General features: G+C 43.6%; 1 protein-coding gene across 2 annotated transcripts; it reads right to left on the bottom strand.

Moving 5' to 3' along the window:
- Positions 1-25,772: 25,772 nt before the first annotated feature.
- Positions 25,773-43,050, bottom strand: NABP1 (nucleic acid binding protein 1). Of its 2 annotated transcripts, XM_033944230.1 has the most exons (6): positions 41,848-43,045; positions 41,247-41,385; positions 32,569-32,640; positions 30,938-31,016; positions 27,705-27,747; positions 25,773-26,410 (listed from the first exon to the last, which is right to left on the bottom strand). In XM_033944230.1, the coding sequence occupies exons 1-6, from the start codon at positions 41,936-41,938 to the stop codon at positions 26,214-26,216; spliced, it is 621 nt and encodes a 206-aa protein (XP_033800121.1). In that variant the 5' UTR covers positions 41,939-43,045; the 3' UTR covers positions 25,773-26,213. The 2 variants fall into 2 exon arrangements, with proteins under 2 accessions (XP_033800121.1, XP_033800122.1); XM_033944231.1 differs by lacking the exon at positions 32,569-32,640 and having other exon boundaries at positions 41,848-43,050.
- Positions 43,051-72,089: the final 29,039 nt, after the last annotated feature.

The raw sequence follows: 72,089 nt of genomic DNA, 5'->3' as shown, positions 1-72,089 counted from the left end.
TACCTTTTTTACTTCCCTGGCTCGAGGTTGCTGCCTGCGTCGGTATCGGCACTCTCTCTGACATCACGTCTGGGACCCGTGCCTAGGAAGTGATGTCAAAGGGCGAGCCGTAACCGACGTGGGCATACTGCTCATACCTGAGAAGTTAAAAAGATATGGGTAAAAAGAAGGAGGGGTGGGGAAGAGGGCGGGGGAGGGGTGACACTGCCCCAGGCGCTGCTCACCCTTACTAAGCCACTGGTTCCAGTTATATGTTAGCGACATGCCCGTGTAAGTGAAAGTCTCATATGCATGTTTGTTTTGTGATATTTTCGTGTTTTTTATTTGCTGATTGTGTAAACCACCTCACTATTTTTATATTTGAAAAGTTGTATATCTAGTAAAGGAACACACTAAAATTAAATTGGGTTGCAGGCATCAAATGCACCATTTTGCATGGGCCACAGAATTTGACAGCCTGCCTTCCAGAAATACATGCACTTCTCTGAGCATGGAAGAACTGCCTTTCCTTTAAAAAAACAGAAGTAAATAGATCATTTGCTTTAATGTTAATTAAACTTAATTTTCTTGGTCTATGACCCGTCACTGCTTTATTACTACAGCTGCACAAGTGAATATGTAAATGAGATTAAAAACAAAGCAGTAATCTGACTCACTGCTTTATAGGGGTCAGAAGAAAAATAGCTGGAGAAGAACATGCTCAACTCTGTTGGGAGAATGGAAAGACTGCTTTATCTTAAGATCTCAGTGGCAAGGTCTTGTGTTGTGAGCACTATGTATTTGAGTTTCAGCCCTTTGGCATGCGGCTTCTATCACATGTTCTGCATGAGAACTGGAGAAAATGGAGCTCACCTTATAGCCTGGCTTAAAGCGCTCTCTCCATCAGCCCAAATTAATTTGACATCTAAGCGAATACTAGTGCTTCAAATGATATTGTGTTGGTCCACACTGTCCTTTCTTGTAATATATAGTGTTCCCCCAGGCGTTCGTGGTCGGCGTTCCCAGTCATTCGCGGTATTTTCCCACCGCAAACCGCAGGCAAGGAGAGGGCAGCGGGAGAGGCGGGAGAGAGCAGCCGGAGCGCCGCGAGTGCAGGAAATCACTCGCAGTGCGCTCCGACTGTCTCTTCCTGCACTAAGTCGGGCCTTATCCAATCAGGAGCTGCTTTGACACGCAGCTGCTGACTGGATAAGGCCCGACTTAGTGCAGGAAGAAGCAGTGGGAGCATACCACGAGTGATTTCCTGCACTCGCGGCGCTGTGGCTGCTCTCCCGCTGCCCTCTATGAAAAACCATAATTGCAGTTTTTCAAGATTTACAGGGGTTCCTGGAACGGAACCCCTGCGAATATTGGGGGGAGTACTGTATACTGTACTACAAAAAGGAAAAAAAAAAAATAATACTAGGGATATATGTAATAAAAAATATTACATAAGAACATAAGAATAGCCTTACTTGCGTCAGACCAATGGTCCATCTAACCCAGTAGCCCATCCTCACAGTGGCCAATCCAGGTCACTAGTACGTGGCAAAAACCCAAAGAGTAGCAACATTCCATGCGACCAATCCAGGGCATGCAGTGGCATCCCCCATGTCTGTCTCAATAACGGATTATAATAATAATAATAATAATAATAACTTTATTTTTATATACCGCCAACTATCTTGCGACTTCTAGGCGGTTTACAATAAAGAGGAGTGGTTTACAATATAGAGAAACTGTAGTTACAATATAGATAAACTGTAGTTACAATAAAGAGAGACTGTACATACAGCGGATTAAAGGGTATAACATTGTACATCTGGTAGTTCCAACATTAATAAATATTAACAGCAGTTTGTGTGCCGTGCTGCTTACATATGATTAGAAATGTTCCTTAAATTGAATATAGTGTTCATGGTTGGTGATTGGGTTGGGGTTTATAATTTAATGATTTGGGTATGTTGTGGTATTATAAAGGGGGCTGATGTTCTGGTTCGTTATCTAAGTATTTCAAGAACAGGTATGTTTTTAGGTGTTTCCTAAATTCACCATAGTTGGTTGTATGTGCAATTAGTTTTTCTAAGTCTTTGCCCCATGTGGCTGCTTGGTACGATAACAGTTGTTGATGGTATCTCTTATATTTACACCCTCTAGCCGGTGGGGAGACAAATTTTAGGTGTGTTTTTCCTCCAGGAAATTGTCCAAATCTTTCTTAAAACCAGCTGTGCTATCCGCTCTTACAACAACATCTGGCAACGCATTCCAGGCTCTGAGTGAAAAAAATATCTCCTCCTATTGGATCTGAGAATTTGCCACTGTACGAGTATAGAAGAAAATGTGATGGGGGGGGCGGGACACCTTATGCGATTAAAGATTTTAATTGCTATTAACTGCAATTAATCAAGGTGCAGCCCTAATATTTATCATTATTATTTGTGAAGGGCTGAGAGAATGACATGGGGACAAATTTATCTCCATCCCCACAGGATCTGTCTCCAACCCCATCCCTGTCCCGGCAAATTCTATCCCTGTCCTATCCCTACAAGTCCTCATCTGCACAAGCCTCACACACTTTAAAATCATAAGTATTCAAGGCTTGTGCAGATGAGGTCAGAGCTTGTAGGGATGGGGCAGGGACAGAACATAAGAATTGCCACTGCTGAGTCAGACCAGTGGTCCATCATGCCCAGCAGTCCGCTCACGCGGCGGCCCTCTGGTCTAAGACCAGCACCCTAACTGAGACTAGCCCTACCAGCGCACGTTCTTGTTCAACAGAAACTTGTCTAACTTTGTCTTGAATCCTTGGAGGGTGTTTTCCCCTATAACAGCCTCTGGAAGGGCGTTCCAGTTTTCTACCACTCTCTGGGTGAAGAAGAACTTCCTTACGTTTGTACGGAACCTATCCCCTTTCAACTTTAGAGAGTGCCCTCTCGTTCTCCCTACCTTGGAGAGGGTGAACAACCTGTCCTTATCTACTAAGTCCATCCCCTTCAGTACCTTGAATGTTTCGATCATGTCCCCTCTCAATCTCCTCTGTTCGAGAGAGAAAAGGCCCAGTTTCCCTAATCTTTCGCTGTACGGCAGCTCCTCCAGCCCCTTAACCATCTTAGTCGCTCTTCTCTGGACCCTTTCGAGTAGTACCGTGTCCTTCAGGTACGGCGACCAGTGCTGGACGCAGTACTCCAGGTGAGGGCGTACCATGGCCCGGTACAGCGGCATGATAACCTTCTCTGATCTGTTCGTGATCCCCTTCTTTCTCATTCCTAGCATTCTGTTTGCCCTTTTTGCTGCTGCCGCACAGGACAGGGATAGAGCTAGATCTCGCAAGGAATGGGGATAAATTTGACCCCGTGTCATTCTCTGTTGGATACTTGGTTTTTATGAGTTATATACAGTATGTTTAAGGATGTATGTTTTTTTTTCCTTTATAATTAATGTATATAACAGGGTTTTAAGGTTGAGAGATGTTCCAAACTGTGGTTATTTCAAGATGGGGACTGTTATTTTAAGTATTTATTTCAACTGGATTTAGCTCACACCTTTTTTTGTAGCTCAAGGTGAGTTACATTCAGGCATACTAGGTAGTTCCCTGTCCCTAGAGCAGGGGTGTCCAACCTTTTGGCTTCCCTGGGCCGCATTGGCTGAAAAAAAAATGTTTCTGGGGTTGCACAAACATGCAAACGCTGCAGCAAGACAGAGGAGGGAGCCGGCAAGACGGTAAACACACGGGGGCAGCAGAGGAAAACACTGCATCGCCCTCGACCAGGGCTGCACAAAATACTTCACGGGGCCCCATGCGGCCCTCGGGCCACAGGTTGGATACCCCTGCCCTAGAGGGCTTAGAAGTTACAATTTAATTTTTATATCAGAGGAATGGAGGGTTACGTGACTTGCCCAAGATTAGAAGGATCAGCAGCAGGATTTGAACTGGACTTCCTTGGTTGTCATGCTAATAATGGGGCCCCATTAGTCCAGCATTGTTTAGACCAAAAACATGTTTTTTTGGAATTAAGATGTTTTATTATTGATGTGATAAGGAACAACAAAGGGGGAGCTGTTCAGAATAAATTACTAACACAGCGTGAACAATGTTGGATTAACAGACTGAACAATTTGGAAGCCACGGGCTGGAATGCTTGCATTGAATGGAAAGTTTTCCTGTAGGTTTGATGAGGTCAAATGTGATTCGCCAATATTTTGCAGTGTGTGATTTTAATTTACCAATACAGAGTCGGTGTTTGTTTAAATAGCTAACACCATTTTCTTGTGAAATACATTTTAATAAAGAACATATGCTGCCATTTGTTTTCCTCTGAAATATATTATGCATGGCTTGAATGTGAGTAAACAACCCCATGAAGTACCCCGGCAGGAGGGATGGCCACTCCCAACTGCTGTCACCTCCCCTGGAACTTCCAAACCCCCCAACCTGTACACCCCCCAATACCCCTAAGCCCCCTCACACCCCCATACCTTTCCCAAAGACAGTCCATCAGGAGTATAAAAATATAAAAACAATTGGACCAGTAACGATTAGATACGTTAAGCTCTAGGACCATGAGAATATTCGAGCCCTGAGTGGTATCGCTGAGGTCCTGGAAACCTTTGTTGTATGAGTTCTTTACTATATGATTCAGTACACCCTCTGGCCAGCAGGCCCGCTGCTCCAAAATGGTGGGCCTTCCCCTTCCTGGTGCATTCTGGAATACACCAGGGAGGGGTCTAAGGTCCTGATTGGCTCTGGTGCCTAAGGCCCCTCCCATAGGAGTTCCACACTTCTAATAAATAAAGACAGTCTTTATGCATAAGATTTACAATATTTAGTTTAACCTGTATTGCTTTTTTTCATTATGATTTATGCCTTTTGTATATGTTTTTTTTTAAAGGAGTCACTGAAGAGTGAATGTTTATAAATTCCAAATTGACTTGCTGGTGTTTTTCTTTTTTCCAATTCTTTATTCATTTTGCATCTTACAACAAGTGCACAATATTACAACATATTAAACTTTTACATATCACTTGAAATTCATTCAATTATGATTTAATATAGATAAATTTATTCCCTCCCCACCCATACTTCCCACAAGTAATTTACTTCAAAATATCATATACATATTGTATCACTATCTATAAATAAGATCTTAAAAAGAACTTTCTACCCTCCCCCCTCCCCTACATATAAATATACTTTCATTTGAAAATGATGTCTACTCATTACAATAATTTGTTAATGGCCCCCAAATCTTATCTCGTTGCTGGTGTTTTTCAAAATCTCTTTGTGGAAATGAGTCCCTGAAGAAGTAATTTTGTGAAATGAATGAGCCGCTGTCAGAGAAGGATAAGTTAAGTGCTTTATTTTTTGTACAATGTGGAATTGCATTTTCATATAGTTGATATAAACATAAATATTAAAAAGATGTAATTATAATCTTCAACAAGTTTTTGGACCAATGATATTATTCATACCCCATTAAGACATTATTTATTCGTTGGTAGTGTTTGCATATTTGAGGTCCTTTTTCTTTGTTTATGAAAACATTTACTTAAAGGTCAAAGTATATTCTCTCTCAGCAATTGTTTATAATTCTACTTTTTGAGTTAATTTCTTCTCTATACATTTTGATTTGTGAGCCTGGATTTCTAACCATTAGGCTACTCCTCAGCTCTATGATTAAGTTGCATTTATGTTGTACATAAATGGGGCCTTTTGGTTAAACATTTACGGCCTCTTTTACAAAGCCGTGCTAGAGGCTGCCACGCGGCAACAGCCCCAAAGCCCTTTAAATCTCTATGGGCTTCGGGGCCGCTAGCGCAGCACAGCCGCGGCTTTGTAAAAGAGGCCATAATCAAATGTAATAAAAAGAAAAGGAAAAAAGCAGATATTATTGGTCCACAACAGCTACATGAAGGTTAACTTAAAAATTAGATATATTCTTTTCTGTCAATAATATCGTTGAATACAAGAAGAAATTAAGATTTAAATCAATAATGTACATCTAGAAAACTTGACAGGAAGGTGAACATGATGGGGAGATGTTTGTATTCAATCTAAAAAAAATGATGGAACTTAATATTTTGCATAAAGTTTTGATTCTGAATTGTTTTCCTGTTTTTTTGTTCCTCCCCCCCCCCTCCCAACTTTAATTCTAGTTAGTATAAATTATAGATAAATCATGTCATCTGAGAGTGTTGAAAACATTATTTTGCACCAGTCTTCTTCATAGTAAACATTAATGTGTTGTCATTTCAGGAAAGGAGTAAAGAGGGTTGGCCGATACAGTAATTCTGTGATATTTCCTGATTCTGTCCTGGTTGAACAGAAGAGGGCACTCACATCAAGCCTATTTACACAAGGCAGGTCTGAGCTGTAGAAACATTGACTGTGGTTTTGCTCTAGTATGTATTATTCAGAAAATATTGAGAGGAGAGCCTTCATCCCTTTCATAGTAATACTTGATTCCCATGTCTCTTCTTGCATTTTGCTGACAGCTCATAAGGTCACTTAGTCAGAATCTCACATTGGAACCTTAAGGCAGACACTAGGGTGAAAGAGATGATCTACAGTGCTAATAGCAGAGTCCCTGAAATCTGTCATGCCTTCTGTGTTATGGATGACAATGCAATGGTGGAAAGGGATTGGGACTTGAATACTGTCTTTTTGTAGTTATACAGCAGTGGTCTCAAACTCGCGGCCCGTCAGGTACTATTTTGAGGTCCTCGGTATTATAAAGAATGATTCTTTATGGAAAACTTGTGCCTTAAGTGTCCGGAGGTCACTGTAACCTCACGCAAGCGCTTTCCTGCATCTGTACGCAATTCTGAGGTGGAGTCCAATCGTGTGCAGAAGCAGGAAAGCGCTTATGTGAGGTTACAGCAGTGAGTACAGCAGAATGTAAGGTAACCCTTGGAGGCAGTGCAGCTTGTGCGTGTGTCCGGTGTTGGAGGAGGTTAGAGCTGAAGGCGGTGGCGGACGCGACCGCCTGACACTTAAGGCACAAGTTTTCCATAAAGAATCATTTATAATACCGAGGGCCAAAAAATAGTTGGTCCACAATCTTGTCTCTTGCAGTTGATACTTTGATAGTTTTTCATGTTCTGCATGTTGCACTGCTTTCAGCTGTGTATAGCTGAAATTATCAGAAGCAATTAAGAAAAGATTTATAAACTATAACGAGTTTTACCTCATGCAAAGTTGTCATTTCTTTAATATGACATTAATTATTTTTTTCTGCGGCCCTCCAAGTACCTACAAATCCAAAATGTGGCCCTGCAAAGGGTTTGAGTTTGAGACCGCTGTTATACAGGATGCCCACAAAAATACTCTGATTTTAAATGGTTACAAAATCAAAACTTATTGGAATATGTTTATAAATTAGATGACAGCGAATACAAGTCCCAAAAAGCATGGTTAGCAAGATCTTACACAATCGCTTGCACTTTTACCCCTATAAGCTGTAATTGGTGCAGAAGTTACAACTTTCAGACAATGCAATGTAACAAAATGACCAGGTGTTCCTCAAGTGGCCCCCGAGATCACCAGAGATTACTGTTTGTGACTTTTTCCTTTGAAGGTACGTACCTCCACTACCCGCAACTATGGATGATCTGCAGGAATGCATCACTGAAGCTATAAACGCGATTATGCCGAATATGCTTCGGAGAGTCTGGTCCGAGCTTGATTATCGCATCGATGTTTGCCAAGTAACAGGTGGCGCATATCGAGTGTATGTATCAACAGATACCATATGGGACTTTATGAGTTGATGAAACTGTAGCCTCCAAGGTGAAAAAATATTCCAATCAATTTTGGTTTTCTAATCATTTAAAATCAAGGAGTGTTTTTATGGGCATCCTGTACAACCACTCTCAAAGCGGTTTACATACAGGTACTTCAAGTATTTTCCCTATCTGTCCTGGTGGGTTCACAAGCTATCTGTGGCAGCAGAGAATTAAGTGATGTGCCCAGGGAGCAGCATAGGGTTTGAACCCACAACCACAGGGTGCTGAGGCTGTAGCTCTAACCATTATGTCTCACGCTCCTCCTAAAATCTATTCTAAATCTTAGCCCTGAGAATTGGAGGAAAATCCCTATTGTTCTATAGCTCTGCCCCCCTTGCCTTGGCTTCTTATCACAGATGTAGAGATGTCAGGGGATGTCGGGATGTTAGGTGGATGTCAGGGGAAGGGGTGTAGGACTCCACAGCTCAGCTGATTCGAGTAGGGGGAATCCCCATCAGCTGAGCCACCAGGAATCTCCAAAACTGACTCAGCTGATAGGGATTCCTTCTGCCGCGATCAGACAAGGTAGTTGGTGGGTATGTCTACAAAACTTGCTTTTGTACGTTTTTTGCGTGGACGCTTTTATTTTTGAAAATGGGCAAAAAAGGTAGGTATCCTAAAGACCAAAACTTATACCTAGCTCATTTTCAAAAATAAAAGAGAGGTTTGGCATCTTTGAAAAATGGACATTTTCCTGCTGGATTTGTGGATGTCTTGCACAAAACATCCAAACTTAGACTTTTGATTATGCCCCTCCATGTATCTAACCTTATCATAACAGCAGGACACAAATAGCAGAACTATACATTTGAAAATGCAGCACGTCATGTACAGAACACCATTAGATCTTCTAGAAAACCTGAACAAATCAGATTGCTATAAATCCCCACAAAGAAACTAAATGTTCAATCTTTATAACTTTGTGTGTAATGCTGTTTACCACTCAGAATAATAGATTGTATCATATAGAAATTTAATAAATAAATAACAGATTCAGAACATATAGCAAAATAAAGGACACAAATTAAAAATGGAAACTCTGGAAGCCATCACCTCTGAGCAGTATAGCAAAGGAGGAAATAAATTAATTTTTTCCTTTACTGACCAAAAATAGACAAGGATGTGAGAGATGGCATGCCAGAATGGGATGCCAGGCCTTTGAGGAGAGTAGGGAGTGGAAGAGGAAGGGAGAAATGCTGGACCTATGAGGAAGGGGGGAATAGGGCGATGATGAGATGTAAGATTTGCAGGGAAGAAGACAGAGCATAGGGTAGGGTAGAATAGAGACTGGACCTGGAAGAAAGGGGGATAGATGTTGGATTTGGAGGAAGTAGAGGGAAGAAAGAAAGAAAGAGACATACCAAAAGGGGGAGAAGAGTGGGGGAGAGATACCAGATCAGAGAGGGCAGAGGGAAGAGAGAGAGACAGACTGGACCAAGAGAGAGAGGGTGAGAGACACTGGAGTAATACATGGAGGGAAAGATGCTGGCCCTGGGTTGAGGTGTCATGAGCAGCATAGGAGAATAAGGGAGTGATACTGGCCCAGGTAGAGACAGGGGAGGGGGTACAATAGGAAGGGAAGAGAGAGGGGAGAAGCTATACATGATGAGGGACAAGGACACAAAAGAAATGCTGGGCATGGTGGAACATAGGGACAGAGACACAGAGATGTGATGTTGGACACAGGGAAGGAATAGGACCACAGAAAAGAGATGCTGAATATGGGGGGTAAATCGGTGCACTGAGGGGGCAAATGCTGGACATAGGGCAGGATAGGGACAGGGATACAGAGGGGAGATGCTGGACATGACAGATAAAGACTCAGAGGGCAGATGGATGGTGAACATAAAGAGAGAACAAATGTCAAAAGGACAGCATTTCCACCACACCCACCCATCCCCAACAAGTCTTCAACACTATGAGAGAGATGATGTTATGAGAGCCCATTTTAATTTTTCCACCCGGGTCTATTCAGTCCAAGCTACACACTGCTGTGATTCTCAAGTGAATTGGACTCAGTAGCGGTATGCTTGTGGATACTACTACTACACAGTGAGATGGAGGCTCAAAGCAGCAAAAACGATAATGCTTTGAATTATGCAGTTCCTGACTGGAAGTCTACATTTTGCTTGCTATGGATATTCACAGGCAGAGCATCTGTGCAGTTTCCACTGCAAAAGCAATCTTGTTTTATTAAAGTTACAAAATGCTTGATAAAAAAAGTATTTGAGGGGTGATTTGGGAGACATTCCTCAAGTTTCACTGTGGCTGGATTATGTTTATCCATTGAAAGCTTAGAGTTATTCACAGATACAGCAGGCAAGGAGAGATTTGGAGCAAACTTTGGAAGGAGTAGTCAGAGAATCATTGGCAGGTAAATGGGTAAAATCGAGCATTACAAAAAAAGTATCTCATTCTTAGAATTATTCCCTAATGTTGTTGCATTGGAGGCATGGTGTGCAAGGATGGCCAACAGATGGGTCTTCCCCAGCAAAGTGCTTGAAGTGTCTAATTTGCTTGAGAGAATTCTTGTGTTTACAATTGAATATTTCAGCATGGATGAAGCATATTCCCAGTTCATACAATTTAACTGTAGATGCTTTATCTTGTTGCAAGTGGACTGCATTCTGGATGCTGGCATTGAGAATGGAGCTACAGTGAAACATAGCAATTAGCAAAATGCTTCTTTTGAACTGCCTGCCCTTCCAACAACTACTTCTATTGCCAAAACTGTCATCCTACAATAACACCGACCACAACAAACCTCATTCCATAAAAGTACCTCCTACAATTACCCATGCCAAACTTCCAAAAATGCTCCCACAGAGCTACTCCCAGCTCCCAAAAGTACCCCTCAGAGCTGCCCATCATCATATGTACTCTCACAAGTATCTTCAACTCTCCAAATATTCCCCAATACCCCACACTACCCTTCACTCTGCCACCCTCATCCCGTAAAGCTACTCGTCTACACTCTCATCAACTCCCATGCCCTACCTACTCAACTACTCTCACTTACTTCATTCAATTACCCATCACTTCCAAAGCTATCTCCTAACCAGATCCCAAGGCTGTCCTCAACTGCTATCACCCCCATAAAAAATGTATTTCTACCACTGCTTATCATTTCTACAGGCTACCAGGTATATGCAATGCTGTACATATTATATGCAAGTAATTACTCTGTACTTGGTGGGCTCACAATCTAGGGTATATTTTATGCCTGGGGTCACGGGGAGTTGTGGGAGTTGAACGCAATTCCCCAGGATCTCAGCTCACTGCACTAGCCATTGGGCTACTCCTCCACTCCAAGTAGCCTCCATCCCTTCTCCCCTGTCAAATATACACACATCCACACACCCAAGGAGGGGGATCAGAAAGAATTTCTTAAAACATGCTGTGCATGCTTTCTCCTTTTGTTTTCATGACATAACAGCCTTAATAATCCTTATCACATTAAAATAACTTAAGTTGTAGAAAGACTAAAAGTGGATTTATGAAGAGACTACATTCTGTGCTTATGGTATGACTAATAGTAAATTGAGAGGCTGGTGACAGCCCTGCTAAGGAGAGAGGAGGACTGTACTTCTGTAGCACACTGATTTTTAGATAAATCAATACTGTATAACATTTACAGCTTTTCCTGGACAATATCGCCATGATGTAGAGCCCAAAGGGTGCAATAGAAGTTTAGGTTATCACAAATGTATTTGTGCACTCTACAACAACTTTAGAAAAAGAAAAAGAGAGGGAGAGAGAGCAGTACTTTGAATCACGCAGATTAAAGGACCCCTCAAACATGATTTCAGAAAGGGAAGATCCTGTCAGACAAACTAGATCGAGTTCTTCATCAAGGTGACAAGTGCCATAGATCTGAGAGGTTTTGTAGCATTTAACAATCTGGACTTCAGTATAGCTCCTCTCACTTCTGCACAAAAGAGTGGTGAGCTAGCTGGATGATATAGCAGGAATTAAAAAAATAAATAAGCTAAGAGAAAAAAGGACTGCAAGTCAAAATCAAACAATGTGCCAGAGGATCAAACAACAACAAAAAAAATGCTGAAAGTATGCAGAACTCAAAACAATAAACCATAAAGAATGTTTAAAAACAGACATTTTTTAAAATTCATATTCATATCAATAGCTAGAAGTCTGGGCATGGTGATTCTTATAGTAAACTCGGAAGCAGTTGCAACATCTTTACTTGCTTGGGTTGAGGCCTTTAACTGTTGTTGTCAGACGCTGGGATTTTTTTTTTTGCTATCTAAGAATAAGACTGCAGGCAGTGCAGAGAAAGACCCAGATTGAGGGATCTGACGTTCTTCTTTTTCTTGCTCCTTCCCTCCACTGTCTTCCCCCCTTAGGCTGTGAAAAACCTAACAGTAGGGTCTGTAAGATTTCTTTTAAGATGGTACTAAATATTTTCTCCCACTTTTTGCAAAGTAATAAAAATGTTGCCAAATGTTACTGTGTGCTGGACAGCTGCCCTTCATTTTTTTATTAAAAAATTCTCCTAAAGAAATTAATGATTTCTTTTCTCTTAGCGAATTCTATATGGGTGCGTTTTCATCAGTTTTGGATCATGTAGTTCTTACTTCTATTCCCACAGGAGATCATTTATGGATTTGGCCTTCTCAGTTAGCTACAGACTGATCCTGAGAATTCCACATATAGCAAAGCTTATGGAATTGCTGAAAGCAGAAAACATGGATGCACTCAATACGTTTCAATCAGAGCTCAGAAATTATTTTAGTTCAGACTCTTCTATTTTATAGAGGTAAAGAAATCATTTTGTGAATGTATAGACTGTACTTTTACATACAATTTGAGTTCTCTGCTACATTTGACAAAGTAGATCATTCTTTACTGTTTTAAAAACTTTCTAAACTCAGTATTTCAGGACTGGTATTCAGCTGGTTCAGGATTTCTTTCCTGTTCTTACAGAGTGAAAAGATGACAAATCTGATTTTTCGACTATGTGATCAGGGCACTAGATGTGGAGGGGCATTTTTGATATATCACACACAAAAATCCAGTACTAAACATGCCCGTTTTCAAAATGTCCATTTTGTTTTTTTCAAAAATGGATGTGTTTATGCTCAGTTCATCTATCTTTTTGAAAAATTACAAAACAAACACCTGTTTCATGAGTTATTCAACTTACAGCAGTCTTGCACTTAGAATCCCACTTTACATGTGGACACAGTAGGAAGCTGTAGAGGGAGTAACATCTTTGGTAACATGGCTGGGAAATAGTAAAACTTTGGATTGCGAGTAACTTGGTGTGCGAGTGTTTTGCAAGACGAGCAAAATGTTTTAATTTTTAACTTGATAAACAAGCGAGGTCTTGCAATACGAGTACATACAGTATATGCGCATGACAACCGAGCCGATGGTTCTTCTCTGACGCTACGGGAGTGTAGTGACTGTTCTAAACAAGCGAGGGCTTGCAATACGCGCATCACATCATAGTGAAAGTCGTCCTATACACTAACCCTCATCCTCTCTTCTCTCTCATCTCCCTCCCACCAGCCACAATTCTTTTCAAAAGTAAAGTGCAGGATAAAACATTTTTACTTTATACAGTATGGTATTTTGTATTAAAGATTTTGGGTTGTGGAACAAATCGTTTGGGGAAATTTGCTTTGATATACGAGTGTTTTGGATTACAAGTATGTATGCTCACAAATCAAGGTTTTATTGTAGTTCATCATGGAATCTTTAGTATCCGTTGAAAGAAAAAGAGAAAGACTTACCACCAAAGTCCCTACCTTTTCCTTAGCTGTCCTACAGGTCAAATGAAGCTACTAGTGTCATTTACAGGAGCTGTAACCATATGTTCTGTGTATAGGGCAACTTCCTTGCGCATCTCCTTTGGGGGATGCAGCAATATAATCTCTTCAAACATGTGTTATATATATCCAATATGTGAAATGTAATATGTTCATTTTATAGGCTTACATTAAAGATATTACTAATTAAAGCCCTCAAACTATAACTGGGTTTTTTTTTTTAACAAATTACTAAAATTTGACATATTTACTTATTTGATAGTCCTCTTGGATCACTATCAAAACTTAGTCACACCCTAATATTTCTATCTAATTCAATTCAACTTGATGAGTGGCTTATGTAGCATGGTTGAGCGTTTAATTCCCTACCTCAAAAGGAATTCTGGATGATGTGGTGGCAGTGCTGACAAGTTTGGGAAGGATCAAGCATAAGAACTAGTGGCTGGATGCAGGGTCCATGTTGAATGTACTGTACCTACCACTACAGTAACCACCCCCACCCCTTTTACTAAGCAGCGGAAGAGATTTCTAGCATGGCCCAGAGTGCTAAATGCTCCGAAGCTTTTAGAATTCCTATGAGCCATCAGAGCATTTTGTGATCTGGGCTATGGTAGAAATCTCTAATGCAGCTTAGTAAAACAGGATCTATGAGATATCATGGGCTGCATGGCATTATGCGCATGTCTTAGTAAAAAGACCCCCCAAATAAAATCCCAAACAAAAATAAATAAACCACGTCGCAAGTGAAAGTTCTGTGTTATGAAAGAATATAGTGGGGTCCTGGAAAATAAATGGATTATTTCTAATTTACAAGCATCTACAATTTCAGAGCTTCCGCCATTTTACTGAAGATGATCTAACCAGTTGGAGTTCTTGAGAAAATTAACTGTTGCCAACTCAATGTACAAGTAGTTCAAGATCATCATTGTAAACCTAGTCTTTGTTCTCCTGCCCCAGTGAAGTTTAAAAAAAAAAATCAAACTTTTGTTAGAATGAGTTAATACAAAGGGGCAAATACTATAAACAGCGTGGACAGTCACAATTCAGTATAGAACGCCCATGTGCGATTCTCAAAAGCTGCTTAGGCGGCTGCTGAGACCAGGCATCCTATACAGCATCAAGCCCAAATTATCTGCGGATTACACAGAGAAAACTCAAATCTTGCTCTTAAGGGATAATAATGGAAATACGTGTGAGGGAAAGAATACACAGAACAAAGGGGCTCTTTTACTAAAGGCACAGGACCCATTTTATGCTTATGGGCTCTGTTGCAGATAACTTCCTCGTTGTCTATAACTGCAACATCAGTCATAACTTTGACACTCTTGTATTAAATGAAACATAAACCCACTGATATTCAACTAGTGGTGGTCAGCATTTTTTTAAAAATTCACCAGCTGATTTAACTCCCAATATTCAGTACTGGGCCATGTCCAGGCACCACCACTGAATAATGGGGACTGTCTGGGCAACCTGGCCACCCAGAGCTTATGCAGGCCCAGCCAATATTCAGATGGATCCGCACGTTACTGCAAAGTTGCTGAGATGTTTCAGCAGCCATTTTGAAAGGCTGTCACAAGGGATCTGTTACTGCCCCCACTGGCCCACCAGGCATTTATGTATGCTTGGGGGGGGGGGGGGGAGAGATAACCTAGGAATGGGCCAGCCTAGCAGGGGAGGGCATTTTTAGGGGGTAGGAGGTAGCTTGGAGCTAAAACTAAAAAGCTGTCCTAAATTTACCCACTTACCTTATGCAGGCCCCCAGCTCCTCCCCAGTGCTGCCCCTTGGCCTGCTTCTAACCAGCCCATTTTTTTTTTTTTGGGGGGGGGGGGAGGGACTGGTCTGAGCTAATATTTAGTGGCAATGCCTGTATTATTGCCACTGAATATCTTCATTTGTCTGCCGGTCAGCGATTTAAGTGGACCAGATACTCCCATCTGTTATTTTTAGTGCTACCTGCAGAATTTGAAAGAAATCCCACTAAAAGGTGTATCACCTCATGTGCAAAAGCAGTTGTCACAGACACAAGAGCTGTAACAAAAATGCCATCCCTATGGTGAGACACACAGAGATCAATCTAAAATATGTAGTTTGGTCCCATATCAGAGTACTTGTTTGTACTGTCCCCCTTTATTTTGAATTAGACAGTAATCATGACTCTCTCTGCTGAGAAAGCATGTAATTAATTCAAGTTGTATGAAGCCTACACCTCAAATACAAAGGTGGCTTTACAAATAGCTCATGACAGATTTGAATCCCCCCAGCATTACTACCTCATCTGACATCAGAGCAGATGTAGATTTAGTAAGTCAGGTTGAGATGAAATATCTGCTGCCCCAAGGGCAAGAAGAAAATTCAAAATTTTTAGATAGGAAGACAGAACATTCAGCCAGAATCTTAAGGTAGTCTGATACTTAGTAATCAACTGTCCTCTGGGGACCCCTGCATGAAGAGTTACAAGGTAAAAATAGTAGTCCCAAGAGCACAATATGGAGATGAGGGTGGCTTTATTAAATTTCCCCAAAGTACATACTTTTTGTTGGGAAGGGGTAAAACGCGGACCTGACGGATCTAAACCCGTACGGCCTTAACAATCTGAGGTCCGTGGCGCTTGTAGTTTCTGTCGCTGACAGACCTTGATGAGATTTTTGCACTGACGGATCCATCTTAGCATAGGGAGGGAAAAGTGTTAGGATCCGTCAGCGCTAAAATCTCTTAGAGGTCTGTCAGCGACAGAAACTACAAGCGACACGGACCTCAGATTGTTAAGACCGTACAGGTTTAGATCCGCGAGGTCCGTCAGGTCCACGTTTTACCCCTTCCCCTTTTTGTTTTCTTTCTTTTAAGCGAATGTTGATTCAACACTGTGTCAGCTAAAGGGGGCCTGGTCTGGACAAATTCTATATTTATGTTTTAATTAGAACTTGTTATACTGCTTCAGCATATGACAGATCTAAGTAGTTTACAATACAAATGTTTTATGAAAGAAACTCCATTAGAGATAATAAAGTAAAGAGATAGGATATATATAGCATAATGTTTTGAGATTTAAAAAAAAAAGGTTTCTATACTGACCAAAATGTCTGCTATCCATCACACTCCCCAAAAGTCATACCGCTGAACCGAGTTCAATCAATAAATATGGGAAATATTTGTGATCCTCTGCTCCTAGGAAAAGCCACAGCATTGTGTGTGAAGATATAGTTCTTAGAATAAATCCATATTGCACTAACAGGCAGATATAGACTAAAAAAGGAAAGGTCACGGACACAAGGCCAGAATAGTTTTCCTAGAGGCTTCTAGGCCCCACTATATGCAGCCAACTGGTGCTGGTTAGGGATGTTTTATGCTGCATTTCTATGGCCATTTTCTTGCTTGTCCATTGAGAATTACTAGCTCTGACAGCTGTTTAGATGAATTTAAAACTTGATAAGACAAGGGGATGGGACCTGAGTGGCAAAGAATGATTAACTTGACGATGTTGCTAACGGTAGTACTCGCTTGCAATAGACTACTGAACTGGTGTGGCACAGTTCAGTACTGTGGTATCTTATTTTTTCTAAGTTAGTAGAAGCCCTTTTTGCTGAAAAATAGAAGTTGTTTCAAATGCATCTTCCATCTTTAAACAATAAGACAATACACTTTTTACCTATAAAATAGGTCAAGAGCTGGGAATGGTCCATACTTTACCTACTCACATCACACCACTAACTTCAGCTTTGGGCTTTGAAGGGGAATTAATGCTATTCCCAAGTTGTTCTTGCTCAGCTCCTCAAGTGTTGCTTTTACTTTCTGCTGCAAATAACATCACCATTGAAGGACAATTGCTTTATGTACTTAACTTGCACAATCCTTCTTACTTTCACATATAGGCATCTCCACACCATGCTTGAACATACAGATAGTGATAGTATAGTAAGGCAAACCACATATGTGTTTTCTATTTACTTTAAATGAGCTATATTAAGAAACCAAAATGTCCTAATATTTTGTCCTATCTAAATAGTTCTAGGCTGTGCTTCTGCTATACAATTTCCTATTTTCCTCTCTGCCCCACTCTACCACACACCCTTTCCCTCATTAGGGTTTCAATGTTCACAGCAAGAGAAGCAACCCGAGGCTGCTGCTCACACCAGCTCTTCCTCTAACTTCACTTCCTGGACCCATGCCTAGGAAGTGACATTATAGTAAAGAGTCAACACTGGCCCTAGCAGCAGTTTGGGGGCTGTTGCTGACACTGCAAACAGTAAAGAGGTACAGTGGAAGGGGTATGCATTAAAGCACTCACCTCTCACCCTTGCTACTACACTTGATTTCAAGTTTAAGATCCCAGAACTTCATTAACTGCTGCACCAGTTACTTATTTATAAATATCATAAATTGCAGGAATAAAAAATTTTTGATAAATTTTAAGCACATAGACAATTCTTATGCCTGGTTTGTGGCATTTATAAATTAGATGCATCCATTTGGAAAATGGCTGCTTTAGACACCTTCTGAATAAAAGCATCCAGCCTCAAACCATTTTTTTGAAAAAGGAAACCCAGGCATTTTTCTTATTTTGAAAATGGTTCAAAGAGGGTTTTTAGACAGAAATGAGCTGTATAGGCCAACTGAATGTTTCTTTCAAGAATACACCACCCTGCCTACTCTACATCTATTATGAATACAACTGGAGGTACACAGAAGACAACTCCTACAATTAAGGGCTCCTTGTAATAAGGTGCGCTAGCATTTTTAGCGTGCGCTAACCCCATGCTATGCGCCAAAAACTACCACCAGCTCAATAAAGGCGTTAGCATCTAGTGTGCGTTAAAAGCGCTAGCACAGCTTAGTAAAAGGAGCCCTAAGTGTCATTCTTAGGTATGGAAATTTAACCACAACTCAAGTTTTTTCAAACACTATGCATTAACTGACTAGCAGGCAGTCTAGTTTGTTTATACATGGTTATAATTTACTAGTTTATAACCCTGACAAAACTTGTGCTTAGAAAATTAAGCAGGGAACCTCAATGCAAATTCAATCAACTATTTCCTAATTTATTAATGTTTTAATCTGGCTGCCCACGCCGAGGAAAGTTAACGGGTACAAAAACCTGAGTTGGTCTATTTCACCCTTATCAATTGTTCCAGTAAGCAATGTTACTTACCGTAACAGTTGTTATCCAGGGACAGCAGGCAGCTATTCTCACTAATGGGTGACGTGATCCAACAGAGCCCCGATGCGGATGCTTCTTTGAAGAAAAACTCGAAGTTTGAGTCGCCCGCGCCGCGCATGCGCGAGTACCTTCCCGCCCAGACCAGGGCGCGTCTCCTCAGTTCAGATATCTAGCAGAGAAGCCAACCCAGGGGAGGTGGGTGGGACGTGAGAATAGCTGCCTGCTGTCCCTGGATAACAACTGTTACGGTAAGTAACTCTGCTTTATCCCAGGACAAGCAGGCAGGTATTCTCACTAATGGGTGACCTCCAAGCTAACCAGAATGGGATGGAGGGAGAGTTGGCAACTTGGGAGAATAAATTTTGCAATACAGGTTGGCCAAACTGTCCATCCCTTCTGAAGAAAGTATCCAGACAGTGTGAAATGAAGGTATGAACCGAGGACCAAGTGGCAGCTTTACAAATCTCCTCAATCGGCATTGATCTGAGGAAGGCTACAGAAGCTGCCATCGCTCTGACCTTATGGGCTGTGATTTTTCTGTCAAGGGGCAATCCAGCCTGGGCATAGAATGAGATGCAAGCCGCCATCCAGTTGGAGATGGTGCGCTTAGAAACAGGACATCCCAACTTGTTCGGATCAAAGGAGATGAAAAGTTGAGGAGCAGTTCTGTGAGACTTGGTGTGTTCTAGGTAGAAGGCTAAAGCACCCTTACAGTCCAGGGTATGCAGGGCAGATTCTCCAGGGTGAGAATGTGGCTTCGGAAAGAACATTGGAAGCACAATGGATTGATTGAGATGAAATTCTGAGACAACGTTAGGAAGGAATTTTGGGTGGGGGCGGAGAACCACCTTGTCATGATGGAATACTGCAAAAGGTGGGTCCACAACCAAGGCTTGTAGCTCACTGACTCTTCGGGCAGAAGCAACGCCAATGAGAAACACCACTTTCCAAGTGAGATACTTCAGGTGAGCCTTGTGAAGAGGTTCAAATGGAGGCTTCATAAGTTGTGAAAGAACAACATTGAGGTCCTAAACCACTGGAGGTGGTTTGAGGGGAGGATTGACATGTAACAGTCCTTTCATGAATCTGGAAACCACAGGATGAACAGATAGAGGTTTCTCTTGAAGAGGCTGATGGAAAGCAGCAATTGCACTGAGATGGACTCGTATTGAGGAATACTTGAGGCCAGAATGAGACAGGTGCAAAAGATAGTCCAAAACCGAAGACAAGGAGGAGTGTTAAGGCTCCTGGCGCTGAGACACACACCAAACAGAGAATCTAGTCCATTTCTGGTGGTAGCATTGTCTAGTAGCGGGCTTCTGTGAAGCTTCCAGGACGTTCCTCATTGGTTGGGAAAACTGTAGAGGGGTTACGTTGAGGAACCAAGCTGTCAGGTATAGAGACTGCAGGTAGGGGTGAAGCAGAGATCCCTGATGCTGTGTAAGCAGAGATGGAAAAACTACTGGCAGGAGGTATGGCTCCCTGCTGCTGAGTTGGAGTAGAAGGGAGTGCCAAGGTTGTCTGGGCCACCGTGGGGGCAATCAGGATCATGGTGGCATGGTCTGACTTCAGCTTGACCAGAGTCTTTTGAATGAGAGGAAATGGAGGAAACGCATATAGAAAGCGATTCGTCTAGTCCAGTAGGAATGCATCTGCCTCGAGGCGCTGAGGGGTGTAGATCCTGGGGCAGAAGTGAGGCAGTTTGAAGTTGTGGGGGGCTGCAAAGAGGTCTATCTGAGGCGTTCCCCACAGGGAGAAGATGTGATGAAGGGGCTTGGAGTTGAGTACACTCGTGAGGTTGCAGGAGACGGCTCAAGCTGTCTGCTAAGGCATTGTCCGTCCCCTGAATGTAGACCGCACTGAGAAAGGTGTTGTTGCGAGTCGCCCAATCCCACACCTTCAGAGCTTCCTGGCAGAGGGAGGCCGATCCCGTGCCTCCCTGCTTGTTCACATAGTACATGGCGACCTGGTTGTCTGTGCGAATGAGGACAACCTGGTTGAGAAGGAGAAGTTGAAAGGTCTGGAGAGCGTTGAAGATTTCCCCGAGTTCCAGGAGATTGATGTGGCACTGGCGGTCCGCACTGGTCCAGTAACCCTGGGTGAGGAGGCCGTCCAGATAAGCTCCCCAGGCATAAGTCGACGAGTCGGTCGTGAGGACTTTCTGATGGCGGGGGGTTTGGAACAACAAACCTCTGGAGAGATTGGAGGATAGCATCCACCAGCGAAGAGACTGTTGCAGAGCAGGAGTGGCCTGGATATGTTGAGTCAGAGGGTCGGACGTCTGGGACCACTGAGATGCCAAGGTCCACTGAGGAGTCCTGAGGTGAAGTCTGGCAAACGGAATCACATGTACTGTAGAGGCCATGTGGCCTAGCAGGACCATCATCTGTCTCGCCGGGATGGACGGGCGAGAGGACACTGAGTGGCAGAGATGAAGCAGAGCCTCCATGCGTGGGGGAGGGAGGAATGCTCGGAGTTTGGTAGTATCCAGATGAAGGGGAGAGTCTGGGAAGGCTGTAGATGGGATTTTGGAAAGCTTTATCTCGAAACCCAGATGTTGTAGTAACCAAATTGTCTTCTGAGTCGCGAGGGTGACTCCTTGAGACGTGGAATTCTTGATGAGCCAGTCGTCCAAGAGGCCGTGGTTCCTGAGTGCAGCGGCTACCACTATTAGGCACTTGGTGAAGATTCTGGGGGATGAGGCCAGGCTGAAGGGGAGCACTCGGTATTGCAGATGAAGATTTCCCACCCGTAATCTGAGAAATTGACGGGAGGCCGGATGAATGGGGATGCGAGTGTAGGCCTCCTTCAGATCCAGAGAGTATAACCAATCGTTCTACTCGATGAGGGGGTACAGGGATGCCAGGGTCAACATGCAAAACTTTTCTTTGACCAGAAATTTGTTGAGCACCCTGAGGTCCAAGATCGCCCGTCTTCTTCGGAAGAAGGAAGTACCGGGAGTAAAACCCCTTGTTCTGTTGGTCCCGAGGTACCGACTCGACAGCCCCAAGCTGTAGCAAGGCCTGGGCTTCCTGAAGGGCGGTCTGTGTCAAGTTGGAAGGATACTCTCTTGGAGGATGTTCTGGAGGAACCTGGTGGAATTGAAGGGAGTATCCCTCCTTGACGATGGAGAGGACCCAGAGGTCGGTGGTGATAGACGTCCATCAATGGAAAAAATGATGGATGCGACCTCTGATAGGTGGAATCACTGAAAATGGCAGAGCGACAGAGGTTATGCCCTCTTTCAGATAGTCAAAAGGGCTAAGGAGCCTTAGGGACAGCAGATGGTTGAGGCTTTTGCTGATGTTTCTGCGGGTGCTGTCTCTTCATAGGATGTCGGATAGGGGGAGCCTATTTCGGGGGGTAACGCCACTGGTAGATCAACGGTGGGCGTGATTGACGAGGAGGAGCAGGCCTAGGCTTCGGACGCAGGATGGACTGGAAGGAATTCTCATGGTCCAAGAGCTTCTTGGTTACGCCTCGATGGATTCAAAGAGGTTGGAGCCGGTGCATGGAACATTGGCAAGCCTGTCCTGGAGGTTGGGGTCCATGTCGATGGTCCACAGCCATGCCAGCCAGTGCATAGCCACTGAACATGCTGCGGCCCGAGCTGCCAGCTCGAAGGCATCGTAGGAGGATTGCATAAGCTGTACCCGAAGTTGGGATAACGAGGCCAGCGCCTCCTGGTACTCGAACTGAGTCCTAGGATCCTCGTAGGGCATAAACTTCTGGAGTACAGACAAAAGAAACTCCAAATATGTTGTGAAGTGGAAGTTGTAATTCAGAACTCTCGAGGCCATCATGGAGTTCTGGTAAACTCTCCTGCCGAATCGGTCCATGGTCTTTCCCCCTCTACCAGGTGGGACGGAGGCGTAGACCTGGGAGGGATGGGACCGCTTCAGTGAGAACTCCACCAAAAGGGATTGGTGGGAGAGCTGCGACCTAGAAGCGGGGACAAAGTGTGAAGTTATAAAATTTGCGGATGACACCAAACTCTGCAGCAGGGTTAGAACCATGGAAGAATGTGAAGACCTACAAAGGGACCCAAACAAACTGGAAGAGTGGGTAAGTAAATGGCAAATGCGCTTTAATATAGAGAAAAGCAAGGTCATGCATTTAGGAAAAAAACCCCCTGATGTTCAGCTACAAAATGGGGGGGATCATTGCTAGGGGATAGTAACCTTGAAAAAGACTTGGGTGTGCTGGTAGATACTACAATGAAATCAACGGCACAATGTGCAGCAGCCTCAAAGAAAGCAAACAGATTGTTGGGTATTAAGAAGGGCATTACAACCAGGACGAAGGAAGTCATCATGCCGCTGTATCGTGCGATGGTGCGCCTGCATCTGGAGTACTGTGTCCAGTATTGGTCACTGTACCTCAAGAAGGACATGGCGATACTTGAAAGGGTCCAGAGAAGAGCGACAAAAATGATAAAAGGTATGGAAAACCTTTCATACGCAGACAGGTTGAGAAAGCTGGGGCTCTTCTCCCTTGAAAAGAGGAGACTCAGAGGAGACATGATAGAGACTTTCAAGATCATGAAAGGCATAGAGAAGGTAGAAAGGGACAGATTCTTCAGATTAATGGGAACCACAAGTACAAGGGGGCACTCAGAGAAGCTGAAAGGGGACAATTTTAGAACCAATGCTAGGAAGTTCTTTTTTACACAGAGGGTGGTGGACACCTGGAATGCGCTTCCAGAGGTTGTGATAGGACAGAGTACACTACGGGGGTTCAAAGAAGGATTGGATAAATTCCTGAACGATAGGGGGATTGAGGGATAAAGATAGAGGTAGAGATAGGTTTTAGATAGAGTATGGATAGAAGGATAAAAAGGATCAAAGGGCTTAGAGAAGGATCACATTACAGGTCATGGGCCTGATGGGCCGCCGTGGGTGCGGACTGCTGGGCACGATGGACCTCTGGTCTGACCCAGTGGAGGCAACTTCTTATGTTCTTAACCCCTTATGATGGACAGTGCGGTATCTGGTGTCCAATTTACTCGGCACTGCGGGGATCGAATAAGGTGTCTCGAGGCACCGTGCAAAGGTTTGGTCCAGCAGCTTGTGTAAGGGAAGTTTGAGGGACTACGCAGGTGGTTGAGGGAGGCGCATAGTCTCGAGGTATTCTTTCGAGAATTTGGACCCCGTATCCAGGGGGGATGTCCATGTCATCAGGCATCTGTCAAAGGAACGAGGAGGACAATTGGTCAGCTATTGCAGGGCCTCGGGACGGGCTCGATGAGGTCGAGGCCTCCGGATCCATTGGGGACAGGGATCGAGAAGGTGAAAGAGATCCCATCGTGTCCTCAAGCTCTGGCATCTGTGGGGGAGTAGTAGTCTGTGAATTCTCCAGGTATGCTTGCTTCCGACGAGGCGAGGCCTGCCTGGACGAGTGCCTCAATCGGTGATGCAGACTGTGTCGAGAGGTCGGCCTCGATGGGCGAGGCGAGTAGGTCTTCGCTGAGGCCCCCAGGTAGTGGATGGGGCTGGAAGCGGTCGATTGAAGCAGGGGTGGGTGCTGTAGATGCTTGAACCCCGTTGGGGTGATCGGCTCCAACGGAGGCACTCGCAAAGACTCTGCTCCTTGCATCGAGTGTGTCGGTTCCAATGGAGGCATGGGCAAAGACTCTGCTCCTTGCGATGCATGCACTGTTGCCAGACCAGACACTCGCAGAGACTCTGCTCCCTGTTGAGTGTGTTCCCCGCTGAGGCACTGGAGAGGGCTCAACCTCGCGGGAGGCCTCCATGTGCCCAGGCTGGATTTGGGAAAGAAGCTGAGGCCCCATCGTGGTAAAGAGCTCGATGAATTGCTTCTGTAGCATGGTCTGTAACGAGGCCGGCAAGGATGGATCTGCATCTGAAATGGGACCACCTGCACGGGCCTCGCGTTCCCTCGTAGTGTGTGAGTGCTTGGACTTGGCCTTGGGCACTTTTAACACTACTGGGGGAATGGGCTGCTGGGCTACCTGACCTGAGGAGGTTGAGGAAGGCAACACAGCAGGTGCCGGAGTCTGAGCCGGGACAAACGAGGAGGGCCTGATGAGACTCGGCGCCGCAGAGGTGGTAGGCTGTGGAGTTGCGGATGTCGAAGGCGAAGGTCCCTTAGTGGTCGATGGCTCCGTCGAGGACTCCATGAACAGCGATTCCCACAAGACGCAACGGCGCTTGAAAGCACGTGCGGTGAGTGTGGAGCAAGGCTGGCACGATTTCGGAAGATGTTCAGGCCCGAGACACTGAACACAGTGTAGATGAGGGTCCGTTAGCGAAATCGCACGCTGGCACTTGTCACACTTTTTAAAACCGGTGATAGGCCGGGATATAGGCCGAAAAAGCTCCGCCGCAAGATCGAAGCCGTGGGGCTGCGGCCATGTGGCCTGCCCGGTCGAACGAACCGATTAAATTTTTTTTTTTTTTTAAACAATAAAACATGATGAAAATCAGCGATTAGGATCAAATAAAACCAAAACCGCGGATTTAGAAGGCACAAGTGAAGAAAACTTTGCGCAGAGAGTCGAAGACGGACTTCTCGGCTCCGTGGAAAAGTAAGAACTGAGGAGACACGCCCTGGTCTGGGCAGGAAGGCACTCGCGCATGCGCGGTGCGGGCGACTCGAAATTTCAAGTTTTTCATCAAAGAAGCGTCCGCATTGGGGCTCCGTTGGATCACATCACCCATTAGCGAGAATACCTGCCTGCTTGTCCTGGGATAAAGGTTTGTTTTATTTTTAGCATTCTGCACCTAACAATAACCTTTAGTAATTTTACTAGATTTTCAAAACCACAGCTTTTCAATTCATCTCACACATGTTATGTTACCTTAAGTAAAACAGTAGAGGCTACATTTAAGATTTTTTTTTTTTTTAAAACCCACAAAAATACAGTGTAATACAGTAATTGGATGTTGTAGCTATCCATTTTAAATTTCAAGGGATAAAATGACAAGTGGAGCAGGGCAACTTTCAGCACTGGTTAACACAGATCCTAATCGAACAAAAGATTTTGAGACTGCTTTTTACTCATGAAACCACATTTACATTCAGTAACAAGACATTGTGCTTACATTACAAACTGAGTTTGTCATAGGAACAGATAAGTCACCTGTTTCCCCCCTCCCCCAACAGAAAAGGTACAGTAGAACTATTGCTCAAGACAATGCAGAATTTTGTTTTTTTAGACTTACTGAAAAAGTGAAGCAGGTGCTTCTTGCATTGTTCCCTACATTAGCTTTATTGCTTTTAACTAGCACCTTCGTCTAGGTAAACAGGCAGGTGATTACTAGAAAACTAATGGGGCATATCCTGACCCTCCTTTTTTAAACTTACTCCCCCAGTTTGGCTCAAATATTGAAGTTAAGCAGCTTTACTGTATTTACCACACCACCCACTTCTGTAGTTCAAAACAAAAACAAATAGCAAACTTCACAGTTACCCATAAATAAAAGTGCAGTAAGTGTTCAAGTAGGGTGTATAATTTAGCAAGCTGTACAGTTGGCATAGGTCATCTTTTGGATGTTCTCCTTGGATCCCTCCCATTACTCATGGCAGCTTTAAGTGGTTGATTAGGGGCTACCAAAGACAATCCAGGCTGCTGATTCACTGGTACCCGTCCATTGACTCTTCCATTGCTCCCATAGGAGATTTGATTGTTAGAGTAATTCACTCCACCACACCCAGGTGCTGATTGTGAACCATTTCCTGCAGCGAAAATTAAAATCACAATCAAAATGTATATACTTCCTCCAAAATGTTTGGCTTTAATGCAAGCTGGCAGGCATAGCTACCTTATTTGCCCTGTCCCCCACCCCCAGCAAAGATTAGGTTTCTACCTCAGTAATCTTCTTTCCAGTAGACAGACATTCCTGAACCTCTGTGTAGTCATCTATTCTCACGAGAATTCTTGTAGAAAGCCTCATTAGCATTCTTTTGCTCTGCATCCTTTTTGTCCTCCAATTCTTCAGTTTGTACCAAAGCAGATGGTCAACCCAGTAGAGAAAACAGAATAGGGGGACTCTTCCCAAGAAACTTGTCTGTTCTGCTCACATCATTAACAAATACACTTAACCATTTGCAATTAAAACAAAGTGAAAAACCAGTCAATCTGAGCACAACCTGCACAAAGTGTGGGAGATTCAACAAATACCCCCTAGATTCTTCAATGTGGCAGTCACATCCTCTATCCTTGACAAGAATGGATACAGGAAGAAACAAGACATCTGGATTTCCTGGCACCTTTGAGGAAGTAGGCAAATGAACATCTGACAGGGCAGGCTTCAGGAATAATGTGTGTACTAGAAAGAAGATTACTGAGGTAAGAATCTAAGCTTTCCTTCTAATATGACAGACACAACCTTGAACCTTTGGACATATCAAAGCAGTCCTCAGAGTCTAGGACAGGACAGATAAGCCTACTGATAGCATGTATGATCTGAATGCGGAATCTTTGCTTGTAGAGAGAAACTGAGGAATTGGAGGACAGTCGAGAGATGGGAGACAGATCAAAAGAATGCTAATGAAGCTCTCTAGAATTCGAGAATAGACTACCTGAAGTTTCAGGAATAATGTGTCTGTCGCATAAGAAATTCTGATTTACTTTCCAAGTGATCTATGTTAAACATTTTAAAGTTTTCAATTGTATCAAAAATGTAGCACCTGTAAGACCTACTTTATATAAGCTCAGACTTAAGCTAAATGTTACAAATTATGATAATGACATTCCAGCAAGAAAGCTCAAATATGCTAACTGTTTTCATAGCATTTAGATTGGCCTTATTTTACTAACTGAATAACTGGATTCTTGTTATTTTTCTGCAATGTACTGTAAACTACACTTTTAAAAAAGGTCAGTGTAGGGCAGCTTCTGGAAATAGCTGGACTCAGGTAAGCCATTAGTCCTAGGCCACTACCGTAAATGTTTTTTGTTTTTTTTTTAAATCTAAAGAATGTTGGTATTTCCATTGTTTGGAAAGTGGTTACCTTTGTCCCAACCTACCTGTACTATTTGGTGGAGAATTACTTCTCTGTTCACCCTGAGACTGGAGACAAATCATAGAATTACAGATCAAATTAAAGCAGTTTCACTAGCTTAACAAGTTTGTCTTAAAAATTTTCAGCAGCTTTCCTTCTGCAAGTGATTCATTCAGCATAAAATACTTATCTCCTAAAGCATAGTACCTGCAAAACCTCTATTGTGTGTTCCCAGCACTGAGGTTGTTGTGCAATGGGTTAACATGTCACACAATTAGAGGGGGGCAGTCACAAAGAAGAAAAATCCAACAAGTTTGTAGTGTCAGGCAATGAAAACCAAGGAAGAAAACAGCAGAACTGATGTACTTGATGCAGGAATTTTATCTGAATCAAGAGAACATTGTATCAAAAAATGGTCCACCTATGTTCTAAAGAAACAAAGACCCAATACGGTATGTGTTTCGATTAACACATCTTCCTCATGGGTCCAAATTGTTTCTTTTTTTATGTTCAAAAATGTAGAGCACAGCAACATAAGAAAGAATACAATGATCGCCGGAATAAAACCATATAGGAGGTGTCTCTGAACTAAGCTGACATTAGTTCTGAGAGACGCACCTCTACACCATTTTATTCTGGCGATCATTATATTCTTTCTTATGTTGCTGTGCTCTACATTTTTGAACATAAAAAGAAACAATTTGGACCACTGAGAAACATGTGTTAAAACAGACCATGTTGGGTCTTTGTTTCTTTAGAACATAGGTGGATCACTTTTGGATACAACGTTCTATTGACAACAACAATTAGCTATGGGTCCTGCCCATTCCATTCCCAGAATATTCTTCCCAGATTAACTGTTGGCATATATGACAGGTTTATGTACTGTGCAATAAGCACTATATTTTACTGCACTATATTGTTTGCTGTTTAACTGCTTAATCTTTTTAAAAGGAATTAAACTTCTTTTAGCATAGCAAAATGGAATCTCTACTTCCAGCTGCAGGTAAAGACTTGCTTATTCCATTAAAGGCTTGCAAGAGCCAACTCACTAGCTGATTACATACAAGAACCAGCTGCATACACTATAGTAGGACTTGCTTATCCACTCCTACTCTAGTCATTAGGATGGGCAATTTATGTTCCTAAAAATGGACATCTTAGTACTATTATGTGCACACATACTCTATTTCTATAAATGTGTATGCCCAAATTTGCAGCTAGCATTCAAAATTGCACATGCAATGCAACTAATAAGGTCATTTGCACACAAGGTAGATGCAAGCTGGCCTTACCAACTAATTATTGCCTATAATTGGTATTAACGGGCACCAACTGGCAGCTACTTAAGTAACTGCCATTAGTATTTTTTGTGTGCTCAAAATTCCAGACCATGCAACTCCAATGGCAGGGGGAGCTGGAAGAGGCTTAAGGGGTTCAGAGTTACATCCATGGGTTATAGAATACATGTATGTGCCTAACTTGCTACTTGGGCAAAAGCATTTACACCAAGTCATTTGGCTGTCATTAAGTGCTCACAACCAAGGTGAGGTAATGCAGGCTTATGCTAGTATTCTCTAACAGCAGTTGTACTTAGAGCTGCTGTTATACAATCCATGCTTAGTATACAGCAGTGGTTCCCAAACCTGTCCTGGAAGACCCCCAGGCCAGTCGGGTTTTCAAGATAGCCCTAATGAATATGCATGACAGAGATTTGCATATAATGGAGATGCCAGGAATGAAGATCTGCTCCATGCATATTCATTAGGGCTATCTTGAAAACCTGACTGGTCTGGGGGTCCTTCAGGACAGGTTTGGGAACCACTGGTATACAGCATCCTAGTCCCTAACTTTAGGTAACCTTGAGAAAATTACTCCCATAAAGCATACTCTTATCGGCACATATTCATTACAAAATGACAACCAACCCTAGAAACTGTTTCTGAGCACTTTTACTACTCAAGGAGAAAGGGTTCAGAGAAGAGCGACTAAAATGCTTAAGGGGCTGGAGGAGTTGCCGTACAGTGAGAGATTGGAGAAACTGGGCCTCTTCTCCCTTGAAAAGAGGAGACAGAGGGGACATGACTGAAATATTCAAAATACTGAAGGGAATAGACTTAGTAGATAAAGACAGATTGTTCACCCTCTCCAAAGTAGGGAGAATGAGAGGGCACTCTCTAAAGTTGAAAGGGGATAGATTCCGTCCGTCCGTACAAAAGTAAGGAAGTTCTTCACCCAGAGAGTGGTAGAAAACTGGAACGCTCTTCCGGGGTCTGTTAAAAGGGAAACACCCTCCATGGATTCAAGACAAATTTGGACAAGTTCCTGCTAAACTGGAACGTACGCAGGTGAGACTTGACTCATTTAGAACACTGGTCTTTGACCTGGGGGCTGCTGTGAGTGGACTGCTGGGCATGATGGACCACTGGTCTGACCCGGCAGCGGCAATTCTTATGTTCTGTTCTTACACACATGAAGTCAAGAGTTTGATAGAAATGAGCGACTATTAGTCTATGTTCCAGCTCTTACATCCTATGCTCTTAAGATATTTTAACATGTATTGTGTTGGTACTATAAGTAGCATTCTCTGCCTTGTATATTTGAATGTTTACTGCTTGTCTATTGCCAATCCTTCCCAACTTTGTACTCGCCCATTTTGAGCTCAGGCCCACCCAGATTCAGGAGTCTGGCTATGCTAATGGGTTGTCAAACTGGACAGCTTCAGATTCACAGGACAACGCAAGACATAGTCTCTGAAGCCCACATAAGCCATGCATTTTGCCTCCTAGCCCAGGAGTAGGTCTTACATTCTGCTAGCGTTGTCTGGTGCACATTCCACTTTACCAACACCAGTACAACAACTAGCATTTCCACAGTTCACACCACCGATACAGTTATGGCCTCCAAATGGCACCGTCATCAGGTGACGCCTTCAAACACAGTGTTCACATCTCAATCACACAATGGCAAATGTTTGCAGAATTGCAACTACGTGACACGTAAGCCAGGGTTTTAAAGGCCTGTTTCTGGAGCCTACCTTTCATGAGAATTGCATCTTAAGGGGGAGCCCAAGGCCACTTCTAGTCTTATCCAGAGATAGTGGCCTTAGGTGTCTCCATTTTTTTAAAATGGTGTTTAAATGGTTTTTTAAATCTGCACAGTCAATTACTATGTCGATTGAAGCAATTAAAACAATTAAGTTAGGTGGCCCTTGCAACTAAAACAGTGAAAACTAAAAAAAAAAAATAAGAAAGCTACCATTTTACACTGCTGAGATGTAGAGTTGTCTGGATTAGGTTCACTGAAGTTTGGCACTTCGGAATACACCATGCAAAACCTGAGTAAAAAAAGGTACAATACTATTATAATTTGCAACATTCAAGAAAGATATTCTCAGAAGACAGTTGAGTGAGGTTAAGTAAACATTTCCCCATTAATAGTCTTTGTACAAGGTAGAAAGAGAAAAGTTGAATACACTACAGTATGAGATGATAGACTGAATCTGAGCCTGATTCAGACTTTTCCTCATTAAGCCAAGTTTAACTCTGGTATTAATTCTGGTCTAACAGCTGAGTTTTTACCTAGTCAATCTAATTAGAAGCCACTATATAGCATGGCTTGCTTAATACTATAGAATGGAAATAGCACACAGCTGCTATTCCAAATTGTCTGATACACTACTGTAAGGAGATATTCCAACCCCCTTTGACAACTGATTCAGACAGTAGCCTTATCCTAAGTGATGTGTGGACTCACCTCCATCCCTGTCCCTGCCAAACACAGCAACTGGAAAGCTGTTACAAAAAGTCACTGACAAGTACAGGACCAAGCTAGCATGGAGGTTGAATTACCTTTTATACCCCTAGAGAGGTGGTCCCTCCAGGTCAGGCTTGAGACAAGCAGGGCAGTGTGTGGAAGCTCGCATTGCGGCTGCCTGCACCGTACCTGGCCTGTGGATAAATAGAGGACTTCAGTTTCTGGAGCTGCCAGTCCTTTTCATCTGAGAACACGTTAAACCAGGAATAGAAAATGGAAGTGTTCGTGCCTCTTAGAAACCTGAAACTTGAACCTCTTATTGGCTGAAACCAATCTTAAGCCAAGGTAGGTTAGCACTGATCAACTGATCACTCCATTAGAGTCTCAGTAGCACTGAGAATTCCACTTTGGTAAATCACATTCATGACCCTTCAAAACAAGCACCTCATATAGGGGACAAGTCTATAAAGGTGGTCAAAAGCTAAACACTAATTCTATCATGGCATCTGTTTATCTAAATCCCATGCCAACATTTAGGTACACCAATTTACACTATGTCAACAGCAGGCATAAGTGTGGCACTAGCATGTAAGTTACAGTATTTTGTAAATTACATGTATGTTCACCTCCCTCCGTGCACATCCCTTTACACTTACAAGCTAAGCAAGTTGTGCACTAACTATAGAATACCACTTAATGCCAACTAGCACTTATGCACATAACTAGCATTCTTGCAGGCAAATGCTAGTGTTCTGTAACTCATGCACACAATTGGTGCCCAATTTTAGCCAACTTGTTATAGAACAAGATTTCAGCAATGAATCTGAACAAGATCTATTTGCATATAATGGAGGAAGTGCATATAAAAATAGATTGCATGCATATTCATTGATGAAATCTTGAAACTTCAACTGGGTTGCAGTGCTCGAGGATTGAGGCTGCCCATCCCTGCCATAGAGTGAGGGGGGTGAGTGTATGGAGTCCTGAAATATTAACAAGAACTGAACTAATATTTCAGCTCATACTGAGGTCCAAGTTTCACACTCCCATTTTCCACTGAATCCTGGTATGAGCCACATAGGTCTTTATACCTTCCAAAGTATATAAAGCCAGCATAAAAAGTTAATACTTACTCCCCTATCTTCTGAAGCTCCCCACCTCGTCCTGTGTATAGTGTCAGGCATCCTTTCCACATGGATGCATAACTAAGCAGAAAATGGAGAGAACACACACTATTCATGCAACACTTGGCCAAGAGATTTGCATTTTAAAATGTTCAAATGACTTAATAGCTCAATGGGAAATCCCAAGCCATATTTTAAAGCTGACCAACTAAGACGACTAGAGCTTGTTTTAAACAATAGGAAAAAAGTGGCAACTTGAAAGCAACAAAGTTATGGCTCTTTCCCTAGAATTTAAAGGCTTGATGCCCAGCTTTGTACTTTTGGTTATAAGTACCTTAGGGGGAAATGCCCCAAGCACCTACAGAAGGTTGTAGTAGCCATTTGAGAAGAAGTCTCGAGGAAGCAGAAGCAAAAAGGCCATGCTCCTGCCACAAAGACCTATGCTGGACCACCAGGTACCTTGGTAGGCCTGGGGGAGGGAGCCTTACTTATACATGGAAGAGTGGAGGGGGGGGGGTAGGGACATTGTAGGGTTGAGATGCCATGAGGGGGCCATGCTCCTGCCCCAAAGATTCCCTGCTGGACCCAGTACCCCTGGGTGGGGGGAAGATGAGGAATCATGGGTTGGAAGAAATCAAAGGGTCAGGGTCCGGAGAGGGGAGAGAGCCTTGCTATGGGTTGGGGAGGGATATGATGTGCAGAGACCTGAGAGGGGTTGGAGGGGAGAGAAGATAAGGTCTAAGACCTGGAATACCTCAAACCCCCTTTTCTACCCATTGCAGCTCTTTTTAAATCTTGGGACAAACATTTAGGCTTTAAAATGTTGCCAACCCTTGGGTTAAGTGTTGAGGAGGAGTACCGTATTTTTACGCATATAACGCGCGCGCTATACACGATTTTACAAACCGCACAATAACCATGCGTGCGTTATACAATTTTTTTTTACATTGCTGATACCACATTCGGCGACCCCCATACGGCAGAGACGGCATTTGCTGCCCCTGCCGTATGGGTAATGTTAAATGCCGCCCGACTTTTAGATAAACAGAATGGGTTCACAAGGTGCAACCTCAATGGTCATAGTTTGAGGGGGGAAGACACAGCCACCAAATCTGAGGAACAGCCGTAGGTAGAAGCCAGAGTCAGTCTAATCACTCATCAGTAGTTCTGGCTCCTGGGTGCAACAGAAACCATCATTAGAGGACAAGTTGTTCTTGTTCGGTTTCAAATAAAGTTTAGAACATTCAACTACAACTTGCAAACAAGGTTACAGCTAGTTAAATATAGAAACATATAGACAATAATTTTACCATTCGATCCTCGTTCACATAATGGTGAACAGCGGGCCACATTCACAAAGAATCCTACAAATTTTCCTAAGAAATTTCTTTAAATGTCCAAAGTTAAAAATTTAAGAAATTCTATAAGAATTTTATGAAAAATCTTAAGTTTTGACTAAAGTCTCTCCTGGGGAGGGTCAATTTGAGTTCGATCAGGTGAATAGGGGTCTCACATTCATGGAGTCAGACGACCGACCAAACCAATAGAGAAATTAAAGACCTGGGATGAATAGAAAGACCCGTCAACTATAGCCCTCAGAGGTAAAAGGTATAGGGAATAATTGTAATAGGGAGTCTTAGCTGCAAACTGTATCGTCTACGAGGACCGCTTGTTATTAGAATACGTTTGGTGATTTTTTGTACAGGTTACACATAGTCACTTTTAAAGGATATTTTCACAGCAACGACTATTTTCACCTTTACCCCAGTGACATTGGTAGAAATAAAACATTGCTGTACGACAAAAGTATTCTGATAACACGCGGTCATCATAAACGATGTTATAATATACAGTTGTGGGGTGCAGTAAACCTACATACGCCAGTTTGCAGCAAAGACACCCTATTACATTTATTCCTTTAGCCCTTACTTCTGTAGGCCGAAGTCGACTGGTCTTTCCATTCATCCCGGGTCTTTGTTAATCCTTCTACTGGTTTGGTCAGTGGGCCAACTTTATGAATGCAAGTGCCCCTATTCACCCGGTCGAACTCAAATTGCCCCGCTACGATAGAGTCGAGACTAAGTTTTTCCAATTCAGAAGTTTTTATTTGGCAGATTTTAATATTTAATCAGCGGTCCAGCGGGTTACTTATAGAACATTCGAATCCCCTTCACACAAATGGGGCGGTGGGAGGAGTTTCTAGTTCAATGAGGAGCATGCGCGGTATACGTGTGGGCGCACTATAAGGAAATATTTTACATAAATGCTTTGTTCCCACGCGCTATACGCATGGGCGCATTATACACGTATGCGCGTTATATGCGTAAAAATACAGTAATCCAGGTAACTACAGATGAAGGCTCCTATAAAACCCATCTGCCACTCTGAGAGAATAAGTACCTAATTTTGTTATTTCCTTCCTTTATAGGACACCTTACTAAACGCCTATACAGAATGAAAAGTAAGCATTTCTAAGCAAGTCACCTTTTTTCTACCATTCCCTCAAAATAAGGATACACTTTCCCTTCCTCTGAGTAAGTAACAACTCTATGTAAATCAATTTCTTATACACCACCTTCAAGCCTAAAAGTTACCAAAGCTGTGTACAATTAAGACATTTCATTCACCATTTTGGTTGCCTTCCCTTGAATGTCCTCAGTTTTGCCAATATCCTGCTATAGAGAAAATGCTTGAAGTACCTGTATGTAAACTGCCTTTTGAGTGTGGTTTAGAGAATGACACGGTGACAAAATTCATCACCGTTCCCTTCCCCGCGGATAACCGCGGGAAACCAACTTCATGTCATTCTTTAAGTAGAGAGGAAAGAATCAGAGTATAATTGGGCACAACCACTGACCCTCAAGCTTTGCTTTGAAGAATGCTGGTGTAGAAGGACTGAGATTGAGATAGACACTAGAAAATGACATGGGATTATTTCCCACGGTTATCCGCGGGGACGGGAACGGTGATGAATTTTGTCACCGTGTCATTCTCTAGTGTGGTTGTTGTATAACTACAAAAACGTGGTATACAAGTCCCCATTCCTAAATTAAGTTCCAAGCTGGGAATGTATCAAGGTGTTATCTTATCTGACCTGAAGAACTAATTTTACAAGGATAAATCAAAATACATTTAATGGCTTTATTAGAAGTTATTGAACATATCACTTTTCCACAGAGTCCACATGCAAGATGACATTTGTTGTATCGTTCAACTAGCTTCTAAATGTCCGCAGAGAATCTTTTGGCTGCTCAAGAAGCCAGGCGAGCACCACTTTTTACTTTGTGCTTTGCCTTTTGCTCTCTGTCACAGTGCTGCACCCATGTCTTGTCACCGGTGACAATTCTCTCCAGAATACTCTGATCTTCATACTGTCTCAGGAATTGGGTCACAACTTTCCGCACACTGTTAATTGTGCAGATCAGTAAACTGTTTGGGAACCCATCATGTGCAGACTTTCTAGTATCCCAAGTCCTCATGCATTACGGCAAATGAAGAGCCGCAGTTTGATATCCAAATTTACAGCCAATTCAGACACTTATCCATCGTCTTCTCTAATCAATCATTCACCCTGTAAATGTGCTCCTGTGTGATGGGCAACCAGAACAACCTTTGTCAGATACAGCTGCTCTTCCCACTGTAAACTTTTTACCCACTCACACCTTTCATTGATTCATGGTACTATGTCCATATTGCATCAATATCCGATGGCAAATTTCCACAGGCTTCACTTCCTCTGCCCACTACTGCACGTTGCTCTTTGATGGTGCAATCTTGCAATGGAGCATTCATGACTAAAGGCCGAGTGCTGCAACATGCATGGACGAACTAACCAACAGGCAACGTCCGAGTGCTGCAACATGCTTAGACGAACTATCTAACAGGCAATGTACAAGTACATGTTGCATTTCGCTAGCTCTGTTCCAGTTATGTAATTTAACAATTGCCTCTAATTTTTGATTCACCTCAGTTTGTCTATATATTTTATTTAAATATGTCAACATACTGTAATACAATTTGTTACAGCTCCTCCATAGGGTGCAAAACCTTTTACAGGACTAATTTCAAAAGCTCAAGTTTTACAAGTACCATCTTTATGTGATACAATACCACCCACAAGAACTAAGCACTGAATTGGAACCCTTGAGCAGGTTGGTTACCAAAAGACCATGCTAAAACATAGCTACAAGCCTTCTACAGCTAAATAAAATGCCTTTTAACTGCATTTGCTGAGGTTTTTAGGTGGTCTAGGGGCACTTACCTTAAATCTATACAGGGAACGCGAACAGTTCATAGAAAACCAGAATAAGGCATAAGCAAACTAGCCATATGCTTCATATCCAGAAGTTTAGGGCTTAAGAGTCTTGGATTGCCAACTCTGGAATATTTTTTGAGATTCTACAAATTTGAATATACCCATTTTGAAGTCCAAATGAAGTGTAGATATTTTTCATTTTAGCCATCTAATCCACACCCCTTCAAGTGCAGATTGTAGCAGAATCTAGTGCAGAGAATGTAGCAGAATCCAGGGAAGGCTTCTAACCACAAGGAAAGGCTGAGCTGCAAGGGCTGGACTAGATGGAGGCTGAGACCTGCAGAACCAGTGATTATGGGAAAATGGGATTGTTGCAATGGAGTAGGAAATCCAGTTATCAATGTCCCTTAATTATCTTAATACTGCCTTCTCTATATTCTCTCATAAGCATCAAATTATTATTTAAAAAAATTTTACTACCATTTATGAAGCTTTTTTCATAAGTAAAAAACTTTGTAAATATATACTTCAATTACATTGTCCCTTGGCATCTCTAGTTTCTATCTAAGACAATGTAAGGTGAAAACTTCTCTGGTTCCTGACTCACTGCTTCAGAGACACCCAGCTCCAGGAAGGAGACTTTTTGGACAATGCAATGGTAATCTTGATATCCCAATTTGGTGTGCTCTTTATAGCCCCTGATACTACCAAATGAAATCAGCACTTCACGCCCAATAATGTACCAGGATAGGGTTACAGAAATCCAGGATTAGTTCAGAATCTTCTTGGAACTAGTCAACTGGGAAGCTCTCTAGCTCTTATCATTAAACCTCTCCATTTGAGGTTTGTGTTTGCAGCATTGTCCTGCTCACCCACAAAGTATTATTGTCACTATGCCCACAGATAGGCTTTCATGAAATATAAAAAAACCCAAGAAGAGGAGAGCAGAAAGGACTACAGGGTGAAACTGAAAGAAGTCAAGAGAGAGATACGTTTGGCGAAGGCACAGGCGGAAGAACAAATGGCTAAAAATGTAAAAAAGGGAGATAAAAATTTTTTCAGATATATTAGTGAAAGGAGGAAGATAAAAAATGGAATTGCTAGGCTAAAAGATGCTGGGAACAAATATGTGGAGAGTGATGAGGAGAAAGCAAATGTGCTAAACAAATACTTCTGTTCTGTGTTCACAGAAGAAAATCCTGGAGAAGGACCGAGATTGTCTGGCAAAGTTACACGAGAAAATGGAGTAGATTCTGCGCCGTTCACGGAGGAGGGTGTTTATGAGCAACTTGAAAAACTGAAGGTGGACAAAGCGATGGGACCAGACGGGATCCATCCCAGGATACTAAGGGAGCTCAGAGAGGTTCTGGCGAGTCCTATTAAAGACTTGTTCAACAAATCTCTGGAGACGGGAGTGATTCCTGGGGATTGGAGGAGAGCGGATGTGGTCCCTATTCATAAAAGTGGTCACAGGGATGAAGCAGGAAACTACAAGCCGGTGAGCCTCACTTCAGTTGTTGGAAAAATAATGGAAGTGTTGCTGAAAGAAAGGATAGTGTATTTCCTTGAATCTAATGGGTTACAGGATCCGAGGCAACATGGCTTTACAAAAGGTAAATCGTGCCAAACGAACCTGATTGAATTTTTTGATTGGGTGACCAGAGAGCTGGATCGAGGACATATGCTAGATGTAGTTTACTTGGATTTCAGCAAAGCCTTTGATACAGTTTCTCTTAGGAGGCTGTTGAACAAACTTGAAGGGATGAAGTTAGGACCCAAAGTGGTGAACTGGGTCAGAAACTGGCTGTCAGACAGACGCCAGAGGGTGGTGGTTAATGGAAGTCGCTCGAAGGAAGGAAAGGTGACTAGTGGAGTCCCTCAGGGTTCGGTGCTGGGGCCAATCCTGTTCAATATGTATGTGAGTGACATTGCTGAAGGGTTAGAAGGAAAAGTGTGCCTTTTTGCAGATGATACCAAGATTTGTAACAGAGTAGACACCGAAGAGGGAGTGGAAAATATGAAAAAGGATCTGCAAAAGTTAGAGGAATGGTCTAATGCCTGGCAACTAAAATTCAATGCAAAGAAATGCAGAGTAATGCATTTGGGGATTAATAATAGGAAGGAACCGTATATGCTGGGAGGAGAGAAGCTGATATGCACGGACGGGGAGAGGGACCTTGGGGGTGATAGTGTCCGAAGATCTAAAGGCGAAAAAACAGTGTGACAAGGCAGTGGCTGCTGCCAGAAGGATGCTGGGCTGTATAAAGAGAGGCGTAGTCAGTAGAAGGAAGAAGGTGTTGATGCCCCTGTACAGGTCATTGGTGAGGCCCACTTGGAGTATTGTGTTCAGTTTTGGAGACCGTATCTGGCGAAAGACGTAAGAAGACTTGAGTCGGTCCAGAGGAGGGCAACGAAAATGATAGGAGGCTTGCGCCAGAAGACGTATGAGGAGAGACTGGAAGCCCTGAATATGTATACCCTAGAGGAAAGGAGAGACAAGGGAGATATGATTCAGATTTTCAAATACTTGAAGGGTATTAACGTAGAACAAAATCTTTTCCAGAGAAAGGAAAATGGTAAAACCAGAGGACATAATTTGAGGTTGAGGGGTGGTAGATTCAGGGGCAATGTTAGGAAATTCTACTTTACGGAGAGGGTGGTGGATGCCTGGAATGCGCTCCCGAGAGAGGTGGTGGAGAGTAAAACTGTGACTGAGTTCAAAAAAGCATGGGATGAACACAGAAGATTTAGAATCAGAAAATAATATTAAATATTGAACTAGGCCAGTTACTGGGCAGACTTGCACGGTCTGTGTCTGTGTATGGCCGTTTGGTGGAGGATGGGCAGGGGAGGGCTTCAATGGCTGGGAGGGTGTAGATGGGCTGGAGTAAGTCTTAACAGAGATTTTGGCAGTTGGAACCCAAGCACAGTACCGAGTAAATCTTTGGATTCTTGCCCAGAAATAGCTAAGAAGAAAAATAATAAAAAATAAAATAAAATAAAAAAATAATAAAAAAATTTTTTTTTAATTGAATCAGGTTGGGCAGAATGGATTGGCCATTCGGGTCTTTATCTGCCGTCATCTACTATATGTTTCTACTTTCCATACTACTTCTGAAGAGACATGTTAGGGGGAGGCAAGAAGCCCACAAAGTATATTTGCCTAGGGCCTAATGTAGAGAAACAGTTCTTTAAACCACAAAGAGCACAACGATTTTTGAAATCAAGTCATGCCATAGCTTGTGTGCATTTCCTGTTGGTTAATAAGGAAGTTATGTTTGGAAGCTAGTAAACCCATACAAGTGTTTACATACTCTTGAGAATATTATCTATTTACTCAAGAGCTACTTGCTTGATGTTAGGAATATTAGCAGTGTAATATGTTACTGCACCAAATGACGGGACTTCCGAGGCCTTAATTCCTCCAGTGTTTCATATCTTGGTATATAAGATATGTAGGAGTTATGTGTAAAGTTATAGGCCCTCTTTTACTAAGGTGCGCTAATCGATCTAACGCGCGCTAAACGCTAACATGTGCATGTTAGTCTATGGACATTTTAGCAGTTAGTGCACTTTAGTAAAAGGGGATAGTCTTCATAAATACAGAATAGGACACACCCTTTCATTCACAGGCTCTCATCCCAATACTGAAGCAGAATGAAGTCATATGAGCTTCACTGCCAAGCATAGAGCAGTTTAAGTCACACTGACAGAGCTACTGCAATTTGTCTAGACTTAATACTTTTTGTATCCTTTGCTTTTCATTCAAAAGCAGAAGTGATCATGTTGACACGTGGTTTATTAATGCAGTTCTAGAAAGTTGCTGCCGGTCACTTGTAAGTTGTATTTTGCTTAAACAGCTTGAAAAATGTTTTCATTCACCATCATGCAACTTGACAAGTGAACCGTCATCACAAGACTGCAACAAAGATGACTAGTGGGAACTTAAAGGAGCCTCTAAAGAAAGCTGGCTTTGATTTTAAATGTATAAAAAATGTGAAACAAGTATTTATAAAGAAAGTTTTAAGGTTATAGCAGAAAGAAAACACTGATATTTTGAAAAGACTAGTTAATATTTCTGCTTTAAACCCAGATAAATGTTCACATTACCCTACCAACATGCTATTAAAGAATCAAATGTTTCTAGCTTATTAGAACCAATGCACCATTTAGTGCCTGAGGTAAATAAGTTATTTCCGGTCACCAGCTCCAGAATAACTTAGTCACTGAAACTGCCTGTACTTTAGTTTTATGAATTGAATTACTGTAGCACCTTCACCTCTCTGGAAACTGCTTTACAGACCACATATCCAAGTTAGGTAGCAGATTATACATCCCCAGAGAACTACACATTTCCAAAACGCCTTCAGAATGTTGTCTGGCACTAAAGGATAAATTATATAATATTCTAACCCAATATTCATAAACATACCCTCTTGTCAAGCGAATAATATCGCCTGGTTGTATTAGGCCTCCAATTTCATCCCATACTGAAATAACGATACTGCCAGTTTTATCTGCTACCTTGCACGACCTCACCTCATGTCCATCTTTTGTTTTGATAACTCTGCCTGCATGGAAAATAAATACACAAAACCAGGATTAGTAATCATTTGTACGGAGCTATTCAGGCACAGGACAAGGAGGGGGGGGGGGGTGGGGAGAGAAGATATTAGCGCAATGCATGGACTTTGGTTTACTTTCCACAGTATAGTGGAAAAAAATTAAATGCCTCGGCCACCAAGACTACAAGCGTTTCATGCTTCATCCCACCTACTCCTGCAAGGAGTTTAAAGCTCACTCAAATTGAGCGAGTATAGGGAAGCACTATGAGAAGTTCTCGAAAGGAACAGTTGGGGGCGCTAGGGACAATTATCTTTGTGAGGCAAGAGACCCCCAGAGAAAGAACACGTGTGGCGAGGAGACAGCAGCCTTGCAAACGAGATTCACCGGGTTCCCGTAGCCATCAAGAACAGGAGGAAAAAAAAAAAACCCACCACCCTCCCAAGGCCACTAGGAAACCTGCAACTTACCTAGTTCCAACACAATAAAGATGACATTTATATTTTTCTGTCCAGTCTTAATGTCTTTTATAAAGACATAGCTTTCGTTTGTCAAACTCATGACGAGAATAGGTGTGCCAGGACCGAGGCAAAAGAAACAAGAACATACATAACTTAGAAGAGAGGAGATCGGCGACCCATGTGTGTTTGGGGTGGTTATTTCTTTTTTTTAATGGCCACAAAAAAATATAGCTTCTCCCGTTTACTTTCCAAAAGGAATCCAAGAACAGCGCATTCAGCTTGCTTAGTTCCTCTTACTGGCTATTGTCCAAAGCCCACAAGGAGTACAAAGCTAAAATGTGTCTTTAAACTCAGAAAGGGCAACTAGCCAGGGCCTGGCAAGTAGCCGGGGATAAAGCAGGGCGAGGTGTACCACCCTATGGGGAAAAAAAAACCCACAAACAAAAAAAAACAAACCCTAGGCTACCATCAATGACAAACCATACACACAGCTACCGGCTCCCCCCTACAGCCGCAACAGCCTAAGCCGTCCTAGAAAATAAAAAATGAAGTATTTGCCCCAGTAAACACTAAGGCTTCCCTCTGGCGGCTTTAGAAAATCAGAGACCAGGCAAAGGGTCTTTTTTGATATCCCTGTCCTCCCTCGGGGACCACTGTAACAGCCACGTATCCCCGCACTACTACCACTACACAAAGCCTAAGAACACGCAGCGGCTTCCAGCCCTGCTTATATAGGGCAAGTCGGAGCAAACCATACTGCAGCCAGTACGGGGGGACAGGAGAGAAAGCGCTCGAGTCACGTTTTTCCGACTAATACTATAAATTTAATGTCTATGCGTTCGTGTGCTTCAAGGCAGAAAGAATCTGCCACCGGCTAGAATTCTGCGTAAGTTGAACATTCTATTGTCCCCCCAAATAATGAGACGAATCAAAATGGAATCGACCGGTACGTTGTAACAGTAGCGCAGATGGGCGCACTGATTGGCCACGGGAATCTCCTTTTGTCCTCTGACGCACACAAATTTACATACAGGGGGAAGCGTTGTATAAGTAGGTCTAATTTGATAGCTCATTTTTGTCAAGGTACTTTAGCATAGGCTGTCATGTACCTTAGAGCCTCGCCATGTCGTGCTATGGAGCAGACAATATAAGCGTGACTCCAGAATAAATGGGGACATTGGGTTACTAAGATTACCTGCCTACCCCGTGCGACCCATTTCAAAAATGGTGGGCAGATCCACGCGGTCAGCGAACACGCCCTTGCAGGTTCACGGTCTCACCAGGCGGGGGCGGTGCCTCGCAGAGCCAGTAGCGGAAGGAGGGGGTGGAATTGTGGGGAACGGTGCTTGTTTAAAGCAGCTGAGACAGTCAAAGACTAGAGTAATTACTGGCTGAGCAGAGGGTAGTGTAGCTCCGCCCATGCTGCAATCTTCGGGGGGGTCCGGGGTTCCCCCGGGCCTTGTGATTGTGTTTTACTCGCTGGGAAGGTCTTAACGCCTTGGGCGGAAAAATCTCATGATCTGGCAAAGTAAATAACTTACAAAGTGTAAAGGTTAACAAACAAAAAAAAGGTGTGTGAAAATACAGGTTTATTGAATATTGGATATATTTATTGATTGGATTTTTAGATCGAAACATTCCATTCTTGAATTTCAAATGGATTGGATAGATCAGAGGTAAAGGTGATATAGCCAGAGAGTAGCATGCGATACAGACAGTAGTAGTTCAAAGGGAGGGGATTGATGTACAGGGCTAAGAATGTGGTAGAGAACCATGAGATAAAAAGCTGAAGTATCAGTTCTTTTAGGTAGTAACTGAAGTGTTTCATCATTTTAACTTCAAATTTTAGAATATATTTTTATTTTGAAGGTTCAGTTTAAACGAATATTACTTTTTGATGTCTACAGTCAAGCATTGCAAATAAACTCATAGGAGGCAGTTCTGGGGTATTGAGCAAGCTCCCCCCCCCCCCCCCCCCACACACACACAATCATATTGAAATGTTGGTGCCTACGATGAACCCAGTAATTTCTAACAGTGGCATACCTAGGGTATGTGACACCCAGGGCTGATATATTTTTAACATCCCCCAATATAAAAAGGGATCGGAGGAGCACCCCCTAGGAGCTGCATCCGGGGTGGATCGTAGAGGAAGGGTAAGGGAACCACTCTCTGCTTTTGTTAGAGAGCGGAGGGGTTCAACAAACTTTGTTCAGCATATACAGTTTATGCAGGCACAATCACTATTCAGTTTTGGATCTCAGTACTTCACAAAGCTTGAGGGCCCTATGCTGTACCTTTCCAGAGATGATCAGAGCTGGCCCAACACCCTAGGCAATCTTCAGCTGTCCCCCTCGCTCCCCAGGTGGCTCAAGGCCCAGGCACCTTATGTATTCCAATATTTACTCCTGGTGGATATCAGTGTGACCGTGCAACACAGAATTTGTGCAGAATTGTATGATCACGCAGAATTCCCCTTTTCTGTGCAGAATCTTGTACCTTCTCGATGGCACTGACAGTGATTCCCATTTGCTGCCTGCTTTTAACCCAGATATTGCATTTGGAAAAAAACCTTTTATTCCTGTGTTTAAGACGCCTCAGCCCCACCACTCCACCGCAGAAAAGAATTTTTATCACGCAGGAAGCATAGTGTGGTGCTTCATCATTGGCTGTCTATACTTTAAATTGTTGATATTATCTATCGTGTACTATTTACTTTTAAATCTAATAGTGTTAATCTGACATTTGTGATATTAGTACTGAATGGTAAAAATAGTACTTATCTCAGCCAAACCAAGGGAGCCAGACCCGACATGTTTCGCACAGCAATCGTGCTTTATCAAGGGTCTCCCGAGGTCGCCAACGTCATCCGACTCCAAACATTTAGTAAGTCAAAGTAAGTCTTTGACTTACTAAATGTTTGGAGTCGGATGACGTTGGCGACCTCGGGAGACCCTTGATAAAGCACGATTGCTGTGCGAAACATGTCGGGTCTGGCTCCCTTGGTTTGGCTGAGATAAGTACTATTTTTACCATTCAGTACTAATATCACAAATGTCAGATTAACACTATTAGATTTAAAAGTAAATAGTACACGATAGATAATATCAACAATTTAAAGTATAGACAGCCAATGATGAAGCACCACACTATGCTTCCCGCGTGATAAAAATTCTTTTCTGCGGTGGAGTGGTGGGGCTGAGGCGTCTTAAACACAGGAATAAAAGGTTTTTTTCCAAATGCAATATCCAGACTACTCACAATAGTTGATATCACTGGTTATTTCAGAGGCTGGATTACTATAAACGATTATTAGTGGCCAGTAGAGTAGCTGCTTTTAACCCAGAAGCATCTCCTCTGCTGTGTAGAAGCTTCCGGATTAGTGGCAGGAGCACATGGGAATTGATGCTGCAAGGCTTTGAAGAGAGAGTCTTGAACGGGGAGGGGAGGAAGGAAAGATGCTGTACAGGGGGTTGGGAGGGAAGGAAAGATGTACAGGAAAGGGAAAGGAAGAAAGTTACTGTATTGGGGGGAGGGGAAGGGAGGAACGAAAGCTGGTGCACAGGGGGATTGGAGGGAAGGAAGAAAAGATGGTGCACAGGAGGATGGGAGGGAAGGAAGGAAAGATGGGGAGGGGAGGAAAGATGCTGCACATGGAGAGAGGAAGAATTGATGGACAAAGGGTGGAGGAGACGAAGGGACAAATGCAACAAAGAGGTGGAAAAGGATGAGAGGGAGAATTCCTGTGTATGGTGGAGGGGAGGGAGACATGCATAGAAAAGGGAGAGAGAGAAATGTTGGACATAGGGTGGAAGAGAGAGCTGGTGCATGGGGAGAGAGAAATAAATGTTGCACATGTTAATGGAGGGGAGGAAGGGAGGTATGCTGCAAAGATGGAAATACAGTAAAACAAATTGCAAGTAACTTAGTGTGCGAGTGTTTTGCAAGATGAGCAAAATGTTTTATTAAATTTTAACTCGATAAACGAGCGAGGTCTTGCTTTTATCAAACCGCATTAGGGGTTTTTTTTTTATCACTGGCCACTGCGGTATGAGCTCCGATACTCATAGGAATTCTATGAGTGTCTGAGATTTAACTGCAGTGGCTGGCAATAAAAAAAAAACCTAACGTGGCTTGATGAGAAGGCCTAAATATATACATGCTCTGCATCTACAAGAAAACAACCAATCCCAACAACAGGTGCAGATCAGAACTCACCCATTTCTCCTTGGAAGTTACCATACAACGGTGGAAGTGGAACTAAGATGGCGGCTGGTAGCTGGAGTTGAGATGCCGCGGACTTGCGGGGGAGAAACTTTTTCCTGCCATTTCGATGGTAAAGTGCAAATCTAAACTCCGGGTCTTCCCGGAGAAATCCTTGATGGCAGCGGGCCCGATGGATGCCTTTCTTCAGCGAGGTGCCCGAGCAAGTAAACTGGAGTTTTCCTCGGCTGCGAGAGGCACGTAAGCTGAAGCATCTGCACTCTGTCTCTCGAGGGTATATCTCTATCTCCGGAGGAGCGGAGTCCTCCGAGTTGCCCTGGGGCTTTGGAGAAGTCGGAGGGAGAAACGCCCTGGAGTGTTCTCTTTCCCGACCACCTGAGTGCGGTGGCCGACTCTGCAGGGGAAGCTAAGACAGCCAGCGGAGCACTCAGAGGAACTGAAGCAGCGGATCCCTGATGATTTCCTCTAGTTGAATACTGTTCCTGTTGAGGTTACAGGTACTTTATCTTTACCAGAGGGTCTTGGATCAGAGCTTGTACCCAAGCAAAGACCCAAGGTCTTTAATATGGAAACACTTTGGGACGCAATATCCAATTTACAATTCTTTTTGGGAACTCAAATGAAGCAACTTACATTACGTTACATTATGGTTGTTTCAGAAAATTTGGACTTAAAAATATACTAGCCTGGAAAATAAAGTGGATGGACATGAGATCAGAGTAAAAACTTGGGTTAGGGATAGTGGGAATCTTAATTTCAAGGTAGAACTGTTGGAGAACATGACCAGGAGATGTAATCTTCGGATTATAAACTTTCCAAAATTACCACTTATACCAGCGCATGATACATTTAAGAAATATTTGCGTGAAATTTTGAAAGTTCCTGAGTCCTCTTATTCACCTCTCTCAAAAATTTATTATTTACCAAGTAGAGTTCAGGCTCTAAAACCAAATCAGCAGAATTTATCTGCTGATAGTTTGGATTTAACAGATTTCCTGGAGAGATCAGATAATGAGATACTGGCAACTGCTACGCTGATTGTACAATTCGCCATTGATTCGGACAGAGAATAGATGCTTACACTTCCCCCTTCCGTATTCGCTAATTCCGTATCTATGGATTCGGTTATTCGTGATTTTTGACCAAAAAATACATTTTAATTTTTTGGGCAGTGTTTTTCAACCTTTTTACACCTATTGGCCAGCAGAAATAAAAGAATTATTCTATGGACCGGCGGTTGAAGAACACTGAGCTAAGTCGTTGGCCAGACCCCACCCATCTCTACCCAATCTCCACCCCAGACCCTGCCCTCATAATAGTACTAATTTTAACACTATTTTTTCCGTTCAATTTTCAAAGATGCACAATATAATCTTATTAACAACATATAATGGTTAACCACAAAATTAAACTACACAAAGCACACTGACAGCAGATGTAAATTCTCAAAATTGACATAATTCAATCACTAAATTAAAAAATAAAATCATTCCCCCTACCTTTGTTGTCGCCCTCCCTCCATGCTATGCCTTACCTTCGAGCCTGCTCACGCCTGGCCATTTTATGCCGCCCCCGGTATTATCTTCAGACCGGCTCCCTCTTCCTCACTGATGCAGTGCATAAAGCTACGTTGCAACATCAGAGAGAAGGCTTCCGGTTCAGGCACAGGACGTGCGTAGGAGCCACTGACCGTGGCTTTGTGCACTGAAACAGTGAGGAAGAGGAATTTGGTTCGAAGATAATGCTGCATCGATCACACCATGGACCGGCGGTTGAAGAACATTGTTTTGGGCCTGATGCACGTGCTGGCCCTGTGGACTGGCAGGAAATTTCTGTGGACCGGCACTGGTCTAGCGGGTTTTCAGGCAGGAGCAATCTACCCACACTCCTGCTCCGTGCAGATTGCTCACAGGAAATGGCTCAAGAGACTACCGGAGCTCAAGGCAGCCATATCCTGTAAGCGATCTGCACGGGGCAGGAGCGTGAGGAGCTCGCTCCTGCCTGAAAACCCGCTATACCACCAGGTAAGGCTTAAAGGGGGGGGGGGGACTTACAGGGCTAAAAATAGCCAGGGATAAGGGCAGAGCCGGCCTGAATATTATTCACGGTTTTTCCATATTCGCGGTCCGGCTGTGCCCCTAACCCCCACGAATACGGAGGGTGAAGTGTAAATTGTTTTTTAAATACAAGATATTCCATTTATGTCAAAAATAGAATGTATCCAGATGTGTCACGATCTACCCAAAAGAGAAGAAAGCAGTTTCTTATTTTGAGACCCGGGGCCTTGCAGTTGGCTGCGACATTCATTGTAAGATAACCCTGTAAATGTGTGATGGTCTATCAAGGGAATAGGTATGTTTTTTTTGAACCCCAACAGTTGTCAAAGTTTATTTCTGCCAAAGAGCAAAATGTAGTAACTTCATGAGATCTCCTACTCCAGTATCAGCTCAATGAAGTAAAGCTTTAGCCAGCAGGCCATATCTTTATTTTCCTTTGTACACATTAACAATCAAAAATTTTCAGTTAAATTCATAGCTTCGGCCTCTCATATTAAGGACTAACTATACAAACCGATATACTTGATTCTTTGGTTTATTTTGATTTTTTTGTATTAGATGTAATTCTTCAAAGATGTTAAAATTGGTATTGTATTATTTCTTTGTTTTTTTATTTTTCATTCTAAATTTTAATTTATTATCAGAGAATATATGACAAACCAACAAACAAACCAGAGTAACAAGAAAGAACAGTCTGATACATAATAACAAATCCAACAGTCCCACCCACACCACCCCCCACCCCAAACCCCCTAGTCTGAATCAGACGCATATAACCCACTGCCAAAGATAAAGAGTAAACTCCAACACCAAAAAAGAAAGAAGAAAGAGAGAAAAGGAAAGAAAAGAAAAAGGAGGGAAAAAGAAGAATACCTGGCGACCCCGCAAGAATGAAAACAAGCCCGGGCCTCAGAAAGAGTCACAATGTATTCAGAATGTCACTTCGAGCCCGTGGTGATAATGAAAAAAGGTAAGAATCCCAGATCCGAAGAAATTTGCGCTTTCTTAGAAAGCTAAAAGTCGCATCCTTCCGCTCCATCAGCAGCAGAGCATGCAAACGATTCCTCCAAGCCCAAAAGGAAGGCAAAGTATCTCCAATCCAAACAGATAGAATCACCTTCTTCCCCAAAACACCTACCCGTCTCATAAACTGCCGCTGACCCGAATCAGGTAAACAGAAGGCCTCATACTTATCCAGGAAGAGACCAGCTGCCGAAAAGGGAAGCCTAGATCCTAAAACACGCTCCACGTAAGATAAAACCTGCCTCCAAAAACGTTTGATTTTCACACAGGACCAAAAGGCATGGATAAACGAATGGGGTTGCTGGAGACACTTAGGGCACAAAGGAGAATCCGTAAAACCTGAATAATATAACTGACTTTTCGTAAAATAGCCCCGATGAAGTACCCTAAATTGACACTCCCGGAGATCTACATTAAAAGACACTCCCGGTATTCTTGTGATCAAGGAAGGGAGGTCCAAAGCGTCCTGAGTTATCCCCAGATCTTGACACCAACGGTCATGTAATACAGCACGATCAGTCGGCCTCAACAAACGCCAGAAGTCCTTATAAAGACCATAAACCATAAACCCTGCCTCCAAGTATGGATCCAGAAGTGCCGCAAATCTGTCCTCAATAGGAAATGCCAGAGCGGCTCGGGGGAGAGAATGAACATAATGATGAAGTTGCCGAAACGCAAAGAAGTCACCCATAGAAAAAACACCAGACCGGAGCAGAGCATCCCAAGACATTAAAGAACCATCAGCCTGGAGAACATGGGCAAGTAGCGTAAAATCCTGGGACGCCAACTTACGAAAACTAGCATTCTCCATGCCAGGGCTGAATTGCAGATTTCCCTGAATAGGTAAGTATCTAGTAATCGAGGGAGTACCATTCCAGGAGTCAAACACATAAGCCCAGATGATGCGTAGAGAGTGCAACAACAAACTTCCCCGAAATGACGCAGGTAAGGCAGAACGAGGTGTCTGCACCAAGGACAGAATATGCCAAGGGGCAAAAAATTCCTTCTCATAGGATTTCGGAGTAAAATCCTGGCGGTCCGAAAGCCACTCCCCCAGATGACGCATCAAACAAGCAGCATTGTATAACCGAAAGTGCGGTAACCCCATTCCCCCACCTTCCCACGCACCAAACAGATAACGCAACGCCACCCGTGGACGTCGTCCCCCCAACAGAATCGAGAAAGCATAGAATGTAATTTAGTAATATCCCGTTTCAAAAGCCATAACGGGAGTAACTGCAAAGTGTAAAGCCATTTAGGAAAAAGAACCATATTAAACAAATGAATCCTGCCCGACAAGGACAGAGGAAGAGGAGCCCACCGAGCAAAACACTCAGCCGAAGAACATAACAAGGAATCAATGTTGACGCGATATAACTCCGAAGTACAAGGCGTCAACAAGATCCCTAAATAACGAAACGAGGAGGAAACCCATTGAAGAGGAAAGGGCCCAGGCCAAGAGTCCCGTAAATGCGAGGACGTGGCCAACGCTAGAGATTTGTCAAGATTAAGCTTAAAACCCGAATAATCTCCATATTCTTGAAAAGTGGCCATCAGATTGGAAAGAGACATAATGGGATCCGAGATATGAACCAGGAGATCATCCGCAAAAGCCGAAATTTTAAATTCGGAAGAACCAATTCGAATACCCGAAATAGCTCTATTATTCTGAATATCCCGGATCAAAGGGTCCAACGACAGAGCAAAGAGCAATGGGGAAAGGGGGCAGCCCTGACGCGTGCCACAACATATGGGGAATGAAGAAGAGCAAAGTCCGTTGGCCCAAACACAGGCTTTAGGGGAATGATAAAGTACCCGAACCGCTTCCTGAAAAAAGCCCGTTATGCCATACCTAGTCAAAACCTCAAATAAAAAGTTCCAAGAGACCCGATCGAAGGCCTTTTCAGCATCGAAGCTGACCAAAAGAGAAGGTAGATGGGCCCTCTCCACAAATTCCAAAGAAGCCAATATAGATCTAATGTTTTTCACACTAGTGCGCCCCTGCACAAATCCCACCTGAGGGGAAGCAATCAAATCAGGGAGGACACAAGCCAGTCGATTAGCCAAAACCTTGGCGAACAATTTGACCTCCACATTCAACAGCGAAATAGGGCGGTAAGAAGAAGAAAGGGCAGCATCCTTATGGGGCTTCAATAGTACAACTATTTGAGCAGAATTGAGAGAATCCGGAAGGGCACCCCGCTGAATGGCGGCTGTGAAGGTATCAGCTAAGACAGGTGTTATTGTAGGGTGTAGAAGTTTATAGAATTCCATCCGGAAACCATCCGGCCCGGGGGCCTTCAGCAAAGATCCATTCTGTATGACACCTGACACCTCCTCAGCCGTAATGGGGGCATTAAGGTTAGCTACCGCCCGATCAGAGATACACGGTAGGGTAATGCCATCCAAATATGCAGAACCCTCCATCAAATCAGATTGTTGGGAATAGAGCTTCTTATAATAGTTATAGAACACTGCGTTAATCTCGGCATCCGTCCGGACCAAATCCCCCCCATCCGAGCGGAGTTGCAAGATAGGAGTACAACCCTCAGATCTACGGACCACCCTTGCCAAAAGTGCCCCACGTTGGTTCCCATGTCGGAAAAATTGATACTTATAATAAGCAAGTGACTTGACTGTTCTGGCAAGCAACAGCTCCTGAAGTTGACACTGGGCGGCTAAAAGCTGAGATCGCAAAGAGGAAGCGTGAGACTGAATATAAAGTCGACGGAGAACACCGACCCTACGTTCCAGTTGCAAAATCTCCCTATCTCAAGCACGACGTTGATGACTAGAATATGCCATGATCTCACCGCGGAGCACTGCTTTCGCAGCCTCCCAGAAGAGAGTAGGATCATCCCGATGTGCAATATTATGGAGTTGATAGTCCGACCATTTCCGAAGCAGAAACTCCTGAAACTTCGGGTCCTTGTACAAACGGAGCGGAAATTGCCAACGGAAAGAGCCCGGGGAAGAGACATCCAAATGCAAAGTTAACAAAAGCATGGTATGATCAGAGACATCAAAGGAGCCAATTGTGGCTGATTCAATCTGAGAAAACAAAGAGCTAGAGGTCAGCCAGTAGTCAATCCGGGATAAAGAGGCATGAGCCCTAGAAATGTGAGTATAATCACGCTCGCCTGGGTGAAGCGTCCGCCAAACGTCAATAACATCTAAGGATGAGCAAAGTAAAGAAATACCCCTAGTAGGATGCACCCAATCCTGAGGAGCAGGAAGTGATTTATCCAACAAAGGGTCATGAACACAATTGAAGTCCCCTCCCACAAGTAAAGGAATATCAGAATGTTGACCAAGAAGGCGAATAAGTGAGGAGAAAAATCGAGATTCATAGTTGTTAGGAGCACAGACATTACAAAGAATCAGGGGCTGATGATGAAGCACCTTAGCAATAATATACCTACCCCCAGGATCTGCCCACTGTTGTTGGATGACAAAGGGCAACCCCTTCCGAATCAAAATTAGAACCCCCGCCTTACGGTCGATCGCCGGTGCTCCCAAATGATGACCAACCCACCAAGTCTGAAGTTTAGCATGCTCTGCCGCTGATAGATGCGTCTCCTGCAAGAAGACTAAATCAGCCTTCTGACGGTTCAAGGCTCTTAAAATTTTATGTCGTTTAATAGGCGAAGTGACACCATATATATTCCAGGAAATACATCTAAGAGGCTTCATGAGAAAATTTAGAAAAACAAAGAACAAGTACAAATCCAAAAATAAGACCGAGAGCAAGGCCGTCCCAGCCAGCGACCAGCTCCCATAACCCCAATCCAGACCCGAGCTTCCACCAATGGACAAAAAGCCAAATGCAGGGCACCAGGAACACAAAAGAAGAAGAAGGAAAGAGGAAGAAGGAAAGAGAAAAGAAAAAGAAGAAAGAACAAGATGAAAACCCAACACACCCTCCCACCCATCCACCCCTTCCCCCCACCACCCCCTCCCGGTCCCTCATACGACCCACTAGTGGTCTAGGGGCCCTGTGGAGCAACTCCCTCCCCTAGCGGACTATATCCGCCAACCCACAAAGGCGGGAGGGAGAAGGAGCCACGCACGAATGGGAACAGGGCCCCGAGTCCCCTCAGTCTCAAACCTACTATCCCCAAACCTCACCCACTCAAATCACTATCCATATAAAAAATCCCACTAACAGTTCACACCCGACCATCCCACGGTACAGATATAGAACCAGCCATGGGGTTATAAACAGTATGACACCCCAAGTTACAGGCAGAAGCAGAGCCCAGGCCAAGCAGCGCCACCAGACACCCGGTAATACATATGTGCATCCCAAAACTCAAAGGAAAGAGTCTTTGAGTTTCCCAGGTAGACACCCACCGAAACGCCCATATTCATTCAATGGCAATTTGTACAAAATCAACTCCCACATGAAAAATACCCCCCAAGATCCTTATAAGTGAAGAAAGAAATAAAACTCCCCTCCAAAAGTCCCTAACCACTATAGACAGTTATATCATTACCCCAGCCTAACGCCAATCGTCCAGCCATACCCCAAACATACAAGTCCACACCGCATCCACACAAAACATAATGAAGAAGGTCTGTATAGCCAAAGAGTCCAACGGATCAAAAGATCCAAATAATCAAAGTCTGGAAAATATCCACAGGACTCAGCTCCACAGGTGGATCCACGCCAGGTGAAGTCAGCAACAACCAACTCTGAAGCAGCACAAATCCTGACCACCAACTGAGTGCCAAGCGGTCTGAGTATGCAGAATTAAGGGCCATCAGGAAATACCCCAATTATTCAACAGCAGCAAAGGCTATTGGGGCTAGAACCCGGACCCAATAAGCAGAACTCCAAGTTCAAGCTGAACCTTCAGGTTGGCCTTCAAACGGCAAACATCAAAAAGGTCCACAAGATATAACAGGCAACGAGCCAACAGGTTACAACTGTGATTCCGTGTCCAAGGAGGGAGAGCGGCTCAGCGTCAAGTCCTCAGGTCAGCCGGGAATAATCCAAGCTCCGCTTTCAAGCAGCGCCAGATCTAGGCACCTCAGGAACCTAAATACCAGCACAGAAAGAAGGAAGGCCTCAGGGGGCCGAGGAAGGTCCAGCCTCCCCCGGCAAAGAATCCAAATAAGCCTGAGCTTCGTCCGCTGAGGTGTAACTCTTCCACCCTGCAGCAGTCCAGATCCGCAGTTGCGCTGGGTAGAGTAATTGGAAATGTTGCTGGCGATCAAAGAGAGCGGAGCAAACTCTGGAAAACCGCCTCCTGCGCTCCTGCAATGCTGGAGAGTAATCCTGGAAAAGACGAACCTGTATTCCCTCGTAGGTAAGAAGGTTGCGTTTTTGGCGGTATTGTTTCATTAGCTCCACTTTATGTGCGGAGTTATGGACCTTGAAAATAGTGACCCGGGCTTTAGTGTGGTCGTCAGTGCGCCTCCCAAGGCGGTGGACACGATCTAACCGCAAGATTCCCATACCTTCAGGAAGAGGCAAAGCTGTACGGAGCCAGGATTCTAAGGTGGTATGCAGCCGGGAGTCAGACACCGTCTCAGGCAGACCAATAAGACGAAGATTATCCCGTCTCGAGCGATTCTCGAGGTCTTCGATTTTGTCCGCCTGTCGTGCTATTTGCGCTTTAAGGGAGGTCAGGTCCGCCGACGATGCAGAGTGGGCCTCCTCCACATGCGCCACCCGGGATTCCAATTCTCCGGTCCGTCGAGTTGTTTCCGTGACCAGAGACTCCAAGGAGGAAAGTTGGCCCGAAAGCTGTTCAAACCGGGCATCTAAAGCCCGCACCACTGATGCAGAGAGAGCTGCAATGTGCACCGCTGACAACGGGAGTTCGGGACCCGCATCCGGCGTCCCCGTCGCCATCTTGGGGTCAGCGCGCTGCAGGCGCGCCTCCCGATCTTTAGTTCCTCGAGTCGCTTTGCCGCTCATTATCGGGCTGGCAGGCTGAGCGAAGCGGTCCATAGACAAGTCCCACTAACAGGTAAGGGGGGAAACAAAAAACCTGCTCATGAAAGGACGAAGGAGGACCCGGAGCCCCGGAGCTCGAGCAGAGCACGTCTTGCTCAGCTCAACACATCACGTGACCCCTTATTTCTTTGTTTTTAACTATGGGCTCCTTTTACTAAGCTGTGTTAGGGCATTAACGCGCAGAATAGCTCGCGCTACAATGCTGCACATGCTAGATGCTAATGCCAGCATTGAGCTGGCGTTATTTCTAGCTGCGTAGCGTGGGTTTAGCGCGCGCTAAAATCTTGTGTGCGCTAAAAACGCTAGCGCACCTTAGTAAAAGGAGCCCTAAATGTATTGTCAAAAAGGATAAAATGAATAAATAAAGAATTATAAAAAAAGGAAGTTACCATACAACACTGAAATAATAATCCGATTCTCATTTCATCTGAGTAATAGCCACATAAATCTCTTCCACTGCCAGATGTGAAATAATGCAAACCCTGAAAAATTCTAACTCAAAGAGCATGTAGCAAACATACCATAGAGCAGCTCTAATTCCTATGATTCAAACAGCATGAACTTTAACTAAGAAGCAGCACTAGAAGTATTACATCAGTATACCTACTATTAGTGAAACAGAACGAGAAGGACTCTACACAAAAACTACATGCAAATAGAATGCATCATCTTGGACACATGCAAAAAGCAGAACGACCCTCACTAAATTCAGAATAAGGAATTACAAACTCAAAATAGAAATATGAAGAAAAAAAATTCAATTAAGAACCCCAAGAAGTCATACAAAGCATGTACGGCAACACTGGAGAAACAAAATAAAAAATGTATTTTTCTCAGTACAAGAGGAAAATGCCAACATCTGCAATGCATGTTTCTCAAGTTGTATTCCCACACATGCAAACCTGTTGACACCTGCCTTCTGCCAACCACAATGATTTCCATGTCACTCCCAGAGCTGGTTTGAAAAGACTATCCATCTCCCCAGTGTCTGTTTATGATCTCTTCTGGGACAGAACAACTCTCACATTTCACGTAGGCTTGCTTAAGATGTATGTGAAGTTTAACAGATTTCCTATGGAATTGTAGATTTTGGTTTTTCAGTAGCTAATTTCTGACATATGCAGCTGTCAATGGTGTTTGAAGCAATGAGCCCTTTTACTAGAGTGTGCTCTCTTACCATAAGGCCTGTGCACTCGCTGAAAAGGAGATGTTCCTAGCACATTCCCATACTGTTTCCACACAGAAAAATAGTTAATAGTAAATGTACTTGTATATACTCGAATATAAACCAATGTAATCTTTTTTTTCTCCCCTCCAAAAAAGGGGGGGAGGTTGACTCGAATATAAACCGAGGATTTATATTCACATATAGGTATTGGTGGCCCAGTGGTGAGCCTGGACAGGAGCAATCCTTCCTTGTCCTGTCCTAGCCAGGCCCCTCCACTAATCAGGGTCTTCCTTAGGAAGGAGCCTAAGGATGTCCCTGATTGTGGCGTCTGAGCCAATCAGGGCCTTAGACCCCCCACCCCGTGCATCACTTGATGCACCGGGGAGGGGCCTAAGGCCCAGTGTCGTAGTCGGAAGGAGGAGAAGCAGGAGGTGTTCTCACTACCTCCTGCTCCCAACTTTTAAGAGGTACGGGGCAGGGGGGCCTGGAGGGGGAGAGGGGCCTCCGGTGGCAGAAGGGAATGGGCATACCTCCTGCCTTTTTTTCAGGTGGGGGGGAGGGGAGGGAGTTCTTTTGTGGCAGGAGGAAGTGGGTATCCCTCCTGCCATTTTGCTGCAGGTCGTGCAGGGGTGCATTGTGGCTCAGGTGCCAGTGTAAGTTGGGAGGGCATGGAGTGGGGGGGCTTTTTTTTTTGACATATTGTGTTTAACATACGTACGAGCCACTGCCTGTGGCTTTGTGCAGAGAAACGACTGCGGCTGAAAGGAGGGAGCCAGCCAGAAGATAAACACCTGCCGGAGGGAGGCACGTACTTGGGGCACAGAATGGAGGGAGAGAGAGGGGCACACTGGGACTGGGGATGGAGGGGTGGGGCGCATTTGGACTCAGGAGGGAGGGAGAGAGGCATGTTGGGACACCGAAGGTAGAGCAGGACCCCATTCGTAAGTATGAGTCCGACTTAAGTCGGATGTTTGTAAAACAGGGACTGCCTTTAAATAGTGCTTTGAGATGGGTACACACTCAATTTGTGTGTGCGACTTAATTGAATAAAAGCCAGTTGGCTTCTTAGATGGATGACTAAACTGAATGCGGTTATATGTACAGTTGAATAAGGTATGCAAAACTGGTTTAAGTAATAGGGTGTGCAGCTAGCTAGTCCAGGTGTGGAGTGAGTGGATAGTCACTACGTGTATTAAAGGCTTGAGAGAAGAATCAAGACTTTTTATCTGCTTCCCCAAGTAGAGGCAGTCTTTAAAACAAAGACATTGCCCTACAAATCCCCCCCTATACCCTACACCAAGAGTATAAATAGTCCCAGCATTTACAAATAGCTTCATTATCAAAGCATATAAACTAGAAACGTTTTTCCAAATTTCTAGTCTCTATCACAGATTTAGGGACAAATTCTATAAATGGTGCTCAAAAATTGACACTGGAAAAAATGAGTGCTAAGCGCAATTCTGTAAAGGGTTTGCGCCCTTAATAAAATTGTGCTTAGTGCTGATTTCCATGACCAAAATTTGGGCACCAGATGTACTTCTACTGAACCATGATGTAAATGTTCATGCCCAAATTGCGCATACTGACCCATTATACAGTAACAACGTACGGAATGTTTTGGAATGCCCCAAACATTGTTTATTGAAAGCTTCTATACCACTACTAATGACTGGGGAGTCATTTCAGAGTGCTTTATATGAGCTTCTATAATAGTGTTACATTACATGAGCTTCTGTAAAGGTATTACAATACAGAGCGTTTTCTGAGATGGTTTTCAATACAGACACATTTATATCATAATCAATCAGCTTACGTATATGCAGTACACATATAATACTAGTGCGTGTACTATGTTCATACTAAATCCTACTTATTTGCATATATAGGGATCCTTTTATTAAGGTACGCTAACCAATTTAGCTTGTGATAAATGCTAAGGCGCCCATTATATTCTATGGGTGCCTTAACATTTAGGCCCTGATTCTGTATAGGACGCCCGGGAGAGGTGTCCTATTCAGAATCGGGCCTACTCTAAACCCCGATTCTGTAACCGGCGTCCATGGTACAGACGCTGGTTAGAGAATCAGATTAGATTAGACACGGCCCGCTACACTTATCGCGGCAAGGGATCTCTCTGCCGCTATAAGTATAGCGGGCCGCGGCCGCCTGTCCGATTGCCGGCAGGAGGGTGCCCAAACCCTCCTGCCGGAAGATGCCCCCCCCCGACACTACCGATCGCTGACAGGAGGGTGCCCAAACCCTCCTGCCGCCCCCCCCCCCGACACTACCGATCACCGGTATGAGGGTGCCCAATCCCTCCTGCCGGAAGATGCACCCCCCCCGCGCTAACAGCCCCCAAACCTCCCCCCCACCAAACTAACCTTTTCTTGTTGACCCGCCCCTTCCCGGCCCATCCCGCCGAAGCCTAAGGCCTGATTGGCCCAGGCTCTAGAAGCATGGACCAATCAGGCCTTAGGCATAGCAGGTCCGCCCATCCCCACTTAATCTAAGACCTGATTGGCCCAGCATTACTTAACATTTCTGCATGGAAACTGAGGATTTTGCTGGGCACACCTCAACAGTTTCCACACTACGTTTGCTCTTACCTACCTTAAATTTGTGCTGTTTTGGTAAGTGCAAAACCTAATGCACTCTAGTAAAAGACTTCTTGAGTGCTTTTGATCTTGTTGATCACGAAATAATGCTATACTGCCTAGATGCAATAGGACTTACGGGAAGAGTAAGGAACTGGTTACTAGGTTTTCTAACAAAGAGATCATACCGTGTGGTTAGTGGCGAGAGAAACTCAAACTCTTGGAAAAACCCCTCGGGAGTACCAAAAGGTTCACCACTTTCACCTACACCAGTGTTCTTCAACCTTTTTACACCTATGGACCGGCGGAAATAAAATAATTATTTCATGGACCGGCAAACTACTAAGACTGAAATTTTTTTTAAAAACCATCGCCGCCCCGTCCCCGCGAGCTGGGTCCCACAAACCATCCGATCCCATCCGCACAAGCCTCAAATAGTTATGATTTTATATTGAACATATTTTATTAAAGTATAAAAAGAAACAATATTCTATACAATTGCCATTTTATAAATACAAATAATACAGGGCAAAGATCAACAAAACCCCTGTCTCCCCTCCCCTTCACATATATCACCTCTACTATCAAGAAAACTGAATAAGCCAAATTATTACAGAATGCTACACAAATATCATGTAACAGAATACCTCAGTCACACATGACAGGAATGGTGTTAGGGGAGTGGAACTAGGGCAACTGCCCCCTGGTCAGAGAGAGCCCTAAGCCAGCTGGAAGCTAAAGAAGCATTGCCTGGGCTTTGCACTCCCCAGTTATGTCTAGCAAGATACATATTTCAAATCTGATATATTTGAATCACAAGATAGAAATAAAATTATTTTTTTCTACCTTTTGTCGTCTCTGGTTTCTGGTTTCATTGCCTTTTCACTCTCTTCCATCCAGCGTCTGCCCTAAGAACATAAGAATTGCCACTGCTGGGTCAGACCAGTGGTCCATCATGCCCAGCAGTCCGCTCACGCGGCGGCCCTCTGGTCTAAGACCAGCACCCTAACTGAGACTAGCCCTACCAGCGCAAGTTCTGGTTGAGCAGGAACTTGTCTAACTTTGTCTTGAATCCTTGGAGGGTGTTTTCCCCTATAACAGCCTCTGGAAGAGCGTTCCAGCTTTCTACCACTCTCTGGGTGAAGAAGAACTTCCTTATGTTTGTACGGAATCTATCCCCTTTCAACTTTAGAGAATGCCCTCTCAATCAAGTGGAGAAGGCTTCATCAAAGGCAAGACAAATGATGGGTTGCATCCGAAGAAGTTTTATCAGCCGGAAGCCCGAAGTTATAATGCCATTGTACAGATCCATGGTGAGGCCTCATCTGGAGTATTGTGTACAATTCTGGAGGCCACATTACCAAAAGGATGTGCTGAGAGTTGAGTCGGTTCAAAGAATGGCCACCAAAATGGTCTCGGGACTCAAAGACCTCCCGTATGAAGAAAGGCTGAATAAATTGCAGCTATATTCACTTGAAGAACGTAGAGAGAGAGGAGACATGATAGAGACGTTTAAATATATCACCGGCCGTATTGAGGTGGAGGATGATATCTTCTTTTTTAAAGGCCCCTCTGCCACAAGAGGCCATCCGCTGAAAATCAGGGGTGGGAAATTTCATGGCGACACCAGGAAGTTCTTCTTCACCGAAAGGGTGGTCGATCGTTGGAATGAACTTCCACCTCAGGTGATTCAGGCCAGCAGCGTGAAGGATTTTAAAAGGAAATGGGATACACATGTGGGATCTCTAGGAGGGTAAATTCAAGGGGGTAGGGTTGTTGGAGTGGGCAGACTTGATGGGCTGTGGCCAGTGTTCCCTCTAAGCGGGCGGGTGTTGTGAGCAAACTTTTTTCACTGTGAGCTAAAAATATCGGGCGCCAGCAAGTTATGAGCCAAATAAATATGTTGCTTTCTACCACAGAACTTCCTTACGTTTGTATGGAATCTATCCCCTTTCAACTTTAGAGAGTGCCCTCTCGTTCTCCCTGCCTTAGCTACTAAGTCTATTCCCTTCAGTACCTTGAATGTTTCTATCATGTCCCCTCTCAATCTCCTCTGCTCAAGGGAGAAGAGGCCCAGTTTCTCTAATCTTTCGCTGTACGGCAACTCCTCCAGCCCCTTAACCATTTTAGTTGCTCTTCTCTGGATCCTTTCGAGTAGTACCGTGTCCTTCTTAAAGTACCAGTGCTGGACGCAGTACTCCAGGTGAGGGCGTACCATGGCCCGGTACAGCAGCATGATAACCTTCTCTGTCTCTTCAGTCCAGCATCTGCCCCTTCCATTCACTGTCTGTCTTTCCCTGCCATCTCTCCTCCTGCCCCCCCCCCCACCCTCCAATTTGGTCTAGCATCCATCATCTTCCTTCTGTTCCCCTCATGGTCTGGCATCTCTATCCTTCCCTCCCCCCTGTGGTTTTTAGCATATCTCTCTTCTCATTTCCTCCACTCAGATCTGATCATTCTCTGCTCTCTTCCCTTTTCTTCTCTGGTCTTCCTTCTCTATTTTCTGCCTCCATCTAAATTAAATTCTTTCTTACTATTTAGTCCCGTTTCCCTCTTTTCACTGTGTCTACACACAGCTTGTCACCCCTTTCCCTCACCCCTCCATTATCTTACTATTTTCTTCCCCCTTTATTTATCTCCTCCTTCCATCCAGTATGTGTTCTTTCCCCACTTCCATTCAGCATCTGCTCTCCCCTCTCAACTGACATCCATCTGCCTTCTGCTCTCTCTCCCTTCTTCTCACTTCCATCATCTGTCCCCTTCTCTCTCTCTCTCATCTCCTCCATTCCATCATCTGCCCCTTCTCTCTCTCCCCCCCCCAACTTCCATCATCTGCCCCCCTTCCCCTCACCTTTGTGGGTCACTTTCTTTCCCCTGAGGGTGGCTCATGTCACAGGGGAAGCTTTGGCCGAGCAGAACCGCTTGATTGACAGTGGAACTTACTTGATTGATGTCGATGCTGGGGCCCGTTGCCGTTTGAAGGAAAAAAAAAAAGGTGGAAAAAAGGAACCTGTAAGGCGAGAGGAAGGGAAACCTCCAGGATAGCTGCTTTTTGCCCTCCTTCAGCGGCCCAAGAGTTCAGACCAGCAGCGGCAGCTCTGTATGCTTTTAACTTCGGCACAGAGCTGCCCCTAATCAATAGTTTAGCGCGGTTTCATGAGGCAGCCTCGGGGCCTTTGATAGCCGGCCCGCTTCGATGATGCGATGTGGGCCGGCCTAGCAAAGGCCCCGAGGCTGCCTTATGAAACCGCGCTAAACTATTGATTAGGGGCAGCTCTGTGCCGAAGTTAAAAACATACAGAGCTGCCGCTGCTGGTCTGGAGGTGCGGAGACAAGGCAGGAGGCAAACGCGGTGGAAGGCAGGAGTCCCGGCGAAGGCAGGAGTCCCGGCACAGCGACTGCAACAGGAAGTTGCAAGTCAGCTGACGCCGGCCTTTCGTTGCGGCGGGGACCGAATCCTTCGCGGACCGGCAAGATTTTGTTTGCGGACCGGCGGTTGAAGAACTGTGCTCTACAATGTGTGCGCTGTGACGAGAAACTTGTGCGCTGCCAGGTAATATTTTGTGCGCAAGCGCACACCAGCGCACCTTAGCGGGAACACTGGGCCTGTGGCCCTTTTCTGCCGTCATCTTCTATGTTTCTATGTTTCTATATTCTCCCTGCCTTGGAGAGGGTGAATAGTGTCTTTCTCTACTAAGTCTATTCCCTTCAGTATCTTGAATGTTTCGATCATGTCCCCTCTTAATCTCCTCTGTTCGAGGGAGAAGAGGCCCAGTTTCTCTAATCTTTCACTGTACGGCAGCTCCTCCAACCCCTTAACCATTTTAGTCACTCTTCTCTGGACCCTTTCGAGTAGTACCGTGTCCTTCTTCATGTACGGTGACCAGTGCTGGACGCAGTACTCCAGGTGAGGGCATACCATGGCCCGGTACAGTGGCATGATAACCTTCTTTGTCTCTTCAGTCCAGCATCTGCCCCTTCCATTCACTGTCTGTCTTTCCCTGCCATCTCTCATCCTGCCCCCCCTCCCAATTTGGTCTGGCATCCATCATCTTCCTTCTGTTCCCCTCATGGTCTGGCATCTCTGTCCTTCCCTCCCCCCTTTTGTTTTTAGCATCTCTCTCTTCTCATTTCCTCCACTCAGATCTGATATCGTTCTCTGCTCTCTCTTCCCTTTTCTTCTCTGGTCTTCCTTCTCTATTTTCTGCCTCCATCTAAATTAAATTCTTTCTTACTATTTAGTCCTGTTTCCCTCTTTTCACTGTGTCTACCCACAGCTTGTCACCCCTTTCCCTCACCCCTCCATTATCTTACTATTTTCTTCCCCCTTTATTTATATACTCCTTCCATCCAGTATGTGTTCTTTCCCCACTTCCATTCAGATCTGCTCTCCCCTCTCAACTGACATCCATCTGCCTTCTGCTCTCTCTCCCTTCTTCTCACTTCCATCATCTGTCCCCTTCTCTCTCTCATCTACTCCATTCCATCATCTGCCCCTTCTCTCTCTCCCCCCCCCCCCAACTTCCATCATCTGTCCCCCTTTCCCTCACCTTTGCGGGTCACTTTCTTTCCCCTAAGGGTAGCTCATGTCAGAGGGGAAGCTTTGGCCGAGCAGAACCATTTGCAAGGAACAGTGGAACTTACTTGATGTCGATGCTGGGGCCCGTTGCCGTTTGAAGAAAAAAAAAGGTGGAAAAAAGGGACCTGCAAAGGTGAGAGGAAGGGAAACCTCCAGGACAGCTGCTCTTTGCCCTCCTTCAGTGGCCCAAGAGTCTTTAGGCAAGCGGCAGCTCTGTGTGCTTTTAACTTCGGCACAGAGCTGCCCCTAAGCAGTAGTTTAGCGTGGTTTCATGAGGCAGCCTCGGGGCCTTTGCTAGGCTGGCCCACATCACATCATCGAAGCGGGCCGGCCTAGCAAAGGCCCCGAGGCTGCTCATGAAACCGCGCTAAACTACTGCTTAGGGGCAGCTCTGTGCCGAAGTTAAAAGCACACAGAACTGCCGCTGCTGGTCTGGAGGTGCGGAGACAAGGCAGGAAGCATACGCGGCAGGAGTCCCGGCGAAGGCAGGAGTCCTGGCACAGCGACGGCAACAGGAAGTTGCAAGTCAGCCAACGCCGGCACCTTTCGTTGCGGCGGGGACCCGAATCCTTCGTGGACCGGCAAGATTTTTTTGCGGACCAGCACCGGTCTGCGGATCGGCGGTTGAAGAACTGTGACCTACACTATTCAACATCTACATATCATCCTTAGGACACTTACTGCAAAAGCTAAACTTAAACTACTACATATATGCAGATGACATTTCCATTTTAATCCCAGTGAACAGCATAACAAATGAAACCTCAGAATACATTTCTCATATTATGAACGAAATAGAACATTGGACAATCAACTTCAAACTGAAACTAAACACAGAAAAAACAAAAGTCTTCCTTGCAAGCTCAACGGACAAAATTACTAAAACAACGATACATCTAAAAGATCACGACTAGCCGATTACTAAAACAATAAAATATTGGGAGTCACATTAGACACACATTTGACAATGGTTGAACACATGAATGTAGTGGTAAAAAGTGCTTTCTGGCATGGAAATTAAAGACCATCAAAAAATACTGTGACCCATTATCATTTAGATTACTAGTGCAATCACTAGTGCTTTCTACACTGGACTACTGCAATATCGTTTATATGGGTATACCCAAAAAAACAGTGAGGAAACTTAGAATTGTTCAGAACACAGCGGTCCGCTTGATATTTGGATTAAAAAAAGCGACCATGTTAGCCCCTACTACAGACTGCTGCACTGGCTGCCAGTGGAGGCACGAATAATATTCAAGTTCTCTTGCATATGTTTCAAGCTGGTTTGAGGACTAGCTCCTACCTACCTGCTACCTCACTTCATACTATAAAGCCCTATAAGACAAATCAGAAACTTCAATCTATTTGCATATCCAAGCATTACCGGCTGTAAATACAAAACCTTTCTGGATAGAACTTTTATGTACCAAGCAAACAAACACTGGCTAGACAACTACATTAATGGAGCTAGACTGATCTACGACGCTTTTAGAAAAGCCATAAAAACTGCCTTATTTGACAGATTTATCACCTAAACAGTAACTACACCAAACACTAAATCCAATTCTATTATTTCTAATATGTCCACTCCTGCGTATAAGTCTGAAATTCTTAATAAACTGTATATTGTAATTTGCTGCATTTTAAGATTCTGCATACTGTAATTCACTATCTGCATATTGTAACTTGCTGATTGTCCAGCTCTCTTCAATATGAACCGCCTAGAAGTCACACGATTATGGCGGTATAGAAGAATAAAGTTATTATTATTATTAAATAGAATTTAAAAATTAAAGAATATAAAAGTAAAACAATTGAATAAAATTATAAAAAAAACAAATTTTTCTCATTAGTTTCATAGTTTTCATATATAACATTCAGATTTTAACTCAAGTTAGATATTTCCTTTGTGTGAAGAAATGAAAAAGAATCATCAAATAATATTGGCTAATTTTTTTCTACATTTCTTCACATATTTACAAAAAGAAGAGAGATGAGAGCTGCCAGCTAACATGAGGCCCATAGTATGTCCGATTAGAATTTGCGGAGAGATATGATAAGGTTGACTGGCATATGATTGAAATGCTTTCAAAGGTAAGATGGAAGAACTTCAGTGTCAGAAACATTTGACTGTGTTCTCCAGCTTATAGCAAAATAAAATTTAAAAAACAGTATCATAAAACTAGTCAAGCCTGTATGGCTGATAGCTGGAAAACTTCCTCTGAGCTTAAGCAATAGCTGGTTATGAGGCAGTTTCATATTGGGACACTGAGAATATGTTTTGGAAGCTATTAGATATTTACACTGTTCAACAATTTTTCACATTCTTTTTATATATGACAAGCAGTGGCTTTATTTACCTATATGCATTGCTTCATTGGTAATCACATGGTTTCAGTAAAGCATGTGGTAATCTGGTTATGTACAAAAATTAATGAATTCTTCCCTTTTTCAGATTGCTTAAGTTGATATGGCACTTATGTTCTGCTTAACTGGTAAACCAACACCAGATGGATTGCAGAAATTCAATTTTCATACAGCAAACAATTTAAATCACATTTACACCTAAAACTATTCATAAAATAAAAAAGTCATAAGTACAAATAGTCCTCTCTTTCTATCCAGCCAGGTCTTCAGCTTTTTCCTAAATCTCCCTCTAATCTCACAGTATATCCCTGGGAAGGCAGACTTCAAAGAGGTTTGTTTCCAAGTGGAAGCCAAACAGAAATACCTCACATCCGGGAGTATCAAGCCAAGGTAGGAGTGTAATTGTAAAGTATACAATGTGATGAAATATAATGTGGATAGCCTGAAGCTAAATATTGAGGTCCAATATCTCTATGGGCCTTTACAACTAAAAGCAGCAGCTTAAAAATAACCCCTTTTTGCACTGGAAGCCAGTTCAGTGACAGTAGGGGGGTGGGGGAGAAACATGTCTCTTTTACCCTTGTTTGACCTATATTTTTTTTCACCTATATTTATTTATTCAATTTTCTATACCGTTCTCCCAGGGGAACTCAGAACGGTTTACATGCATTTATTCAGGTACTAAAGCATTTTTCCCTGTCTGTCCCGGTGGGCTCACAATCTATCTAATGTACCTGGGGGGATTAAGTGATTTGCCCAAGGTCACAAGGTGCAGCATGGGTTTGAACCCACAACCTCAGGGTGCTGACCTTGATGCAGCATTTTTTCAGCAACTGCAGGCACACCATCAGTTTCTTTGGGAGGCCCAAATAGAATATGATGAAATAATCTAGATGGGACAACAGTGCACTAATTAAAAATCTTTAAAAAAAATTTTTTTTTAAATTATAATGCAAATGTACCTTGCTCATATACAAAGCTGCTCGGCATCAGACTGAATAATGGATTATGCCATGTTTTCTTTTTAGCTAAAACTGTCACAGAGCCCATGGCAAAATCAAATGACTGCCGAATCTAGAGTAAGGCAATACATGTGGCAAATATCCAAGGGCTAGATTTAAGTTTCATGCAAAAAGTCCACAAGTCAGTTTGCTTCTAAAATTGAGCAACCAAACTGAGTGAAAGGTTTCTTTGTCGTACTTTTGTCTAAGACTTAAACTTGGTCATAAAGGTAAGGCTGTTCTTTATGTTGAATATTGTTGATAAACTGCTTCCTTTAGGTGAGGATAGAGAAATTTATGGAACATTCAGATTTCACACATTTCACAGCAAACAATTTAAGTCTGCCTTCCCAGGGATATACTGTGAGATTAGAGGGAGATTTAGGAAAAAGCTGAAGACCTGGCTGGATAGAAAGATAGGACTATTTGTACTTATGACTTTTTTATTTTATGAATAGTTTTATGTGTAAATGTGATTTAAATTGTTTGCTGTGATATGTGTGAAATCTGAATGTTCCATAAATTTCTCTATCCTCACCTAAAGGAAGCAGTTTATCAACAATATTCAACATAAAGAACAGCCTTACCTTTATGACCAAGTTTAAGTCTTAGACAAAAGTACGACAAAGAAACTATGTGCTCTAGCTTATAGTCTAGAGCAGTGTTCTTCAATCACCGGTTCGTGGACCAGTGTCGGTCTGTAGAAATTTCCTGCTGGTCCGCAGAGCCGGCACGTGCATCTGGCCCCAAACAGTGCTCTTCAGCCGCCAGTCCATGGTGCGATCGATGTGGCGTTGTCTTCGGGCCAGCTCCCTCTTCCTCAGTGCTGCAGTGCACAAAGCCATGGGCAGAGGCTCCTATGCGCGTCCTACGCCTGAACCGGAAGCCTTCTCTCTGACGTCGCAACGTCAGAGGGAAGGCTTCCAGATGAGGGAGCCGGCCCGAAGATAACACTGGGGGGCAGGCCAGAAGGCAAGGCATAGCATGGAGGGAAGAAGACAACAACGGTAGGGGGGAATGATTTTATTTTTGAATTTAGTGATTGATTTACATCTGCTGTCTGTTCAGGAAGAAATGCATTTGTTTCTTTTCCTCTGGGGTTGTACTGCATGCAGAGTCTTGCATCTTAGGGTTTGTTTGTATATATTGGTACTTTTAGTTTTTGTTCCCGTATTTGCATGGGGTTATCTGTGTTCTGGTAGGAATGAATATTGAGAAGCATACAGTGTACTTTGTGTAGTTTAATTTTGTGGCTAACCATTATGTTAATACGATTATATTGTGTATGTGCATATATGAAAAATGAATGGAAAAAATGGTGTTACAATTAGTACTATTATGGGGGGGGCGGAGATTGGGTGGAGATGGGCGGGGTCTGGCCAACGACTTAGCCCAGTGTCTTCAACTGCAGGTCCATGGACTGGTGCTGGTCCACAAAATAATTATTTTATTTCCGCCGGTCCATAGGTGTCAAAAGGTTGAAGAACATTGGCCTAGAGTATAAGTTGATCTCAAGTATAAATTGAGGGCAGTTTGGGGACTAAAAATGGCCAAAATTGGTGTGAGCCATGTATTTATTTATCAATTTTCTATACCATTTTCCCAAGGGAGCTCAGAACAGTTTACATGAGTTTATTCAGCTACTCAAGCATTTTTCCCTGTCTGTCCTGGTGGGTTCACAATCTATAAACTGAGACCAAACATACAGCCAAATTTGATCTTCTTTTCCAGCCATTCATTCATTCAGTTTTCTATACCGTTCTCCCAGGGGAAGAACAGTTTACATGAATTTATTCAGGTACTCAAACATTTTTCCCTGTCCATCTCCCTGACACACACATGCAATTCTCTCTGCTTCACTCACACCCCACCATAGAGATCCAGCATGCCCTCTCTTCTGCCCCCTCTCCATCCCCACCAGCTAAAGGTTGCATAAGTACAATTATTGCCTCAAGAGTAATTATGCAAGAACTAACCTTGTGTCACAAAGACTTTAGCCAAAGGATTTCATGACAAATCTTTTGTAAAATAGTCAAAAACCAGTGGCATCCAATCCAGCAATCCAAACTCCTAACGGAACATGGTCCCCATCCCTATGGTCAGACCACTACATTTATAACTTCAACATCAATTGGACCAAGACCAAACACACACCTCAATCAATCAAAAAAAACCACATATACCTCACGCAAACATATCGACCCAACCATTTTCTGGTCAAATGTAGACGAAACTATCCAAGACTGCGACCCAAAAAACTTCATCTCCCACTGGAAAAATGTATCCACCAACATCCTTGATGATCTGGCACCCCTACAAACCAAAACCAGAACCAGCAGGAAATCAGACCAATGGTTTGATAATGAATTACTCCAACTCAAAAGACAGTGTAGAAGATTAGAAAGAAAATGGAGAAAAAAGAACCAAGATCAAACAAAAACCGACTGGAAAAAAATCAACAAACAATACAAAAATCTACTAAAAGATAAGAGGAAAAGCTACTATACTAATCTCATAGGCACGGAAACCCAAGATTCCAAAAAAATATTCCAAATCCTGAAAGAATTAACAGACACCAAATCATACACTACCACCACTAACACACCTCCACCATCACCCACCCTCTTAGCAGAACACTTCAAGAACAAAATCACCAACACCAGAGCCACACTCATCCTTAATCCATCCCATCAAAATCCAATCACAATCCACCCTACAGGAAAAGAGGCAATCGCAGCAGACAGAATCTGGACTCAATTCCCTAACATACAATGGTCAGAATTCAACAAATTCTACAAAAAATACAGCCATGCCTCCTGTGACCTCAACCATTGCCCCTCATATCTCCTTACCACCTCTAGTGTAAAATTCCGCACCATAACTCTACAATGGATCCAATTCACGCTCACAGAAGGCACATTCCCTGCTGACCTCAGCGAAATTGTCATCACCCCTATCCAGAAAGACCCAAAAGCACCACAAAACCTCCCATCTAACTTTAGACCTATAGCCTCAATTCCGCTATATGTCAAAATTATAGAAGGCCTAGTAGCCAAACTCCTCACCAATTACATAGAGGACCATAACCTACTCCACCCCATGCAATCAGGCTTCAGAACAAACTTCAGCACAGAGACACTACTAGGCTCCCTTATGGATACAGTCAGACAACAACTTAGTACAGGGAAAAAAATGCTACTCATACAACTGGACCTATCGGCGGCATTCGACCTAGTAGACCACAACATCCTTCTACAGATCTTAGATGCAATAGGCATCTCAGATAAAGTATACTCCTGGTTTGAAGGATTCCTAAAACTCAGAACCTACAGTGTAAAATCAAACAAAGAAAAGTCAGAATCCTGGTCAAACCCCTGCGGCGTACCACAAGGATCTCCACTATCCCCTACCCTCTTCAATCTCTACACTGCTTCTCTAGGAACGCATCTGGATAATCTAGGCATAACCTCCTATAGTTATGCGGATGACATCACCATCCTCATCCCATACGATCATTCTAAACCTACCATGACAGACAAACTTCACCAAACACTTGAAGCAGTCACAACCTGGATGGAAAATCACAAACTTAAACTCAACCAAGACAAAACCAAATTCATCCTCCTAGAAAATGACAAGATCCAAACCACAACCATCCTAGACATAAACACAACCAAATATCCCATCCAAACCACCATAAAACTACTAGGCATGACCATAGACAGATGCTGCACAATGCAACCGCAAATAAATAAAACAATTCAAAAATCATTCGCAATCATGAGAAACCTGAGACAAGTCCGAAAATTCTTTGAAAGAACACAATTCCAACTTATAGTACAATCCCTAATACTAGGTATATTGGACTACTGTAACATACTCTTCTTTCCATGTCCTGCAACTACGATAAGACAACTCCAAACAATCCAAAATACAGCTTTGAGACTCATCTACTCATTGAAAAAACATGACCACATCACTGAAGCCTTCATCAACTCACACTGGCTCCCAATCCAAGAAAGAATCCAATTCAAATTCTACTGCATATTATTTAAAACCCTACACGGAGACAGCCCATCATACCTGAACAATCGCCTCATCCAAGCACCCAGTACCAGACACAGAAAAACGCACTCCCCATTCATACCCCCCCAATCAAAGAAGTAAAAAGAACAAAACTACACGACGGCCTCCTAGCCACTCAAGCCGCAAGACTGGACAACCAGATCTCCAACCTTCTGATGACCACCCCAGACTATAGGACGTTCAGAAAAGAAATAAAAACCACACTTTTCAAGAAATTCCTGAAACAGCAATAACAACACGACCTCTAAATGCTCTTAAGATCTACAACTTACCTCTCTAGCTAATCATTGTAATTCTATCTTTTTTAAATTAACCTTTTGTAATCCGCCTTGAACCGCAAGGTAATGGCGGAATAGAAATCCCTAATGTAATGTAATGTAATGTAATACAAAGCATATACTGTTGAGCAACTTATTCCGAAAGATTGGACCAAGAAGCTAAAAGGGACATACTTGTTTTAAACTAGGGTTGCCATAAGGATCCAGTAAAAGGAGGACGGGTTTTACTTCCATTGAAAGAGTTTCCATGCATTCTTTTGTGAACAGAGGGCTCAGCTAGTTTGCTTTCATGGCTCACCTCATTCTTGTGTCAGTGTGCTCTATTAACCAGTATAAATTTTTTTTTTTTTAATGTACCTTGCTGGGTTCCTGTTTCCTCCCCATGCCTGATGGTATGGGTGGAGCAAGAGCATGATCGGGGGTGTTGGGAGTTTTGATGGCTGCCAGTTCATAAGAACATAAGAATAGCCTTTCTGGGTCAGACAATGGTCCATCAAGCCCAGTAGTCCGTTCTCACGGTGGCCAATCCAGGTCACTAGTACCTGGCCAAAACCCATGGTGTAGCCCGATACAGGGCAAGCAGTAGATTCCCCTGTGTCTTTCTCAATAACAGACTATAGACTTTTCCTCCAGGAATTTGTCCAAACCTTTCTTAGAGCCAGCTACGCTATCCACTCTTACCACATCCTCTGGACTGTCCGGGCTCCTGGACGGATTTTCCAAAGCTCGGCATTTGTCTGGGTTTTGGAAAGCCCCAACAAGCTCAGGCCGTATCTGGAGGCCTCTGAGTATGCACGGATGACATCACACACATCCGTGCATGCTCCAGGTCCTCTAGATGTGGCTGAAGCCTGTCTGAAAGAAGAGAGGAGGCTTTGTGGGAGCAGAACAGGGTGGGGCTGGAGG

This window comes from Geotrypetes seraphini, chromosome 5 (genome assembly GCF_902459505.1).
Source record: "Geotrypetes seraphini chromosome 5, aGeoSer1.1, whole genome shotgun sequence".
Lineage (NCBI taxonomy): Eukaryota > Metazoa > Chordata > Amphibia > Gymnophiona > Dermophiidae > Geotrypetes > Geotrypetes seraphini.
The sequence above is the reverse complement of the archived record's forward strand: the minus strand, read 5'-3'. Positions and strand labels throughout refer to the sequence as shown.

Bases quoted from the DNA above. Each gene is read 5' to 3' on its own strand.
- NABP1 (XM_033944230.1), bottom strand. From the start codon at position 41,938: ATGAGTTTGACAAACGAAAGCTATGTCTTTATAAAAGACATTAAGACT. The intron at 31,017-32,568 runs GTAAGTATTAAC...TTTTTTACTCAG, and splicing joins GAGCTTCAGAAGATAGGGGA to GTTTTGCATGGTGTATTCCG. The intron at 27,748-30,937 runs GTAGCTTTCTTA...ATTTGTCTCCAG, and splicing joins CATCTCAGCAGTGTAAAATG to TCTCAGGGTGAACAGAGAAG.